The 72,089-nt window shown below is 41.5% G+C and overlaps 1 protein-coding gene across 9 annotated transcripts; it reads right to left on the bottom strand.

The window, feature by feature from the left end:
- Positions 1-42,103: 42,103 nt before the first annotated feature.
- Positions 42,104-62,605, bottom strand: LOC121439742 (protein phosphatase 1K, mitochondrial). Of its 9 annotated transcripts, XR_005973285.1 has the most exons (11): positions 62,443-62,605; positions 60,585-60,680; positions 58,835-59,003; positions 58,662-58,744; positions 54,738-55,090; positions 52,877-52,977; positions 46,289-46,454; positions 45,645-45,789; positions 44,496-44,630; positions 43,030-43,221; positions 42,104-42,624 (listed from the first exon to the last, which is right to left on the bottom strand). XR_005973285.1 is itself a non-coding variant. In XM_041640349.1 (10 exons), the coding sequence occupies exons 3-10, from the start codon at positions 58,884-58,886 to the stop codon at positions 43,090-43,092; spliced, it is 1,167 nt and encodes a 388-aa protein (XP_041496283.1). In that variant the 5' UTR covers positions 58,887-59,003; positions 60,585-60,680; positions 62,443-62,604; the 3' UTR covers positions 42,104-43,089. The 9 variants fall into 9 exon arrangements, 8 of the variants coding, with proteins under 8 accessions (XP_041496283.1, XP_041496285.1, XP_041496284.1 ...); XM_041640349.1 differs by having other exon boundaries at positions 42,104-43,221; positions 62,443-62,604; XM_041640351.1 differs by having other exon boundaries at positions 42,104-43,221; positions 58,662-58,738; positions 62,443-62,604.
- Between the last annotated feature and the right edge of the window lie 9,484 nt (positions 62,606-72,089).

Raw genomic sequence — 72,089 nt, 5'->3', positions numbered from 1 at the left:
TTGTAATATTATTGTTGTTATTACAAAATTTAGAAAACAATTTTAATGAGGTAATTTAAAATGGAAGATCAGGAGGCTACATCTAAAACACACAAACACAGTGTCTTAAATACCTGACAGTCATAAGTATTGATTAAAACACATTAATATTTTTAACAAAATTTAAATTAAATATTTATTAAAGATCGAAACTACTGCAATAGGTAACAACATGGAGTTTCTGTTGCTGTTGTCAGGGAAAGTATTTTCCTTTTTTTGTACTCATAAGGCAACAAAGTAAGACTGAACATCCAGGTCAGGATAGAGTTAGCCATTTATGACTTCATTACTCCTTCTTAAACTAATAACAGAGATAACCAATTCTTCTAGATATATCATTCTACTGTGATATGTAATAATAGAAGACCTTTAAATTCTAAGATAGCCATGAAAGCCTCAAAGTAGTCTTTTTAAATGATAAATTTTAAAAAGTATTTAGAGTTGTCTCTTACATAAGCCTGGCAAAAATAGGGATCTTGAAACATCTGTTATTTTGTTTCTTTTTAAAGAGGCTGTAGTGGTAAAAATAAATCCTTAAACATCCTTAAAATGTTTGTATTCATGTATACATTTACATATATATCAAACATATACAAAAGCACAGGTAGATTATCTTCTTAATCATTGAAACAGAGTTTAGCATCTCAAGGGAGCGTGGTTGTCCATAGGAAGAACACATCCTGTAGTAAGTACAGCAACCCTCTCTTAAAGTTAATTTGTGTCCTCACACATTGTAGCATCAGCACTGGGATAAGGATTAAGGAGATAACATCTTGAACAGAACTGTATGAGTATGTATATCTCATCCTTAAAAGCATATTTTTTAATTAATTAATTTTTTATTTTTTTAGATTTTTTTAAAAAAATATAACAATCCAAATTCCTCCTCCCATTCCCTCCACACACCCTTCCACCCAACCCCCCTCTAATCCTAAGAGAGGGTAAGGCACTTTGCTTTGTGGAAGGTCCAAGGCCCTCACTACTACATCTAGGCTGAGCAAGGTATACATCCGAAGAGAATAGGATTCCAAGAAGCCAGTACAAGCAGTAGAGATAAGTGCCACTGTCAGTGGTCCCTCAGTCTGCTCCAGCCATACAACTGTCAAGCACATTCAGGGGGGACTAGTTTGGTCCTATGCTTGTTCCTTCCCAGCACATCTGGAGTGGTTGAGCTCCCATTAGCTCAGGTAAACTGTTTCAATGGATGAACCCTTCATGGTCTAAACCTCTTTGTTCATATTCTCATTCCTTCTACTTTTCAACTGGACCTTGGGAGCTCAGTCCAGTGCTCCGATGTGGGTCTATGCCTCTGTTTCCATCTGTTGTTGGACAAAGGTTCTATAGTGATGTTGTGACTACAGGGCAAGGCCAGTTCAGGTACCCTCTCCTCTACTGCTTAGTTCTTAGCTAGGGTCATTCTTGTGTATTCCTGGGAATTTTTCTAGAGCCAGGTTTCTTGCTAACCCCATAATGGTTCTCTTAATCAAGATATCTCTTTCCTTACTCTCATATCTCTCCTTCCTCCATCTCACCTATTCTATTCCCTCGAGTTCTCCTCAACCATCCCCTCCCCCTCCTCCTTTCTACCCCCCCCCCCCGCCCCCATGCTCCTAATTTTGTCTGTTTCCAGTTTCCAGGTGGGTCTATATATGTTTTTCTTTGGGTTCACCTTATTACTTAGCTTCTCAAGGATCATGAACTATAGGCTCAATGCCCTTTGTTTATAGCCAGTTTCCACTTATGAATGAGTATATACCATATTCATTTTTTGGGAGTCTGAGTTACCTCACTCAGGATAGTGTATTTTTTGATTTTTCAAGACAGAGTTTCTCAGTAGCTATGGAGCCTGTCCTGGAACTAGCTCTGTAGACCAGGCTGGCCTCGAGCTCACAAGATCCACCTGCCTCTGCCTCCTGAGTGCTGACTTTTTTTTTTATTATTTAAAAGCTCATTAGTTGTCCCTAAAGAAATTTAGAATGCTTAGCCATCTCTTATTTATTTTACCTATGTGGTCACATTGATTAAATATACTTTTTGTCTTTCGTCACTATTTTGTGCCTACAAGTTTTAGTTTTCTGATGAGCTTAAATGAATCTGGGCTAGGTTAACAATGTTCGTTTACAGAAGCACTTATAAGCCAATTTGCTACTAAGTATATGTAAGCAAAATATTCCTGAAAAGAAGCTGGGCTTAGCTGAGAACTCTCATTTCTAAACTCCTGGAAAGAGTCTTTCTTAGTTAGGGTTTATATTGTTATAAAGAGACACCAGGACCATGGCAACTCTTATAAAGCTAAACATTTAATTGGGTGGCTTACAGTTCAGAGGTTTAGTCCATTGTCACTGTGGTAAGACATGGCAACGTGCAGGTAGACATGGTGCTGGAGAGGTACCTGAGAGCTCTACATCTTGCACAGGCAACAAGAAGTGAACTGAGACACTGGGTGGTATCTTGAGCATAGAAGACCTCAAAGTCCATCCCCACAGTGACACACTTCCTCCAACAAGGCCACACCTACTTCAACAAGGTCACACCACCTATTACTGCCACTTCTTATGAGCTTACAGGGGTCAATTACATTCAGACTACTACAGATTCTATGTCTGCAGAGACTGATGGATGAGTTAGAATTTTAGCACTGTGGACAGATTGGAATATTGCAGGTTCCAAAGCTAATTACCTTATCTTGGGTTAGTTTCAGCCTTTGGGACAGTCATTCCTTGCCCTACTCTCTATGGGAACTAACATCATTTGATAATAAAGAGAAACATTTTAGAATCTAGTAACATAGCAAACAACTAGCTTCTACCAATCCAAAAGCTAAGCATGCCATCAGATAGCATCTTGGGTCTATAGAAAAGCTTCCCCTGACTTGCTGTAACCACCTCTCTGATGTACCAACCAAGATGTATTAAAATTGCCTTGATTTATGACACTCTTTGTTATATAAAATTATAAAAATTCCTGAAACTGCTTCTATGTTGAATCATGGAATCTAGGAAAACCAAAATCTGTGTTCCCATTACTCACAATGGCTCTGGAATAAAATATCTTGTGTTCCCTTTAAAATGAGAGTTCTGGTTTCCATATCAACATATTATGAAAGCAACAACAACAAAAACCCATTACAGGTACACATAAGATAGATTTTTAATAAACCAAGCTTTTGAATGCAATTATTTGTTTGTAATATATATATATATATATATTTTTTAAAGTAAGAACCTATAAAAGTCTAATAATTGATGACGGAAGTTACAAAATAATTCCACACTAGTTCAGAATTAAGTATAATAAAAGGTTATTTATTTAGGGGTAGACTCCCCGATCACAGTTGTAGATCACAGTCCTCTGCATGAACGGAGAACTGGAACCAAACCTAGCAGCCAGAAACAAGAGCTAGAAGCAAGAGTGCAAGCACACACTTTACAACCGCATTTGTAGTATAAGAGACCATGCCCAAGTGGGCTGGTATCTTAAAGGCTATTGGCTGAAGGAGCTCCCACAGCACCTCCCCCTTTTGTTTAAATAAGAGAGTTCTGCTGTAGGAGCTCCTTTGACCAATAACCTTTAAGATAACCCTTTATTATACGTAATTCTGAACTAGTGTGTGATTATTTTGTATCTCCGGCCATCAGAGTTCTAAACCCAATACAAAACTATATACACTAGGAACAGAAATCAAGTATAAGATTAGAATTACAACCAGAATAAATAATATTAAGCAAGAAACATAGGCTAAATGTTTTAATAAACATTCTATCCTAAGGAGTTTAAGTCTTATATTGGAAATGGCTTAGCTAGATCATAAGAGGATGGTAACTATGACTATCTAATCTTCAACCCCACTGAAGGCCTGAGAAGGGAAATAATATTACTTGAGTAGGCATGAAGTACAATCAAGCAACTTCCAAAATATATAGTAGATGACAGAGATAACTGGCTGCCTGAGCAATCACCCAAAGTCTCATTTACAGTGTTGAACCAACCAAATTTGGCTAAGGCCTAGAGTAACTTATAGACCATTTTCAGAGGTAGAAAAAAATTTTCATAACTGTCTTACCCTATCTTAGCAAGGTTTGGCAGTCTTTTTTCTTGTATCTTGCTTGTCCAGTCCAGACATTGTGAACTTTGTTAGTGGTCAAAGCATGGGGAGTTCCTTGCCCAAAGGCCAGTAGTGCCAAAAAGAAAACAAACTCCAAGTGGAGTGTCTTTGATGCCCAGCACTTTCTTGGGAATAGATCAGTGCTGCCAGGAGCAATTGTCTCACATCAACAGAAACCTAAGTTATTTAAATGCCATGTTCTATAGATCTTTGAAGAGGTTGAAGATTACCTATATGCAGAATACAATTTCTATGTATCTACAGAACCTAATTAGTCTGACTAAAAGTATAACAAATATGATTATAATTAATAATTATAATTTAATTAATTGACTATAATTAATTGACCTATAATACTTAATACCTATATAACTTAACAATTAAGACTTCATATCAGAATATTATACAATCTTTAAACAATTGTGCAGTAAAAAAGGATGACTTCAAAATGTAAACAATGTATAAATATCTTGATCAGAAGTAGAAATATAAAATGCAATATGATAAATACATCCTAAAATTGTATCAATATACAAAATGTCGTAAACAGATGTAGGAACATGCATTCATACAATGTGAAAAAGTAATTTTGCATAGGTGTACAAATATTGTAAACAGAAATAACAAATATAATTTGAACTTGTATCAATATACAAGAGACTATACCAATGTAAATTTTCCATAAATAATAGCTCAAAAGTATTTATTCTATTACTCAGTATTATTATTAGTGTGAATAAATTCACACTAAACTACCTGTTATCCCCTTCAATTTCTCCTTTTTTTGAGATCTCTGGGCTTACATAACTTCCACCCCAACTCCCAACCCTATGTGAGTAATAATCAACCCCTAAATGGTGTCTCTAACAGTGAGGGCAAACTTTGTTGGGAGAGGGGACGTTGTCTTCTAGAATTGCTTCCTACTGTCATGGGGGCAATGTATTTTACATGGGATCCTGTAAAAGTAAAATAATGATTAAATTTTAAGATTCCTGTTTGTATAATTGTAAATGGTCTCTGAGTAGTCCATAGGGTTTTTTTTTTTTTGGTTGTTTGGATTTTTTTTTTTGTTTGCTTGCTTGCTTTTGTCTTAAAGTTCTTATTTGAAGTTCTGGCCAGAACATTGTAAGATGCACCTGGTACCCAAAAACCAGACTGATAGTAGTGCTATCAGCATCATGATCTCATATCAATCAGGTTGAGTCATTGTTGTGGGGCCCTATATTCTTCCTGGAAGTTTCAAAGATTACTGTAAGAAAATTTACTGTTCATTGTTGAAAACTGCAGATAATGCAGCATCATAAGTCATATTTCTGTTTGCTTATTGATTATTCCTGGATAGCTATCTTTTCATCTTTAGGCATCTACATGTCCAAGATCTCTCAACTTTTTGAAGATTAATATTTTCTTGCAAAGACAAGAACAGAACCCTGCCCCAACCCTTATGAGGTTTTCTTACCACCTGTATAATTGTCACCTCTGTGGATGAGCTGTCATTTCTTTTTCTCAAAAGGTTTCTCTTTTTGAAAATGATTCTTTATTAGTTTTGATGGTATCCATAGTTTTTCTTCCTCTGCAGAAACAAGAGTGAAACTCCTTCCCCAATGCAACACATTTTCTGATTTCTATTGTGAGGTCAACAGATCCTTGAAATACACTGGATAATTTAATTCAGAAATTTTTTCTATTGTTCAATGTCTCCTTGCTGATGTTCCTTTCTCATTAGCATTAAGAAAATTCAAGGTTAATAAAGCATTATGCAATCTATTTCTAGGGATATTTTTCCATCCCTTTCTGTTTATTTAACATATTCTTTATAGTTTGATTTGATCTTTCTATAACTGCCTGACCTATAGGACTGTTTTACTTCTAATATGACCCTCACCAATAATTTGATCTTGGGAAGTCTCAAATCCTTTTGCTTTCCCCTTCTGTTCTAAAATTTTTTCTTTTTTTTTCTCAAATAACACTTCCAAAGCAGCTGAGGTCCATTTTCTTGGACCACTGAGATTAATTGAAGTCAATTGTGTGGAGTAACCATAGTTCTTGAAGCCCACATTTTTCACCATTTCTCTGACAAAAGGTGAATGTAGCCCATAAGAAACTATTGCTTGTTTTTATTTCTTTTGGATCATTCATTCATATTGGTTCCATGCATATTCTTTGAATATCTTAGAGCACTTTGTGCCATATGGTTTTTCCAAGCAAATTACTAGATATGCAGTTAAAACTCTGTGTAAATCACTCTAGAATCAAATAAACGAATGTAGAAGGAAAATCACATAAGTCTTGCAGAATACCTTCCATAGTATAAGCAAAATAATTATTGAACTACTGGATAGTTATGTTATCAGTAATTTTGGCAGTTTTTTAGATCTTACCTGTTGTAAGGCAACTACAATGAATTGGAGCAGGTATAATAATCATTATCGACCAACAGGCATTGCAGTTGCTGACATGTGGCCAGAGATGCTAGCAGCAGCAAACAGCACATGTTGCTTACTTAGGTACTGAAAATTATACTTTGTTTAACAAATTAAGAACAGTTATTAAGGTGATTAAATGATTTTGAGAGTTGGGGCCCAGGATAAAGAGAAAACTCAAAAGTTTTCCATCAGTATGAGTTGCAGACTGTGTGCACTGCAGGCATTGTAGGTAGAAGTGTGTGGGCTGGCATGTAACATGCTGAGTGGCAGTGAGTGGGTCATGAGTAGAGTGCTGAGCAGCAGCCTGCTGCATCTGAGTGCCTGAGTGCTGACTAGGGCCATTTGTGGGAGAGTCAGTACCCAATGTGCCATGTGCCTGGTGAACTGATCCCCAAGATTGTGGATAGGCCCCATGTTGGGTGCCAGATGATGACAGAAATTACAAAATAATCCCACATTAGTTCAGCATTACATATAATAAAGAGTTATTTATTTAGGCGTAGACTCACAAATCACAGTCCTAGATCACAGTCCTCTGCACAAATGGGGAATAGGAACCTTATCTAACATCGGGAAGTGAGAGCCAGAAGCAAGATAGTGAGTAACACACTTTACAGCTGCATTTATAGTATAAGAGACCACACCCAAGTAGGCTGGTATCTTAAAGGCTAGTGGCTGAAGGAGCTGAAGGAGCTCCCACAGCAAATAATCAATTTATTAAGGGGTGTGATAAAAAAACTCACAGATATAGAATAAATCAGATACCATCACTGATCCTGCTGTCTTTGTCCAGTTTTTCTGCCCAGGGGTGAAGAGCACCAACTGCCAGCTGTCTCTCTGCCTGATCTGCTGCACTCTGACCACCAAAGAGAGCATGACAGCAAGAGAGAGCATTTGACCCTCTCCCTCAGCTTTAAGCCTCTGAGTGGTTATTCAGGAACTGGTAGGTGGTCCTGAAGTAAGAATAAGAGTTTAAATTGAGTACCAAGAATTTCCACAGCTAAATCATCCTGGCCAAGGTGTGGTCAGGGCCACCATTGACTCATCCTTATCTGGATTTTAGTCTCAGCCTGTAAGGTGATTTGATAAGATATCAGAACTGTGAATTCCCTTTTTGTGAGACAGCTCCCCCTCTGGCTGCTGTTCTTTCCTCCCCCAGCATGAGAATCCAGGGGAACTCCCATCACCTTAGGGAGTTTCTGTTCTCTCAACAGTTGCTCCTCAGATTGACTCATCAGATTAAAGGTGTCCATCAAAACAAGGTCCTTGCTAACAAGCTCTGGCTCTTTCAGGAGGCTAAGCACCTGAATGGGGTTTGTGGGCAGCATGCTGCAAGTGACTTGGTGGCAGCATGGACCAACTGCTTCCCAGAGTTGACGTGGTGAGCACAGCTCACACCCTGTGGTCTCAGAGTTGGCAGTAAACATACCTCTGTCATATTCAAAGGCTGAGAGAGACAGAGTCAGCAACAGGGCCATTGCAATCAAGGTGCTTACCATTTTAAAAGCAGTCCTGGTCAGAAAATGATTACAGATACATCAGAAAGACAGATTCAGACAGAAATAAACCTCTGAACAGTCTACAGTATGTTTTAAAAAATGTACATAGGCGAGAGAGAGAGAGAGAGAGAGAGAGAGAGAGAGAAAGAGAGAGAGAAGAAAAGAGTATAGGCAGTTATAAAAAGAAATAGTTAAAAAAATAAAACAAAGTCTTTAAAGAGGCAGTAAAAGTAACATAAAAGAGTACAGACAGTCACAGATTAAGGAGTAAAGAAAAATAAGCCACATAAAGGTGGAATATACACAGAGATTCTGGACTATGTATATAATTGTGTTTTCTTTGAATTTTTTGACTGTGAATGAGCTAAGTACAGAGAGACATTTTATTATACAGGCTGCTAAGCTAAACCAACATATATATCTTGACTTCAGAATTTGGGTTTGGGTCTGAGGATATGCTGCTTTGGAAAACAGGTTCTGTTTTCATAAAAGATAAAGACCTGTGGAGTCCTTCTAGATTAATGTGGTTTGATGGAACAATACCTCCCAAAAGGTATCTGTGAACCTTCAAAAGTACTTTGCTCAACAAAAGCAAAAAGCAGCTTGGAAAGAACTACTCCCAAATTCCCAAATATTGTTTATATAAATGTTTATTTTCATTTAAAGGGGGATATGATATAGAGATAAATACTTTTTATTGGTTTGGATCTTGGTTTATTGATACAGATTTAAGATCAATTTTGTTATATGTGTTATGGTTTTCTGTCTCTTTAAGAGACAAGCCACGCCCACTCCCTCCCCCACCTGCTGAGGCAGGCTGATCTTCAGCTTCCAGCCTGAGCTCGCTCTCTTTCCCATCTTCCTCTCGGAGAGGCAGCTTCGTTTCTGCCTCTCTCCCCACTTCTCCACTTCCCCCTTCTCTGTCTCTTTCTCCCTCTCTCTCTCTCTCTCTCTCTCTCTCTCTCTCTCTCTCTCTCCCCTTCTCCCTTCCCCCTTCATAATCCCCTAAATAAATATTCAACCTCACTTTGCATGTCATGTCTATCCATGTCTCTGTCTCCTGCCCGCCTGCCATGTGTCTCCCTGCCTGGGACCAGCCACTGCTCGGGGACTGGCAGCTGTCTCTGCCTGGGACTGGCTGCTCCCAGGGCCCACTGCCTGCCGCCACATGGCCCGCTACCACCATTTGGGACCTACAGCATTTCTGCTGCCTACTGCCACTGGGGATCTTGAAGTATTTTTTAAAAAAATATATAAAAATATGTATCTTTCTGCTTTTGATTAAAGTATTGTGTTTGTACAGCTCATTTAAAAATGTAATGTGTAATTAAGAAATGCAGGTTAATAGTCATCTATAATAGTCACATTTGAAGTCATGTTAGTTAGGCTTTGTAGATGTACAGAGATATATTTAAGATGGATAGGTATTCTTCAAAGCTTTCAAAGACTTACAGAATATGGCATTTAAATGTTTTAAGAACTTAGATTTTTCTCAACAATGAGACACATCTGCTCCTGACAGTACCAATCTACTTCAAGAGGATATCAAAGAGGCACCTTATGGAATTGTCTTAGTTCTTGCCTGAACTGCTTGACGGTATGCTGTATGATATGAACATGCAGGACCCACAGAAAAATAACTGCTGAACTTGCCTAAAGGTGAGACAGTCCTTCAGGACTCCTGCTTCATGAAAGAGTCTGCCAGACATTTTGCAGGGCACAGAAGAAAGCATCTGATGAACTTTTCCATTACAAGGCAAAACAGATCTTCAAATTTCTTGCTTCATGAGAAAGTCTTCCAGATACTATAGGCTTGTAGGCTGAAGATGAATGCCCCAATGTTACAGAAGATCAGCAGACAGCAAGATATTTCTGTTTATTCTAGAGATTTGGAAGTTGTTTACAATTCACTTTCTGTTAACTTAGGTAATATTTTATCCTTCTGGGGTCTCTGATGGAATAAATAGTTATAATTATAGTTTTCCCTAATTATGATAAAAGATAAAATAGATATAAATATTGTAACTATCTTGGTCAACACCTCTTTTGTTATATGTAATTTTACTATGTTAAAGTTAAAACCTTCATTTTTATTTAGACAGAAAAGTGAAGGGGCTATGGTATTCTGCTCTGTATGCTGTGAATATATTTTATTACCATTGGTTAATAAAGAAGGTACTTTGGGCCTATGACAGGGCAGAATAGAGCAAGGCCGAAGGAGATAGACGCTGGATGGAACCTTACAAATAGGCTACAGTCATGTGGTGATACACAGATTAATAGAAATGGGTTAGTTGAAGATGTAACAGTTAATAAGAAGCCTGGGCTAATAGGCTGAACAGTGCTTTAATATCATTTCTGTGTGATTATTTTGGCTCTGGGAAGCTGAGGAATGATTGAGCAGCCTTCATAAATATAAAAGTAGCACATAAAACTGACCCAACACATATATTTTCTAGCTAGCATAGACAGGTAATCTTTCAGGAAAAACATGTGTATGTGTTTGTGTGTGAGTGTGTGTGTATGTGTGTGTGAATGTGTATGTGCGTGTGTGTGCGCATGTGTGTGTGTAAGAAGGTGTATTAGTCAGAGTTCTCTAGAGTTGCAGAACTTAGAGAATGAAAATGAATCTTGAAGGCATAAGTCACAAACAATCCCACAGCAGTTTGGAATTATGATTAATAAGGTGATATTTATTTAAAGGGGAAAAACCTTACAGATCACCGTCCCAGACAACAGCCCTCTGCGCAATCAGGAAGGAGTTTAGTCGCCGGCGGAGCAGGAAGTAGAGAGAGCATGAGGAGGCAAGACGCTGCTTTTTTAAAGAGAGAGACCATGCCCCGATGGGCTGGTATCTCAGCGGCTATTGGCTGGAGGAATGGAAGGACCTCCCGCAACACCTCCCCCTTTTGTTTAAGTAAGAGAGTTCTAAACCTACTACGAAATTATATACAATAAGTACAAATATCCTATTCTAACTAGCTTAGGTCTTATATAATAAATAGCTTGGCCAAGTCATGAGAGGAAAGTAACTACATTTATATAGTCTTCAACCCTATCGAAGATCTGAGAAGTGAAATAATGTTACCTGGGTAATTAGGAAGTTCAGTTAAACAACTTCCAAAACATGCAACAAATCACAGAGACAACTAGCTACCTGGGCAATCACCCAAGGTCACGTTTGCAGCGTTGAAGCAACCAACTTTGGCTAAGGCCTAACATAACTGACATACCATTTTCAAAGGCAAGAAACTTGTCAAAACTATCTTACCCTGTCTTGGCAGGATATGACAGTCCTGTTTTTTCCATTCATGGATATTCTGTATCTCTGTCAGTGGTTGAGGTATAGGCATTTCTTTGCCCAAAGGCCAGTTCAGTCAAAAAGAAAGGCTCCAGGTGGAGTGTCTTTGGTGCTCAACATTCTCTCGGGTATAGAGCGGTGTTGCCAGGAGCAATTGTGTCTCACTACCACAAAACTCTGAGTTGGGTTAAAGGCCATTTTCTACAGCTCTTTGAAGAGGTTGAAGATTATCTATCTATACTGAGTATAATCTCTATGCATCTAAAGAACCTGATTAGTCTAATTATAAATGACAAACTAAGAATACTATTGATCTATATAATTCTCAATATCTATCTAACTTAAAGACTAAGACAATAAACAACTGTGAAACAAATGAGGACAATGACCTCCAAATATAAACAATGTACAAATACACATTGCAGTATGGTAAATATATATCAATACACAAACAATATATAAGTATCTTAATCAGAGGTAGAAATGTACACTGCAATATGGTAAATATATACAATATATATATATCAATACAATATGTTAATACATAAAAAATGTTTTAAACAGAGGTAGAAACATGCATGCATACAATAGTCAATATAATTTCACTTTGTATCAATATATAAGAATCGATACCAATATATTTGTCTCAAAACAATAACTCACGAGTACCAACAAGTACCAATCTATTATCCCATCATCCCATTATCCCTCTTTTTTTTTCAAATGATCCCTGAGCTTATAAAATTCCTCCCCCAACCCTCAACCGTATACTAATTATAATCAACCCCTAAATGATGTCCCTAAACCCAAGGGCAAACTTTACTGGGAAAGGGGACGTCGTCTTCTAGAATTACTCAACTGCCAACTGAGATGAATCTAGCACACAGGTTACACCATAAGAGATCTGATTAACAGCGCCCCCATTCAGCAGGAAGCAGTTTGGAGAGAAATAACTGCGCCCATATTCCCAAAAATTGTTTATAAATGTTCTTTTACATTTAAAGGGGGATATGATATAGGTATGAATAATTTGCATTAGTATAGATTTTGCTTTATTGATAGAGATTTAAGGTCAATTTTGTTATATGTATATGTATTTCTGACCTTGATTAAGGTATTGTGATTGTGTAGTTCACTTAAAAATGTAATGTATATAGGTTGTTAATGGATAATCAATAATAGTCAAGCTTGTAGTCATGTTAGTTAAGATTTTCTAGATGTACATAGATATATTTTAGATAGGTATTCTTCATATTTTTCAAAGATTATAGAATATGGCATTTTAGATGTTTTAATAACTTAGGACTTTTCATGACAATGAGACACTCTGCTCCTGGCAGCACCAATCTACTTCAAGAGGAGGATGGGTATTGAAGAGGATCCTTATGGAGTTTGATAGCCATTTGGGCAAGAAACTGTTCTTGCCTGGACTATTGCATAAACTGGACACAGAGAACCCGCAGAGAGAGGACTATTGAACTTGCCTAAAAGTGAGATGATCTTTCGGGGTTCCTGATTCATGAAAGAGTCTGCAAGACATTCTTCAGGACAAGAATATAGTGACTGCCTTTGAAATTTCCTGCTTCATGGAAATGTCTGCTGGAAACTATGGGCCTGTAGGCCGAAGATGGATGCCCCAACAGTACAGAGGAACTTTGGGTGACTGTCCAGGCAGCAAAATGTCTCTGTCATTTCTAGAGTTTTGAAAGTTGCTTATTTCTTGTTTACTTAGGTAACATTATATCCTTCTGGAATCTTTGATGCAGTTAAAAAATAGATAGATAGTTATAGTTGTTTTCCTTTGTTATGATAAAAGATAAAATAGATATAAATATTGTAACTGTAATTCTTGCTTGATAACTGTTTTGTTATATGTAATTTTGCTATGTTAAAGTTAAAGCCTTCTTTTTTTTTGTTTAAACAGAAAAAGGGGAAATGATGTGGGAGTGTCATATATCAATCTGTTGATTTCATTGGTTAAGTAATAAAGAAACTGCTTGGCCCTGATAGGTTAAAACATAGGTGGGAGGAGTAAACAGAACAGAATTCTGGAAGGAAGAGGAAGTGAGCTCAGAGGCCATGCTCCCCTCTCCCCAGCAGACACGATCCATGAAGCTCCGACCCAGGATGGATGTAGGCTAGAATCTTCCCGGTAAGTGCACCTAAGGGTGCTACACAGATTATTAGAAATGGGCTAAATTAATAAGTGAGAATTAGCCTAGAAGAGGCTAGATATAATGGGCCAAGCAGTGTTTAAAAGAATACAATTTGTGTGTTGTTATTTCGGGGTATAAGCTAGCTAGGCGGCTGGGAGCTGGGCTGGCGGAATGCAACCCGCAGCTCCCTCAACAGAATCTCTCTCTGTTTCTCTCTCTCTCTCCAATACATAGAATATATTATAATGATTCACAGGCTGTGACCCAGCTAGTCCAACAATGGTTGCCTATGTATGGAAGTTCCAAGAATTGAGTAGTTGCTCATTCCATGAGGCAGAATGTTTCAGTTAGTCTTCAATATACACTGGAATCCTGAGGAAATGGGCTCTAATGACAGCGAAGGAATGGATTTGCAAGTAAGAAAGGGAGGAAACAAAGAGAGAGAGCTTCCTTCTTCATGGGCTTTATGTATACTTTCAACAGAAGTTATGGTCCAGATTAAAGGTGGGGCTTCCGACTTCAAAGATCCAAATTAGAGTTGATCTTCTCACTTCAAATGATCCAATTAAGAAAAAAGATTCCCCACAGTTGTGCTCTGTAGTGATATTTTTGTTTGTGTTTTAACAAATAAAGCTCGCCTGAAGATCAGGGTGCAGAGCTCAGCCACTAGCGGCCAGGCAGTGATGGCTCACATCTTTATTCCCAGTACTTGGGAGTCTCATGCCTTTAACTCCAACACTAGAGAGGCAGAGACAGAAACGACATGGCTGGGCAGAGAGAGGAATATAAGAAGGGTGGAGACAAGAGCTCACTGCAATCTGAGGCTTGGTGGAGACAGTTGCAGTCTGAGGATGCAGTCTGAGGAGACAGTCTGAGGTCAGGATTGCCCCTTTGTTCTAAGCATCCATAGAGGTAAAAGGTCTCTGTGGTGGCTGTACTGCCTCTCTGATCCTTCAGCTTTCACCCCTAATATATGACTCCAGGCTTTGTTTATTAAGACCAATTAGAATTTGTGCTACCGTGCTCAGACATTTTTGGGATTTAGTTAATTCCAGATGTAGTCAGGTTGACAACTGAGAACAGCATCACAGAAGGTATCCAAGAAGGAAATGTTTGGAGATAAACTGCAGTCTGGTATTCTAGCCATTTAATGTGTGACAATTACTAACTTGCAAGTATTTGGGGAAATGAGGAGAAACATTTGCTGCTTCTAAACTGGCTTAGCTTGCCTGCTTGACAAAGTCCTAGGTTTTTTTCATAATATATGCAGTGCCAAATTGGCTTAGTTTCCATGAGTAAGTGCTCATGTAAACTAAAGTTGTTTTCTTGACCCAGATTTATTTTGGCTCATAGTAAAACTAAAATTTGAAGGAACAAAATAATGATAAAAGATAAATTTAATCAATGTGAGCACGTAGGTAGAGATGGCTAATCATTCTCGATTTCTTTGGGGGACAATTAACTTAAGTTTTTAAGTTAAAAAACTTAAATCAACTTTTATGAACAAGATATATATATATATATATATATATATATATATATATATATATACATTTACACAATCTTGGTCAAAATGTTCTTGCTTCTTATCCCGGTCAGGACGTTCTCCTTGATTCTTATCCCGGTCAGGATGTTCTCCTTGATCTTTATCCCAGTGCTGGTTCAACAACATGGTCCCTATTGTGAGAACATAAATTAACTTTAAGAGACGGTTGCTGTATTTATACAGGATGTGTTCTTCCTTATGGACAATTGCCCTCCCTTGGGATGTTAAACTCTATCACAGAGATTAAGAAGATAATTTATGTCTGCGCTTTATATATGTTTCATATATATGTGAATATGTATATGAATACCAACATTTTAATTACTTTAAGGATTTTTTCTTTCTTTCTTTTTTTTTCCAAACAGTGTTTTCAAGAACCTTATGCTAGTTAGGCCTATGTAAGTAAACACCCTAAGCATTTTTTTAATTGTCATTTTAAAAACCTGTTTTGAGGCTTATAAATTCATGTTAGGGTTTACAGATTAGCTTAATGTGTTATATCACAAGGAGGTATTTTGTAGTTTTTCATCTAAAAATAAATAGCTTCATGCTATACGTTGAGACAAATGTATAGTGCAATAAAAACAAAAGAAGAGCTATAATAAATACATTGTTACTCATTTATAAAAAGTGGAGATAATAAAGTCATAAATGGCAAACTTTGCTTCATAAACACTAATGAAAGCAAATACTTCTGAACAAAACAATCATATCAAGGTAATAATAACTTAAATCTCTAACAAGCAATTAACTTAAATTTAGTTAGGAAAAAAATGTGTGAATGTGCTTTACCTCTATTTATAACTGGAAGACATTCAAGGGACTTTGTGTGTGCATGTATGTGTACGTGCATGTGTGTGTTTGTGTGTGTGTGTGAGAGAGAGAGAGAGAGAGAAAGAAAGAGAGAGAGAGACATTTAGTATCCTTTTTCTAAATGAAGTTTTAAAACCTATGATTAAATTTTAGCTTTTAAAAATGTTTTCTCACTGGACAAAGCATTTGAATTTTGAATGGTCACCGCTTTAACAAAAAAAAAAATCTGTTTAGAGAGTGAGGCCTACTGTGGGCCAAAATTCCTGAGAAATATCTGTGTCATAAGCTATGAATGAAAAATTCCTGAGAAATATCTGTGTCATAAGCTATGAATGAAAAATCCCTGAAAGGCTGAAAGGAGTTTGTGTCTGCAGAGACTGATGGACCAATTGGAATTATGGACTGCAATTTGCAGTTTCAGAGGCTATCTTTTCTGGGACAGTGTTAGCTTCCTGGAACAGCCATTCATTATGACACCCAGTATTGCAACCAACATCTTGTGGTAAGAAATAAAAGCCTCTTAGGTCCTATTGACTTAGCAGAGCACTACCTTCAGCCAATTCTAACGCTGAGAATGTCATCAGAGAGCCTGGTGGCCTAGAGAATAGCTCCCCCATATCGCTGTAGCTGCCTCTGCAATCCCCACCAAAGTATTTTATACTTGTTTTGATTTATGACTTCCTCTGTTCTGTAAAACTATAAAAGCTTCGCGAAACTGCTTCCACATCGGCACATGGAATTTGGGGTAACCTAGATTAGTGTTTTTGAGCTATGGTCACTCAATATGGCTCTAGAATAAATTGTCTCTTATTCCCTTTAAGATGAGAATTGTAGTTTTTATGTCAACATTACTTAGAATATTCTTACTAAATTACATAGTGATTATAAAAACATTTTAATGGACAAATATTTAAATCTGTTCGGAAAGCTTGGTCTATTGATAAGCTAATAGTGAAAACTCATATTGTAAAAGACTTTTAACTTTAGATACTAAAATTCAAAATTATAGAGTCTCAAAGGATTAAAAAAAACCCATGATTTCATCAGTAAAAAGGAAAAACATGACATCACATCAAAGATTCCATTCTTATTAAAAGAACAAAACTGAATCCAGATCTTTTTAACCCACTCCTGGGAGGCCACGAACCTTCTCACATTATGTAAGAGCACATTGGCGTGAACTTCAAGATTGCTGGGTGACACTCATCTCAGCTGCTCCTGACAATGGAGTACCCCAAGTAACCAAATATAGTCTCTCTCTCACTCTTTATGTTTTTTAGAGAACTGTGCAATTAGATTTAAAATTTTTATGATATTCTAATTTTCTACTGATATATTTTTAAGTGATAAAGCAAATTTTGTATTAGAGAAGTTACCAATAAAGATATTATGTCCCTTCATTTGACACACCTTCTTGTTATGAGTGTTTGCTTACCTTAAACCCTATCTTATTCAAAACCAACATTTAAAAGATTATGGGCCCACTGCTGCACTTCTCTGACTGGGAAGTAAGTTCCTTGGTCAGAAGCAATTCTGTGTGGAATACCATGAGAGTAGATAAAATATCCTGTATGTCCCCGTATGATGGTTTGGCAGAACTATTACATGCAGTGAAGGCAAATCCATAACCAGGTTAAGTATCTAGTCCAGTAAGATCAAAGTATTGCCTTTCCATGGAGGAAATGGTCAACCTCCTTCCAGGTCACTGGTTGGTTACCCCAGGGAATGGTGTCATATCTGGGGCTCAGTGTTAGTCTCTACTGTTGGCAGACCTGGCACTCAACAACACTGTAGCCAGGTCAGCCTTGGTGAGTGGAAATCCATGTTACCAAGCCTATGCATAACCCCCATCTCTGCTACCATGGCCTATGCATAACCCCCATCTCTGCTACCATGGCCTATGCATAACCCCCATCTCTGCTACCATGGCCACTTTGCTTATGGGCCCATTGAGCAGTGACAGGAATGGCTGGGGAAAGAGGCTGACTGTCCCTATCTATGCCATTACTGGATGCCTCCTCAGTTGAAGTCACCTTTTGTTGGGACACAAGTATCTTCATACCCTTCCTCCATTTGGACAGACCCATCTACATACTTACCCAGATGTCTTTTCACCCATTTTTCCAATCATGCTCTTTTTGTGTCCCTGAATATCCAGCCAGTCCATTGGCTACAGCCCATGAATCAGTGAGCAATCACACATCTGGCCATTTCTCCTCCCAAACAAAACATATGACGGACTGTGCGCACTGCTGGAAGTTCTGCCCACTGTAAAGATTTCTCTATACCAGGGTCTTTTATGGTTGTCCCAGAAAGGGGTTGTGATACTACAGCTGTACTTCTGGATTTCTGGGTAGTACCTACATAATGTACAGAACCATCAGTAAAACAGGCCCTAGTCTCTTCCTTAGGCAGCTGATGAAAGGCCACACCCCATGAAACCACAGGTGCATATTGGAAGGAGACAGTATTATAACAGAAGTAGAAATCCCAGGCATTTGTGCAACTTGTTCTTGTAACTTGCTTGTGCACTCGGGACCTTCTTGGGTCCAGCCAGTTCTATCTGATAATAGATTGCAGCTGTGCAGATCCTACTTTATGACTTGATGAGTCAGATAACACCTGGCTCATGATGGGCAGCTCGGGTTGCAGGGTAACTTAGTGGCCCATTGGTAAATTTTCAGTTTCCACTAAGACCCAATAGCAGGTCAAGACCTGTCTCTCATGGAGAGAACAGTTGTCTGCAGATGATGGCAGATCCTTACTCTCCAATCCCAAAGGTCCCTTCTGTGACTCACCAATAGGGTCCTGCCTAAGGCTCCGAAAATCATCCCGATCTGCCACTGACACAAGGACCATTGCATCTGCTGGACCATGGTCCAGGTAGTAGAGCAGCCCACACAGCACCCTGGACCTGTTGAAGAGCCTTCTCTTGTTTCAGGACCCCACAGAAAGAGCAGCTTTCCAAGTCAGTTGGTGTATGGACTAGAGTAATACATCCAAGTAAGGAATGTGCTGTCACCAGAATCTAAATAGGCCCATTAAATGTTGTGCTCCTTTCCTGGTTGTGGGAGGAGCCAAATACAATGACTTATCCTTCTCCTCAGAAAGAATACGCCTTTAATCCCAGCACTTGGGAGGCAGAGGCAGGCGGATCTCTGTGAGTTCCAGGCCAGCCTGGTCTACAAGAGCTAGTTCCAGGACAGGCTCCAAAGCTCCAGAGAAACCCTGACTCAAAAGAAAAATCTTTGCATGTTTCACACCACTGGACTCCTAAGATTTTCACTGAGGTAAAAAGCCCTTGAATTTTGTTTGGACTTATTTTCCATTCTCTGATGTTCATATGTGTTACCAATGAGTCCAAAATGGTTGCTACCTCCTGTTCATTTGGTCCAATGAGCACAATGTCATCAATACAGTAAATCAATGTGATATTTTGTGGGAAGAGACAGATGATCAAGATCTCTTCTAAATATGACACAAGGCTGGAGAGCTAATATATCCTTAAGGTAAAACTGTAAAGATACTGCTGGTCTTTTCAGCTGAAAGCAAGTTGCTTCTGGTGGTCCTTGTGGACAGGTCCTGAAAAAAAGGCATTTGTTAGATTAATAGCTTCATAATATGTTCAAATAAGGACACCATATCTGGTGCAGCGGCTGCAATTGAAGTCACTACTTGATTGAATTTTGACAGTCAACTGTCTTTCTCTATGATCTGTCTGTCTTCTGTACTGGCCAGATAGGAAAGTTAAAAGGAGATTCATCCAAACAAACTTCTGATAATTTTTTAAAATTATGAAAGCTTCCACATTAAACCTGGTCTCTCCATTCAGTGGGCCCATATTAATAAACTCAGCCTAATCCAGTTTAATGTTCCTTTCATCATTATCCCACACTCTTAAAATTCAATCCCACACATGCTCCCTAGATTTCTGCTTGAGGAGTTAGCAAACTCTTGAAGCTCTGTAGTACAGTAGTGCACCTCCTCCCGGGCTACACTTTCTATCTCCCCTCTAGGAGACTACTTAGCCTTCTATCTGGTTCCAGGTCTAGAGGCCACTGTTGGTGGGCCCTGAAGAACACAGTCTCATCGTGTCTGGCTTTTCCTTCGGAGAAAGTCACTGCTGATGTAGCAGACAATGAAGGATCAATTTCCTCACCCAAAAGCATAAAAGGCAATATTTTAGAGGTTGGGAGTGTGTGTACATTTTCTGTTGAGTGTAGACAGTCTACTTCCTCAAGTGATATAAACCCTTAAGAATCTGAAGGTTAGCTAGGCAGCAGTGGTACATGCCTTTAATCCCAGCACTCAAGAATCAGAGGCAGGTGGATCTCTAAGTTTGAGGCCAACCTGTTCCACAGAGTGAGTTCCAGGACAGCTAGGGCTGCAAACTGAAATCCTGTCCTAGAAACAAAACAACAACAACAACATGGAATCTGAGGGTTCAAAGTTCTGAGCTTCAATGGGGTCCTCCCATACATCTGTATCCCACATTACAGGATCCCATTCTTTTTTTTTAATTTCTAAAATAAATAAGTTTATTTATGTATTTTACATCCCTGCCACAGTTTCCCCTCCCTCCTCTTCTATCAGCCACCCCCCACTCCTGTTCTGTTCCCACCCCGCAATCCACTCCTCCTCCATTTCTGTTTAGGAAAGGGCACCTCTCCCATGAGTATCAATAAAACTTGACGTATCAAGTTGCTGTAAGACTAAGCACTTCCCCATGTATTAAGACTGGGCAATACAACCCAGTATGAGGAGTAGGGTCTCAAAATCAGTAAAAGAGTCAGAGACAGCCCCTGTTCCCATTGTTAGGAGTCTCATAAGAGGATCAAGCTACACGACTGTGCAGAATGCCTATGTCAGTCCCATACAGGGTCCCTGGTTGTTGGTTCAGTCTCTGTGAGCCTCTATGAGCGAGGTTAGTGATTCTGTGGGTTCTCTTGTGATGTCCTTGTCCTCTTAGGCTCCTACAATCGTTCCTCCTCCTCATCTTCAGGATTCCCTCCTTACTCTGCCTAATGTTTGGCTGTGGGTCTGGATCTGTTCCCATCAGTTCCTGGATGAAGACTCTGATAATTGGGGAAAGCACCAATCTGGCCAGTTCGGGCTATGTGCCTGCTATTGCTAGGAGTCTTAGCTGGGGTCATCCTTGTAGATTCCTGGGAGAGTCCCAGGTTTTTACCTGACCCTGAAATGCCCTGCCTTTCCAGTGGTCTCTTTCAGTACTGTCCCCCTACATCCAGGTCCCCTCCTCGCCCCGCCCTCACCCAGCACTCTGATAACTCGTGTTCTCATCCCCACCTGCCATCAGTCCACTCATGAAATTTCTTCTGTTTCCCCTTCCCTGGGAGATCTGATTGTTCCCCCATGAACCCTCCTTATTACCTAGTCTCTCTGGGTCTGTGGATTGCAGCATAGATGTTAGTTTATAGTTAATATCCACTTATGAGTGAGTATATACCATATTTGCCTTTCTTGGTCTGGGTTACCTCACTCAGGATTATTTTTTTCTAGTTCCATCCATTTATCTTCAAATTCTCTGGTGTCCTTGTTTTTAACAGCTGAGTAATAGTTCACTGTGAAATTATACCGCATTTTCTTTACCCTTTCCTCGGTAGAGTGACATCTAGGTTGTTTCCAGGTTCTGGCTATTACAAATAAAGCTGCTATGAACATAGTTGAGCAAGTGTATAAGCCCAAGAGTAGTATAGCTGGGTGTACAGAGTTACCAAATCTGTTGCCTCTCATAAATGGTGTATCAGGATAATCAAATGCATTTGTCTCCTTAAGTTTGTAGAATAGTTCACAGCACTGGCTTTCAGTACTCTCCAATCTCTCAAGAGAGTCTTCTGTAATTGGAGAGGCTTCAGTACCTGTAGGTGCTGGCAAATTGGAAAGCCTATTCCAGATACTTAAAAGATTCACTTTATCTGGGTGGTGGTGGCGCACACCTTTAATCCAAGCACACTGGAGGCAGAGGCAGGCAGATCTCTGTGAGTTTGAGACTAGCTTGGTCTACAAGAGCTAGTTCCAGGACAGGCACCAAAGCTATACAGAGAAACTCTGTCTTGAAAAAAAAAATTCATCCTTATGCTTCTGTTGCTCTAGAACAATTTCTGATACCAAAATCTATATTAGTCAGGGGTCAGGGTTCTCTAGAGAAACAGAACTTATAGAATGAATACATATATGTGTATATATATATGTATATATATAATTTTATTAGAATGACTTGACTTACAGGCTGTGATCCAGCTGTTCAACAATGGCTCTCTACCAGCAGAAGGGCCATAGGTGTTAAATCCATAAGGCTGGATGCCTAGCTGGTCTTCAGTACATGCCAGAATCCCAGAGAAGTTGACTCCAATGGCAGTAAAGGAAGGTCTTGCTAGCAAGGGAGGGAGGAAACAGGAGACGAACTACAGTTTTCTTCTTCCATGTCCTTTATATAGCCGGACAGCAGAAGGCATGGCCCAGATTAAAGTTGGATCTTCCCACCTCAATTAAAAATCTTTGTATTCCCACCACAGAGATCCTGATTAGAAGTGTGTCTTTTCACTTCAAATGATTCAATTAATAAAAAAAATCCCTCACAGGTGTGCCCAATCATTTGGGTTTTAGTAAATTCCAGATGTGGTCAAGTTGATAACCAAGAATAACCATCACAAGAATAAGTCAAAATATATTAAAGACAAAGAAAGCAGAAACCAAAATGTCTCCAAAGTTCCAAAAGCAACCAAATTCTGAAATGCCTCTAGAGAGCTGAGAGCAAGCAAAGAAGAGGTCCAGACCCAAGGTCTGGACCAAAACGCCTTCAAAACACACAGGTGCCCTGAAAGTGAATATTTTCAGAGCAGACCACAAAAGGTATCTATCAAATTATGATCCTTATTTAAGCAGCTAATAAAGAGAATGGAATGTTGACCAAACCACAGGAGGTCTGTAGCCCCAGAAAGACCTCAACTAACAATCTACCTGAGGAATAGGACCCGGCGGCTGGATTCATTGGGTCCATACAGATACCTGGCTTGCTTTCAAGTTATTGGTCTGGTGAAGAGTGAATCAGTCTCTGAGTCTCATGCCGAGGTCCTGAGAGACTAGGCCTTAGACAGACGGAAAAGGAGAGGGACTAGGTAATAAATATGATCAACATCCAAGATGTCTGGCTTCTTCCTCCCCTTCCTGACCTGAGACAAAAGCCTGCAGCTTGATACATTTTGTCCTACCCGTCAGGACCCCTGATGATGGACTGATTCAACAAATTCAAGGCTGGAAAGCAGGCGCCTGCTAAGTTAATATATTCAAAATGGTTTTAGGTGTTAGTCACAGGATGCTAGATCTGACAAAGAGGTGGATAAGGAGGCGTGGCTCACTGAAACTAGTCCAAGAAGGTAATTAGACTTGCAACATTCCAACCTCTCTAGAGTATCGCAGGATTTCTTGTTGTTGTTGTTGGTGGTGGTGGGTTTTGTTTTGTTTTTTTTTTTTTTTAATTTTTTGGAGGGGAGTGTTTTTCAAGACAGGATTTCTTTGGTAGCCTTGGCTATCCTAAAACTATCTCTGTAGACCAGATGGGCCTTGAACTCACAGAGATCCTCCTGCCTTCTGAGTGCTGGGATTAAGGGTGTATGCCAACAACCCCCATCCCCAAAACCCAGTGCAAGCAATCTTTTCAGGAGCTCTTGTTCATGGGAGAATGAGTTAAGAAAGTGCTTTTATTGGCAGTTTATAGGTTTGAGCTTTAGAGAAAGAAGCCAGAGATCCTCGGAAGCAGGGTACCATCAAACTGCTGACCTGGGACTTTGTGTAAGACTCATGTGGAAACTGGAGGAGTGAGGGCAGGAGCTGTCAGTCCAGATGGCCCAAACATGCGCTACCCTGGTGCCTCCTCTACATTTTGGTCATGTCTTCATATATAGATTGCAAGCAGAGATGTTCTTTTGAGGGAAGAGGGAAAGAAAGAATGCAGAAATCCTTTCTTGCATCCCTGGCCTCTGATCCAGGCAGAACAAAAGACATTTTAGCTTAGTCATTTCTGGCATCTTTGGGCTTCAGCAAGGACAGAATTGCAAACTGGAACAGGAGCATCTCTGAGTTTTAGACAAGGTAAATCTGCTTTCGAGATCCCCTCCCTAAAACTCCCTAGCTTGTTTCCTATTCTCATCCTATGCTGGAGAAGTAACCCAAATCATTGTTACATTATTTGGCCAGTGAATGGCTTCATTCACTGTTCTCTGGAGTGGTAGTTGAGGTTCCCTTACAGTGGCTCTGTGTAAGAGACCTTAAAGGAGAATGGAGGTTAAGTTTGTACAGTGGCCATGTGTGATGAGGAGAGTTGCTTTGTGCCTCAGTAAAGATATGAGGGTGCCAGGCGATGGTGGCGCACGCCTTTAATCCCAGCACTCGGGAGGCAGAGGCAGGCGGATCTCAGTGAGTTCGAGACCAGCCTGGTCTACAGAGCTAGTTCCAGGACAGGCTCCAAAGTCACAGAGAAACCCTGTCTCGAAAAAGAGAAAAAAAAATGAGGGTAAAGAAGTAAAGACAAGAAAATAGTTGGGGAGAAATGAAACTGCAGGCCTCTAGTCAGAGAAAACGGTCATGTCCTACCAGGAGCAGGCATGGCTGCACACAAGAGCTTCGCATTACGAGCTCTAGGCAGACACCCAGGAGGAGCCAGAGCAAAGGCATTGAAAAGTGGAGACCTATTAGAATCCTTCAATAGGCTGCCAAGAGCGCCAAGCCATGTGTGGTTTATTGGGCTCCTCATTGCTTTTGTGGAGGTTGTTTTCATTTTTTTCAATCCGGTCTCCAAATTTTGACTTGAGAGTGATAAACCCGAGATCTCTGCCTTCAGCCATTTTGATAGTTGTGGGAGTGAGTGGCTAAAAACACAGCTTTGGGTTCCTCCCAGGTGGATTCTGCCAAGGGAGAAATCACAGAAGAGATTTAACCACTATTTGGTTTTCATGTTAGAGCACTAGTAGCAAGCTTGTCTTTCAGCTGCAGTGTTGAGACCGAGCCAAAGCATGGTGTTTTGTATATAGCAACAGTTCTTATCAAGAAAAAAAATCAGATGAAGAAATGGCTCTCCATATAGTAGCTTATATGGACTTAAGCCTAATGTCTAGGGTATAGGATTCCTTGGACTAATTCAAACAAAACCAAGGGGGAGAGAAAAGCATGCTAATTGTTCTAGTTTTGTTTCTGTTGCTGTGATAAACACCATGACCAAAAAGCAACTTAGAAGGACTTACTTCTTCTTGCAGATTATAGTCTGCCACTGAGCGAAGCCAAGGCCAGAGCTTAAGCAGGGGTTTGAAGCAGAAGTTACAGAGGAACACTGCTTACTGGTTTGCTCCCAGGCTTGCTGAGCTACACCCACACAACTCATTGAACACAGACAGAGTGAGCTGGTGCCTACAGAGAACGTTTACCTCCTACAATCTAGTGTCTTTGGTTTAGGACATTCTTTGCAGGCTCCAAAAGAAAAAAAACATAAACACCAACCCAGAAACAAAGTCTTTGTTCTACAATCTAGCCTGCCTGAAAAATATGCCAGGGCAATGGGGCAAGGCTTGTAGAAGTAACTAGCCAATGTCTGATTTGACTTAAGGCCCACTCCATGAGATGGAACCCATACCTGATACTGTTTGGGTGACCAAGAACCAGAGACTAGATAGTCCAGAGACCTAGGACTAAACCAAATGCTACTGGGCTAAAAAAACAAAAAGTATCAATAAAATGACTTCTGATGCCATTCTGCTCTACTCATAGATTAGTGCCTTGTTTAGCTACCATCAAAGAAGCGTCCTCATTCAGCAGATGGGAACCAATATAGAGACTCACAAGCAGACAATGTGTACAGTGAGAGACCATTGGAACAATCAGCCCTACATGGGAGGGCACCATCAAATCCCAACCTGCAGGGTTCAGGGAGAGTAACTAAAGAGACTTCTTGATAGAGGGAGCCATTATGGGGTTGGGGAGAAACATGGTGCCAGGGTAAGCCCCCCAAACCCACAAGGATGACCCTAACTAAGACTCCTAGCAATAGTGGGGAAGGTTACTGAACTGTCTATCCACTATAATCAGATTGGTGACTATCCTAATTGCTATCAGAGATACTCTATTCAGTTACTGATGGAAGCAGATGTAGAGATCCACAGACAAGCACTGAGTTGAGCTTCAAGAGCCTGGAAGAAAGGAAGGAGAGACTGTACCGGCTAAGGGGTCATGATGGGGGAACCCTCAGAGACAGCATGAGCTTGCTCATGGATGCTGGACCTCTCTGACCTAGGCCCTTTGCCTATGTGTGACAATCGTGTAGCTTGTCTCTTAGTAAGGCTTCCAATAGCAAATGCAGAACCTCTACTTGGACCCTCAGCTGACTTTTGGTAACCTGTTCCCCATGCTGGATTACCTCACTGCCTTGACATAAGGGGAGGAGTTCGGCCCTACCTCAACAGTCTGTCCCATGCTTTGTGCAAGCCCCTGGGAGGTCTGTCCCCTTCTGAAAGGAGATGGAGGAGGAGCTGATGGGGAGGGGAGAGGGTGGGCAGAGGGGAGCGGATAGAAACAGAGGGAAAAGAGTAAACTGGTTGATATGTAAAATAAGTGAAAAATGTTATTTAATTTTTTTTAAAAGAAACATTGACAATCAACACTGTGAACACAGAGGGAGTTTAGTGAACTTCACAGTGCTTCACTGCTAGAGATCCAGGACTCTGCACACACAGACACACACAGACACACACACACAAATCCACAGGGCAGGAAAGTAAAAAAAAAACATTCAATATTAAAAGAAAATTTCTCCAATAAAACCGGGTGTGGTGGTGTAAGTTACTTGGAAATCTGAGGCAGGAGGATGTGAGCTACGAGCTCTAGATTGGCAGTGTCAATTTTTTTTTTTTTTTTAAAAAAAGTGAGCAAGAAACAGTGAAATGAGTGGTTTATTCTAACGCACAGCTTCATTTCGACTCAGCCATCAAGGCCACATAGCATTCTGGAAACCAACCAAACCAAATACAGCGAACACCGAATGCACTGGGGTGTAGTACAATTCAATGACTAAAACACCTGCCTATCACGGACAAGGCCCCAGAATTGACCTCTACTGCTGAAAACAATAAAAATAAAGCAGAAATTATATACAGTAGTGAAAGAGAAGGATCTCTAGGACACAGTAGTAGGAAAGAGCGAGTTGATAATTAACAGCTCACGCGCAAGTTCATTTACGCTGAAATAAATACAAATCACCGCATACACACACCATCATTGAGCAAACTATTATTTATATGTGTATTTGATTATTTACATAATCATGTTTTCTTTGTAGAAAAAGTCCATGAAGACAGCCTTCGAGCCAGGAGAGGTGGTGTGCACCTTTAATCCCAGCACTGGGGAGGCAGAGTCAGGTGAATCTTTAAGTTGAAGGTCGGCCTGGTCTACACAGTGAGTTCCAGGATAGCTAGGGCTACATAATGAGGCCTCATCTTAAAAGCCCCCCGCCTCCCCCCCCCCCAAAAAAAGAAGACAGGCTCTGAAATGGCAACTATTTCTGGGAAAAATATCATTGGAAGGCCAATATACACCTCTATTATTAAAGGTTTCCCAACACATGGACATACAGTCCTCTAAGGATAAAAAGAGAGATGTTGGCCGTCTGCGCTCTTCTCCGATCTTTTATCCTCATTGGTGTAACTCAGTCTTTTCTCCTTGCGATTCCTTGAATACACACACACGGATTCCCTCAAAACTTTTCACTGGCTGTTCCTTTTCACTAGAATGCTCTCTATCAATCTGCATCTTGTATTTCTTCACTTCCCTTAGGATTCCCTTTTAATGGCAGCTTTTTGGTGAGGCCTACAAATTTGAACCTGCAGTTCTCTTACTCAGCATTCATGAACTACCTCGTATTTTGTTGTGATTATATTACTCATTAATAGGTTTCTCTTTTTCTTGGGCATAGGTTTGAATTTGCTGTGCTTATCAAGGTATCCTTAGTCCCTTGGATTGTATTTAGCATGCTAGATGGTGTTAAAAATGTGCTTATCAATTCATAAATCTTCGTAAGATTGGGTTCACGTATTATTTTGAAAAATAGAGACTGTATTTCAAGAATAGCTGCCAATTTCACAAATGGAATTTTAGAACAAAATGTATGAGGAGCTTCCAGATTCTACGGAACACAGTTTGCAGAATCCTGGCTCAATGCTGAATCAGGTAGTGCTCCCACAACCTAACTGCTCATTCAGCTAACCTAGAGCATTCATTTTTCAAACAACTAGAAATAAGTTATACATTTATGGGAACCTGTGTGAAATCCCCAACTAGTTCTTGTTGGGGGCAATGGGAAGACAAGAGCTGGTATATTTCCCATGTGGAAAGGTGAACAGTCAGAGCAAAAGTCATGCTTATTAAGAAAAACGCACAACCTTGAAAGTGTGGGTGGAAATTGATACTGAAGCTTGTTCAAGGAAACAACAACAACATGTAAACTTAGGATAATCTGCCCACATAAAGCTAGGAGATGGGAATAATTCCTTTCATGGAATAAGTTCTGATACTTAGCAATTATCCACCAAGAGTAAGTGTTCGAATTACTAACTGCAACTTGCAGCACTTAAATTTGGCCTTTCGGTTTGACCTACGATATTAGAAACATCCCAGGATAAAGGGCCAAGACTTGTGTTCTTATATCTTGCTGTTCTCACGTAATTATTGGATCCAGCCTTTATAATCAGTGTTATAAACTAAATGATAGTACAACTAGATCTATAAACATTAAACAGACCTATAAATTTCAAAACAAGAAGCTATGTCTGCCTCAATAGCTTCTTGAGACATTTATTATTAGTTTAAAATTTAAAAATATTTAAATTTATTGTTTTATTATGCCTTTTTGTTTGTTTTTTGTTATGTGGTTCAGGCTTGCTTCAAACTCAGTACTTTTCTTCTCCAGCCTCTAGAGTGCTGGTTTTATAGGTATGCCCACCACACTGGGATTTCTTTGAAGTGTTTTTTTTTTTGAAGTTATAATTTGATTACAATGTTTCTCCCTTGCCTTTTTTCCTTCCATACCCTTCCAATAACACCACTCCATTCTCTTTCAAATTCATAGCTTCTTTATTTTCCAATTGTTATTGCATGCATATAAGCGTATGTATATACTCTATCTATCTATCTATCTATCTATCTATCTATCTATCTATCTAACCATGTATCTATCTATGTATCTATCTATCATCTATCTATCTATCTATCTATCTATCTATCTATCTATCTATCTACCTATCCTTGGTCTGTATAATGTTTCCTGTCTGTCTGATTTTAGTGTGGAACTGAACAATCAATTGGTGTGCTCTTCCCGGGAAAAGGCCACCTCTCCTACTCCCAGCTTTCCTCAGTTGCCTGCAGTTCTTTCTGAAGGGCTGAGGCCTCCCCTCTCAGCCTTTCCCCTCTCTATTCTATTCATCATGTTCAATGTTGTCATCCTGGTGTGGTTCATATTTGGACAGCCATGTTGATGAGATAACGGGTAGCTTCTGGTACTACTAGGAGACACTCTCATAGAAAGCTCCCTGACCTCTGGATTTTACAGTCTTTCTGTCCTCTCTTCTGTAAGGTTCCCTAAGCCTCAGAGCAGGAATGTTTTATAGCTGTATCCATTGAGACTTAGGTTGGTTGTGGTTTTCTATAGTAGTGTCCATCTGTTCTGAAAAGAAATTTCTTTGATGAAGGGTGGAAACAAATGTTCATAAATTGTTAGGTCTTATGTGGTTTACTAAATAAGTGGTTATCGATTCTCCTCCAATAACCATGATGTCACAAGCACTAAGTTGTTAGTTAGGTTTCCAGTACCAAACAACATCTTATTGACCAAGTCTTTTTTGTAGTGTTAGGAGCGGCGGGGCTGTGTCCCCTGCACCCCGGCCGCCTGGCTAGCTTATGCCCCGAAATAACAACACACAAACTGTATTCTTTTAAACACTGCTTGGCCCATTAACTCTAGCCCTTACAGGCTAATTCTCATATCCCGATCAACCCATCTCTAATAATCTGTGTAGCATCAGTCTTACCAGGAAAGATTCTAGCCTATGTCCATCCTGGGTCTGAGCTTCATGCGTCTGCCTCAGAGAGCAGAACTATTGCGTCTGCCCGGGAGAGGGGAGCATGGCGTTTCTCTGAGGCGTCTGCCCCCGAGAGGAGAGCTGTCGAGTCTGAGCTCACTTCCTCTTCCTCCCATCATTCTGTTTTGTTTACTCCTCCCACCTATGTTTTAACCTATGAGGCCAAGCAGTTTCTTTATTACTTAACCAATGACCTTCCTCCATCAAGTCTTAAGTTAGGTTAGAGAGCTATATGTAGTGCCGTTTCAGTTGTAATTTAATAAGTAAAGACTGCCTGAAGATTTGAGACTGAAACAGTCCCACTGGTCAGCCTTACAGACCAGGTTATGGTAACACACTCCCCTAATCCCAGTAACCACAATGACACACACCTTTAATCCTAGTAGCCACAACACTAGTTGCCATAGAAATTGGTTGGTGCATGCCTTTAATCCCAGCCCTAGAGAGAACTGTAAAACAGGAGGAGACAGCTCTCAGACACAGTCTTATTCTGAGATTCCTGAAGGCAGGATCACCATTTTCGGACTGAGGTCAAGGTAAGAGCCAGTGGCTGACTGTTCTACTTTTTGGATCTTCAGGTTGAACCACAATTCCTGACCCTGAGTTTTTATTAATTGTGCATCAGCTGTTGGTTACCAGAATGGGCTGCATGCCACTGCTTCACCCCATGACTGTCCTATTGTACTAATCTTGATGTGGTCATAGGTGTCAGAGCAGGGTAGGACTGTGGGTCACCTCCCTCTTTGGGAAGCTTGCATGGTGCCTTCTTGTACCATGGAAGCTAGTCCTCAGGGAGGAGACTTTCAGATCAATTCCAGCTCAGGAGTTCAAAGTATTTAAATACAAAATTCTTAAGTTGATTATTATTATTTTTTCATTTATGTTTGGAGACAGAGTCTCAGTATCTATTCCAGGCTGGCTTCAAACCCAGTGGCTTCCTACTTTAGCCTCCTGAGTGCTAGCTTCACAGGTATGTACCACCACACTGGCTTTCTTTGAAGTTTTCAAAGCTGCACATCACAGCAGAACAGGAGGCATTGGCATGTTCTCCTTATTAACGCTTAGACTAATTGTGTTTGAACTGGTAGACAAGCAGCTCGAGGGCAGAAAAAGAATGTAGCTATTACAAGCGTTTGAGACATCAAGCTCACAATCAAGTTTCTGATTCATGTCTGGAAAGAGCATGGCAGAGAATGCAGAGCATCAGGAGGGCAAGCAGCACTTCATGGTTTGTTTTGCTTTGCTTGCTGTTTCACAGGGCTGAAGACCTAAATAACTAGTGTACTTACGTTTTGTATATGTACTTAATACATTAAAATGTTCACGTATACAAATGGTGCCCAATGTATGGACACTGCATCTACAGAAAACCTGAGAGAGCTTGGGAAGAGATTCTAGACACGAAATAACAGTGTTAAGCATGGCTTCTTGGTAGCAACAATTTCTTCGGTTTGCTCTCTTTGCTAGAAGCAAGCGCATCTCATTTAAGAGAGGCTTCCTAACTCAGTTTTAGCTGAGAAATTTTGCAGCTCTTTTAAGAGGTGCGAACACTTAAATGGCGTTTATGAATTGCTAACAGCATACTTCTTCATGGTGTCAGAGACCTTGAAACTCCAAAGAGTTGTGGCAATAAACAGGGTTCCTGCTGGTACCTCTGCCTTGAGGCTAGACTCTCAGAAAGTTAAGGAATGGGGTGGATCCAGCTGTCAAAACCACAGCTTTAATCCTAGCCATATCCATATTGCTTAGCAAATTTAAGACTCAAGCTGTCAGAAAAAAAGATATACAGTAAAGATAGTTTCAGAAGAAAAAGACTCTTAACAGTTTATAAAGTCCTGAAAATAAAAAAAAAGAAAGAGAGTAGTTGGGCGTGGTGGCGCACACCTTTAATTCCAACACCTGGGAGGCAGAGGCAGGCAGATCTCTGTGAGCTCAAGGACAGCCTGGTCTACAGACTGAGTTCCAGGACAGCCAAAGATACACCGAGAAATTCTGTCTCAAAAAGCCAAAAAATTAAAAATAAAAATAAAAGAAATAGAGGTTAAAATAAAGCCACATAAAGATGGAAATTACACAGAGATTCTGGATACTGTATGTTATTGTGTTGTCTTTAAATTGTTTGACTCCTGAGGAAGGATTAACAGCTGCTAAAAGACATTTGATTATAAATGCTGCTGGATTAATACAACAAATATGTTTTGAAAATGCTTTGACTTCAAAATTTAAGTCAAAAGAAATCTTACTTTGGAGAAGAGGATTTGCTTTTGCTTCTACAGGAAATGAGAGACTGTGGATTCATTCTGGGCTAAGAAAAATCAGTTTTAATCAAGGAAGACCCCCCCTGAAGAATCACTAATAGGAGCAAATGGTCCGGATAATCCAACATTTCAGAGGACCTCTGTTGGAGTTACCTGTGAGTTCTGTATCCAGAACAGTTTCAAGACTGTTGGTGGAGATGATCAAGCCTCACAGAATTTTCCAGTCAGGACTTGACCATAATCTTAAATTTTCTTTAGGTCCCCATAAGATTATCAGTGCCCCCAATCAGCAGGACGTAGCATGGAACACTATGCCCACATTCCCAAAAAATGGATTATGGATGTTATGGGTGTTTGCCTTTTTTTTAGAATGCTGGTTACAAATTGTTATGGATAATGGTCAGAAGAAAAGCTAAGCAAAGGAGATTCGATTCAGAGTTCTTGTTTTGTTTTTAAAAAAGGGGGAAGTGCTGTGGGACAATGGTTTTACCCTGTAAAGATTTGTTTCTTATACTTGTTTAATAAAATGCGGATTGGCCAGTAGCCAGGCAGGAAGTATAGGTGGGGCAGCCAGGCAGGAAGTAGAGGCAGGCCAAGGAGAACAGGAGAATTCTGGGAGGAGAAAAGAGTCAGTCTGCAATCATGACCCACACACAGAGGAAGCCAGACATAGAGCAAGCAAGATTTTACTGATTCGCCCAAAAAGGTACCAAGCCATGTGGCTAACACAGACAAGAATTATGGGCTAATAAAAGTTATAAGTGTTAATAAGAAGCCTGAGCTACTAGGCCAACCAGTTTATGATTAATACAGACCTCTGTGTGTTTCTTTGGGACTGAATGACTGCAGGACCAGTTGGGACAGCAGTTAACATCTTTGGCAGAGAGAATGGTACAAAGTAAGGAGAGATTTACAGATGAGGAATGTGGCTCAGTGCTGGAACTCTTGTCTAACATGCACAGACTCTGAGTTCTACTCCTAACATTGCAAACAAACAAACACATGTAAAAGTGAGAAACATCCAATGTTCCAAACAAGGAGAAAGTGTTTTCCTTTGTCTGATTTAATTTTGATCATTCATATTGCATTAATTTCTTTTCTTATTTCTCTGACCAAATACCTGAAAGAGGAAGGATTATTCTCACATATCGTATTGTTGTTCTCACTTACAGCCTAAGGAATACAGTCAGCCACTGCAGCAAAGACGTGGCAGAAAGGCAGGTGGTCATATTACATCCACGTTCTGGTGATGAATGTTGCTGGTCTGTCTACTTTGTTCCTTTTGTTTAGTCGAGAGCCCCAGCCCAAGGCTACCCAGACCCCAGGTAGGCCTTCTCGTAAACTGGCACACACTATTTTTGCACTGGTTAATCTTCATTGTCCACCTGATTGGCTTTAAACTTACCACGAAGAAACACAACTCTGGGTGTGTTTTAGGTTTGTCTGCACAGGTAAATTGAAGAGAGAAGACCTACCTGGAGTATGGGCAGCCCTCGTCTGGTGCTCCAGATGGAACAAAAAGGAGAAAGTGGGGAAAGAAGCATTTGTTTTTTAACTGTGGATATATTATGACTGCCTGCCTTTCTATCCTACAATCAAGGCAATGATGAACTGTATTCCATAAGCTGTAAGTGAGAGCAACAACAATATTGTGTAGCTAGTCTTGTTTCTGGCTAATAGCCTCTTACAATATGGCATGGTATCCTGGTTCTGGAGGGAGCCCTACACTTGATGTGCGACCAAAAGCTCAATGACTTCTGGTTAGATTTCTTGCTTCAGCAATCCAGGCGACCACTTTGCCTTTCTGCACACTCTGCTTGTACTTCTGCCTGCTACTGTAAATATGACCAAGAACCCATGGCTGTAGAGCTTACGGGCCCAGGAGTGAATGGACTACTATTTTGTAAATGGACAGCGTGTTGAACTCCTCTCTAAGTTCACATTCCTATACTCATTGATGCTGTCAGAGGCCATCAGAGAAGCTTCTCTGTGCAGTGGACAGCGGTGAAAAGTAGAGACTGTCCAACATGCAGAGAATGAGAGTCTGTGACATGTTCGCCTATGAATGGGACATCGATATTCCACCCTCTCCCGAGGCTCAGAGACTGTCATGGAAGAGGGAGTAAAAAGACTGAGGGAGCAAGAGGACAGGGAGGACCAGAGAAAATATTTTTAGGACTTGGCAGGATGACTACATGCAGGAACTCATAGTAGCTGTGGTTACCTGCACAAGAGCAGCTAATATTCCTGCATACAGCGAGGTTTTCATGAGTCCCGCCTCTAGGAAAGGAGCTGTTGACAGCTAACGGCTTCCACGGGTAAAAAGCGTCAGTTTTTTTTTTTAAGGGTTCTATTGCTGAGAAGAGACAACATGACCATGGCAACCTTTATAAAGGAAACTTTAATTGGGGTGGCTCACTTACAGTTCAGAGGCTTAGTCCACTATCATCATGGCAGGAAGCAAAACAGCACACAGGCAGACATAGTGTTGGAGAGTCCTTACATCTTGATCCAAAGGCAACAGGAAGTGAATTGAGATACTGGCCAGTATCTTGAGCATATATAACATCTCAAGGCCCACCTCCACAGTGACACTTCCTCCAACAAGGCCACACCTTCTAACAGTGCCACTCCCTTTGAGGGCCATTTTCCTTTGAATCACCACAGGGGTTGTGGCTCCCAGTAGGTCACCCACCTTCCAATGGATTCTCCACACCCATGAATATATATGGACAGTACAAATTCGACTTGGTGGATTATTTTAAAAAAATAAAAATGAGGACATGAAGTTGGGAAACGGTAAGGACAGGAATAGAGGGCAAATGAGATAAAAATGTCTTGTATGTATACAGGAAATTTTGAAAGATTATTAAACACACCCACACAGTAAAGACTGGAGTGATGCATCCGTGGTTAAGAGAATTGCTTGCTCTTTCCAGAGGACCTGAGTTTAATTCCCAGTACCACATGGTACCTCACAGCTCCACGACTGCGGGTAACTTCATTTCCAGAGGATCAGACACCCTTTTCTGGCCTCTGTGGACACCAGGCACACATGTGGTCCACAGACATACATGCAAGTACAATACCCAGACACTTAATAACATCGATTTTTAAAAAGAGAAAGACTTCCTGTGACATTGTAAAAGAACATGTATAAAGACCATGACACAAAGAAATCTCATGCGTGTAACACTGTTCCTTTAAGCTTTGACTGTATTTAAGGGAGGTTTTGAATGCATTGGTATTTTACAAATGTGTAAAAGATTACTATGGGAGTAAACACTTAAATAGGAAACTGGCAAAGGGACACCATCACGTGGTGGAGGCCATAAATCCCAGGACTTTGGAGGTGGATGCAGGAAGTTAAGAAGAAAGCTCAAAGCCAACCTCAGCTATATAACAAGTTTGAAGTCACCTTGAGCTACACAACAGAACACAATAAAACACAACAAATTCATAGTTGTTTTCCCCTAGAATACATTAAAGTAGAATTCAATGAATTAATTTCTTATTTAAGGGCTGGGGATGTAGCTCAGTGCTTGGTTAGTGTATATGAAGCCCTGGGTTCCGCCCCAAGTCCATGTAATAACTGGGTGTGGTGACCATGTCTACAGTCTCAGCACTGGCAAAGTGGAGGAAGAAAGATCAGAAATGAAAAAATCGTTCTCAGCTACATCCTAAGTCCAAGGCTTGGACTGTGATTCCCTGACTCCAAACAGTTAAAAAGTAAACTAAGGACAAACGCCGACAATAACGCTGCTAAGCATACGTGAAACACTCCCCGTAAGCTCCCCACATCATCTCCGAGGAACGCACCCTAGATGGGTTCTTGTGTCTATAGAATGCTAACGCCTACGTTTCACTCAAACAGGAAATTTAAAAACGTCTGTGATAAATACATAATGTTGGAACTCAGTGTAATGGACAAACATCTGTTTCCAATTTCTATATTCTAAAAATGCTGCCACGAAGTACATTGCTATAGGTAATCTACTATGGAAACCATCATGACCTTTTCTCCGAGTTTCCACAGAATGTTCTGGAAGAGGGCAGCAAAAGAGATGACAGGGCAGGTAAGAATGCATCTTGCTGAGTCTGGTGGCACAGACTCAGATCCCTCCACTCAGGAGGCCCAGGCAGCGGGGGGGGGGGGGGGGGGGGGGGGGGGGGGGGGGGGGGGGGTCACTTGGCAATTTAGTGAAACTGTGCTTCAAAATAAAAAGCGGTGGAAAATGGCCCGAAGATTCGCCTCGGTGGCAGGGTGCTTGCCTAGACTTTGTGAAGACCTAGCTTCAATCTTCAGTACAAAAATTAAAGAAAATTCTTTCCTTTTACAGCCTCTTGACATTAATTGGCAAATAGCTAAAATATGGCTACACTGATGGTTTGAAAGGAAATGGTCCCCAAAGGGAGTGGCACTATTAGGAGAGGTGGCCTTGTTGGAGGAAGCGTGCCACTGTGCAGGTGGGCTTCAAGGTCTCTTTTGCTCAGGTTTCCTCAGTGTGGCAGTCAGTTGATGGTGTGGGAGAATTGTCTGTATTCTGTCAATCATGTTATAAATAAATGCTGATTGGCCAGGCAGGAAATATAGGCGGGAAAACCAGACAGGAAGTAGAAATGATGTAATGAGAACAGGAGAATTCTGGGAAGGCGGAAGCTGATTCCTCCCACTCCTGCCCAGACCACCGAAGCAGCAGGATGTGATCTGCCCCACTGGAAAAGGTACTGAGCCCCATGGCTAACACAGATCAGAAAAATGGGTTAATTAAGATGTGAGAGTTAGCCAATGAGAGGCTAGAGCTAATGGGCCAATCAGCTTATAATTTATGGAGACCTATGTGTGATTTTCTTTGGGGCTAAACAGTTGTGGGGTACCGGGCAGGAGAGAAAAACCCCAACAATAAGCAGGCCCTGCTCCATGTTACAGTTGATTTCCTGTTGCCTACGAGATGTTGCACACTCAGCTCCAGCACCCCACCTGCCTGCATGCCTCTATGCTCCCCGCCATCATGATAATGGGCTGCACCTCTGAAATGGTAAGCCAGCCCCAACTAAATGTCTTCTTGGTAAGAGTTGCCATGGTCATGGTGTCTGTTCTCAGCAACAGAAACCCAAAGACAGCTAGTAAGGAAGTCCCCAAGTCTTTATTGACACTAAATCCTTTATTCCATTCAGATCAGACACGATAAACACTGAACAATCTGGATGCCAAATAAGCAGAAGTGGAGCAGAGGAGTTTAATATGCGCATTTTATTAGGCTGTTTTTACCACTGAGACAGACATTTACAAGAATAGCCAGACTTGCTACAAGGGACTGTACCAAGCAGAACTTTGGAAATTGCAAAACAAATGCACACAAGAGAACTGCAGCAGAAATTCAATTAATTTAGGTCACATCGCTGTGCTGCCTTCTGCCCTAGAATCCAATGTCAGCTCAGTCGTTCTTGGTGGTGGGACACATCTAAGTTCTCAGAGCCCAGAATTCGGGACCCCATCCTGATGTTCTAACCATCCAGCGGCCAATGGGAGCTGTTACAGAACCAGCTGGTCTTTTCCCAGCCGTCAAATGCAGCAGGCAAGTCACCATTCTGCTTTATTTACCTTGCAAAACATGACTTGTTATTCCTGCTTAAGCCATTCCTAGAATGAAAGCCAAGAAATTCAATGTAATGTAACAACCCAACTCTCAGGACACTGTTTTATAGACACAGGCATGTGGGGGACCCTGGCAGTAAAGGAAAACGCAACACTTGGCTACACTTGTTAATTCTAAACTTGAACTCCCCAGGTCCCACTCGGAAGCATCTTCTTACTCTCCCATTACTACGAGATTAATTATATCCATTCTTTAACAATTAATAATCAAATTTTAAATAATTTCAAACCTCAAATAATTTCTGTATTTTAGATTATGTGCTACTACCTCTTCAAAGTAAAAATTTAAGTGTTGTAATATGGGAAGGTTCATATCATACAGTACATAGAAGCAAAATGGATCCCTCCCGAAGGATCTTTCAACCTTAAGGGGGAAAAATGCCTGGATTTGAAGCAGTCAAGAGACACAAAGAATTCTGACAAGTGAGCAGCTGGCAGGGAACAGGGCTACATTTACTTCTGAATTGATAAGATATTTATAATTTATAATTGTAAAATGTCACAATACTTTAAAGAACATTTCACCAAATAACAGGAGGCACAACACAAAAGAGATTTTTTTACAAACCACATGTAAATGAAAGGCACACACATACACACAACCATTACACTTTCTGTATTTTATCATTTATACCAAGCCTAGACCCACATGGCAAACTCCCAGCAAAATTCATAGTTAAAAAGTATGCAAGACCAGTCCCTTTCTTTCCACTATTGTACCATTTGCAAGAACAGGGGCACGCGTATACATAGGATTATAATTATATTCTTTAAATTATATCTTAATATTGAGACTTAGAAAATATAGACACATGTATTTTTTTTCATACTGACTTGTAGTTTATTCAGGTTTGTTCTCAACAAATATATGTTAAGAAAGGCTGCAGGAAAGGCTACAGCCCAGCCCCTATGGAGACCAGCACTTTCTATCCTTTATCAAGGATGATTTGATCAGGGTTTTCAGTTTCTTCCAGGTAAAACTAGGCCTGGAAGCACATGCTTATAATCTCAGCACTCAGGGGTTTAAGACAAGTCTTTCCAAAAATAAATACATATAGATACAAATACACACACACACATATACACACATGCATGTATATACACACACATATGCACACACACACACACACACACACACACACACTAAACCTCACCACCAGCACCAAAAGTCTTTTCCAGAAGAAACAGGGTCAAGTGCACCCAAGGCCATTATCCACAGACTCCTCCTTGTCAAATCTAAATTTACCTCAATCTATCAATGACCCTCAGGTCTCTGAATTCCACCAGTTTACTCTAAACCGGTTTCAAAGTAAAAAACAACAACAACAACAACAAAAAAAAAAAACTGGGGGAGGGGTATAGGGTGTGGGGAAGGAGCAGCAGTAATGCAAAGAACTCAGAGAAGAAATGGAGCCCACACACCAGAACGCTGCACACCAGAATGCTACACACCAGAACGCCACACACCAGGACGCCACACATCAGAACGCCACACACCAGAACGCCACACACCAGGACGCCACACATCAGAACGCCACACACCAGAACGCCACACACCAGGACGCCACACATCAGAATGCCACACACCAGGACGCCACACATCAGAACGCCACACATTAGAATGCCACACACCAGAACGCCACACACCAGGACGCCACACATCAGAACGCCACACATTAGAACGCCATACACCAGAACACCACACACCAGAACACCACACACCAGGACGCCACACATCAGAACGCCACACACCAGAACGCCACACATCAGAACGCCACACACCAGAACGCCACACACCAGAACGCCACACACCAGGACGCCACACACCAGAACGCCACACACCAGGACGCCACACACCAGAACGCCACACACCAGGACGCCACACACCAGAACGCCGCACACCAGGACGCCACACATCAGAACGCCACACACCAGAACGCCACACATTAGAACGCCACACACCAGAACACCACACACCAGAACGCCACACACCAGGACGCCACACACCAGAACGCCGCACACCAGAACGCCGCACACCAGGACGCCACACATCAGAACGCCACACACCAGAACGCCACACACCAGGACGCCACACATCAGAATGCCACACACCAGGACGCCACACATCAGAACGCCACACATTAGAATGCCACACACCAGAACGCCACACACCAGGACGCCACACATCAGAACGCCACACATTAGAACGCCATACACCAGAACACCACACACCAGAACACCACACACCAGGACGCCACACATCAGAACGCCACACACCAGAACGCCACACATCAGAACGCCACACACCAGAACGCCACACACCAGAACGCCACACACCAGGACGCCACACACCAGAACGCCACACACCAGGACGCCACACACCAGAACGCCACACACCAGGACGCCACACACCAGAACGCCGCACACCAGGACGCCACACATCAGAACGCCACACACCAGAACGCCACACATTAGAACGCCACACACCAGAACACCACACACCAGAACGCCACACACCAGGACGCCACACACCAGAACGCCGCACACCAGAACGCCGCACACCAGGACGCCGCACATCAGAACGCCACACACCAGGACGCCACACACAAGAACGCCACACATCAGAACGCCACACATCAGAACGCCACACACCAGAACGCCACACACCAGAACGCCACACACCAGAACGCCACACACCAGGACGCCACACATCAGAACGCCACACACCAGGACGCCACACACCAGGACGCCACACACCAGGATGCCACACATCAGAATGCTACATACAGAATGCTGTCATTTTTATGCGCGCATTAGCTCACAAGTTCTCAATGCTCTTAAAAGTTGTTTCCATAATTCTGTCCCAACACCTGATTCAACAAGAAAGTGCCTCAGCTCTGCTAGTCTCCCTGCACCTCTTCATTTTAGACAGTGAACACATAGACTCTGCTCCTTCTGTAGGTTTTGTTTGTCTCCTGAGCCGGGGTCTTGTTATACAATGCATAGCAAATCCAGGATTCCTCTGCCACAGTCTCCTACCCGTTGGAACGGCACATGTAAACTAACATGCCTGGCAAATGTTTTCCTCCTTCCGACTAACATCCATGAAAAGACCTTAAATTCTTTTTTGAGACTGTTCTAAATAGGGTAGGCAGGTAAAATGAAAATATATTTTTTTCCATTTCCCAAAAACAAGAAGATGAAAAATTTATTTTGGGACATTTTCTTTCTACTAGGTATTTAAAACAAAAATTAAAGGAAGAAAGCACGCCAGACTTGAAGGCATATATGTTTCATTATTTTTTCTCTTGTTTCTGCCTCAAAATTCCATGTCACCCTTAACATTACCTAGTCTTTTCATATCCCACAATTTTATATTCAAATTACCATACAATATGGCTGCTTCTGTTCTTTGGTTATCCACATCAGTTATGCATAATACAATGTATCTTATAGCCATTTGTTGTTGATATTTTGGTTTAGGAGATAAGCTGTGGCTCAAGCTTCCCTGGAACTTGCTATGCAGCCCCAGGCTGATCTCAGTCACCATCCTCCTTCTCTTACCTCTTCCTCCCAAGTCCTGAGATTATAGGTATGGGCCATCACATCTGGCCCCCATATATATTTTTAATCCAAGTGGTTATCTAATAATAACCACTGATTGTTTACTACAGAAAACCACTCGATCTGCTGAGTGTCCTTCGGGATAAATATATCAATAATTTAAAGCTAACTCATAAAGGCTCCATAAGTCTGCTCCCTTTAATGTTATATTACTTCAAAATATTTACACACACACCACACATATACCAAATTTACACAGTTTGTGAAAATAAACTATAGATTAATTCCAAACACACATTTAGGGATTCACAGTTTAACAGCAAATTTATAATTCAGGTAAAAAAGGAGTGTAGGTTTACATTCCTAATTTACCTAGCAAATTGACATGTTTGAATACACTTTCTAAAAGATTTATTCTTCCTCATAAATCTCAGAAATGAGGAAAATGGAGACATAAACTTCAAGCTATGTCTACAGCAGTGTGAGTCACTGCAACATTATCTTTACTAACAAATGACCCAACTAGCTTACTTTGTGCGGGAAAAAGTGATACAAATATACTGTTTACAAAACACACAACAACAAACTTACATACACCATCAAGAAACAGAAACACTGTCCGTGTTTCCCTGTACATGTTTTGATCAAGGAGTCTGTACATTTTCCTTGGGACATTAAGGAACAGTTGGAGCTATATGGCACATTTAACTGCAGAAAAATGGGAGTGGATGGGGAAGGGGCTAAAAAGAGTTCAAATACACAAGAGGGCTATTTACAAATCCGGATACACTTCAGTCCTGTCTTTTGTCTGAAGAAGTTTGCAGGGTTAAGTTTACTAATAAATGGTCCAGAGTACAAGATACAGTAACAGAAAAGTTTTTCATTTTGACTCCTTGGAACATTTATTAAAAAATAACACTTGTGGGTATTCCTCCCTTGGAATTTCTGCATCTCCTGGGAGTACTTTTCTTTAGTAAATCTATGCTTGTCTCTAAAACATTCAAAATGAAAATAAACAAACAAAAAAAAGACACTTGTAAGTTGGAGCATCCTGGAGTCCCAGGTACCCAGGAAACCGAAGTAGGAAGACTGACTGAACCAAGGAGTGCAGGGCCAAACACTGAGAGAAAGAAAAGAGAAACATTGAAGATAATGCACTGACTAGCTGTCAAAATTCAGAAAAACCTATCCAACTGAATAAAGAATGAACTCATTAAAAAGAAGCCAGATCTGCTTGGTAATCTTAAAGATTTGAAAGCCCCAGACTCACTCTCTAGCATCACAAAACAAAGCACATAGATTTACCATTCATCAAGTGTACCAAACCACTTCCTCTCCCACTCAGCGTGGAGACTCACAATGGCTTCACAGCTTTGTCATGGGGCTTACGCTGAGCATGTACAGTTGCACATAGTGATGAGGGTTTATGAAAACACTACCGTGCCCATGGCTGGTAAGCTTACACTGCATTGGGATCTATCAGTTCACAGGGACACACAGGGACAGGTGGCCTTCTGGGTATTACCAGTTTCTTGCTATGCCCGCTGACACCTGCAGCAGAGGAACCCTGAGTCCAGGCTGGCGATCAGGCCCATCTCCCGCTGGAGGCAAAGCTTCTGCTGAATGAGAAGTTTATCTCAGAGTTCTTGTATTTTCCCCAGGCACCAAAGGGCACCACGATTGCAGTGCTGTTGTCTTCGGTACCATACTGTAGAGCCTGCAGAAGCCGGGAGAAGGAGAAAAGCGAAGAGCTGGAGTTGTTGGACTTCTGTGCAAACAGACAGCATCCTTTCTCCACAAAGTCAACTGGTTCTACACAGTTAACAAATGCAATTATCTAACACAGTTTGCGACTGTCTCAACCCTGTATCTATGTTCCACTATGGTTATTAATTGCACATGAACAATAGATTATCCAACTATTTCCCATCCTCCACTATACCAATCTTGGCAACTGAAACAGCTTTAAACTGAGAAACACTGCTGAGTGGCTCCCAAATAGGACACACCCAAGACCCTTAGCATGGTGCCAATCATGGAAAAGCCTTAATAAGTGCTAATTCTTACCAACAAAATTGCCTGTAGGAATTTAGTTGAAGAACTTAAGAGCTTTGGAGAGGAATAAAAAGGAAGAAAATATAACATGCTTGTCTGAAAACAATACTAGAAACCTACCCCTTGGTTTGCTAACTTAAAATCTAAAATCTCAGAAATGGGTATGTACAAAAACATTTGTAGTATTCCTTCTACCATGGTTAAGTGGGCGTTAACTAAAGTGCCTGCAGCAGGACTGTAAACCACTTCAAATAGTGAGTCAGTACTGTTCAGAAGGGCTTAGGGTTGCAGTTAGCATCAAACAGATCAAAAGATCTCACAGCCTGAGTTAAAAGATGTCTGGTATGAACAGCTTCAAGGATTATAAAAGGCTTACAAACAAATCCTATGAGAAAAACACGTTTAAAATGTATCAAATATACCATTATACTTTATGTATAGTTGTTAAAGTAACCATTAAAAATAGTGATAAAATAATAGGCAGTGAGGAAAAACAAACAAGAAATATGATCTTTTAAAAGATTTACTTATTTATTATGTATAAAGTGTTCTGCCTCCGTGTATGCCTACACACAAGAAGAGGGCACCAGATCTCATTATGGTTGTGAGTCACCATGTGGTTGCTGGGAATTGAACTCAGGACCTCTGGAAGAGTAGCCAGGGCTCTTAATCTGGGTCATCTCTCCAGTCCTGAAATATGAATCACTAAAATCCCATCCTATAAGTCGATTCCACTAACAACAAGATACAAAGCTAAACAGTCAGAGCTCTGTTTTTCTCAAGGCTTTGTGCCTTGCTCAGTAGGAGAATGCTCACCCAGCACTCGAGAGACCCTGTGTTCAAATTCACTGTACTCAAGCTAAAACACTAGAGGCCTCTGCTGTCCTTCATCCTCTTCTCTCTGGGAATTTCCCACCAGAAGCTCCGCTACGTCACCTGTTCAGTCACCGCGTGGGCTGCTTCATTAGGATCATGGCACTGGTTGACAAAGTCACAGATCTCTTGACTATTCACCATGAAGTTAATCCCATCTGTGGTGAGGACCAGGAAGCTGTCCTCCGCATGGTAGAGCTGCAATCAGAAGCAAACAGATGTGATTAAGACTAGGCTGTGTCTTCCAGTGATCCAATAGCATGGAAACTTTATCTATTTTGCAGAGTGGCCAAGTGGGTCAGAGTTCATGGGCAAACTGAAAATGTAGCTGAGAATCAATACCACCTGGGACAAACCAAACTTTTACCTAGCAATACCAAGAAAGAGGCCAGACAGCCAAATGCCGAGAGTCTGGATTTAAATGCGGCTTGTATTATTTGGCTGACCCCTCCGTCACTCGACGGTGTGAGCCTCTTTTTACTTTAACTTGTCCTGTTATCTCAATTTGTTTCTCTTCCTTTTAAAGCGAAGAAAGTTATATCTCTTTTGAACAGAGGTTGCCACAAAGCAAATACTACGTAAGTATTCTTTTTCACAAAATGAGGTGGTTTTTTTTTTTGTGCGTGTGTGTTTTTTTTTTTTTTTTTTTTTGAGCCAGGGTTTCTCTGTGTAGTTCTAGCTATCATAGAACTAGCTCTGTAAACCAGCCTGGCCTCAAACTGAAAAGATGGGCCTGCTTCTGTCTCCCCAGCGTAGGGACTTAAGGAGTGCACTACCACCACCTGGAATAAGACATCTTTTTAAGGCCGGAAATCCTTCCTTGAATTCTGAACATTCATGCCCTACCATTTGTGAAAGCTGACTCAAGAGCTCTAGGGAAGCAAACAGCGGGACCTGTATCATGCTGGGCTCAGTTTAGAGTAAAAGAGGCGTTATACTGAGTGTTGAACTGAGTGGAGAAGGGAGGCCAAGAATGACTCCCGAGCTGAGAGAATGCCTCTGTCTGGCAGGCTTCGGAAAGGATGGCCACAGAGCCCCTCTGCCAGGGGAAAACAAAAGCCAAAGACATTACCCTCCTCAGAGTGGAAACTAGCATCTCACTTAGAAAGTTTATTCTGCACACATTAGTTCCCCCTTGAAAAACACATCTCCTTCAGGTAAATCTTCCAGGACAGTCTCGGGTCATTCCCAGTGTTTCTGACCCCTTCTTACCTTAATCCTCGTTGTCTCGGGCTCTGCAATTACGCCACTGGGTTTAAGATCCAAATCTCCAATACTCCTCGTCATTGCGAGTCTGCCGTTTACATGGGGCTGTCCCAAGCTATTCCAAGACACAAACCCACCACATTTCTTGATCCTAGTTAGGAAAAGATAAAATTAATGACAATGATGATGATGACAATAATATAGGAAATTAAAGCACTGGCTTAAATACCAACTTTAAAAATTGAAATCCGGAGCCTTCTATGTCAGCCCATACCCATAATCCAAGAATTCAGGAAGGCTGAGGAGGATTTCGAGTTTAAGGTAAGCCCATGGTAAATGCCAAAACTTTTAAGTCCATAAATAAATTAGATAAAAATGAAAGACTTAGTCCACATATGGTGTACACACCCTGATAGCCCAGCACTTGAGAGGCTGAGAAAGGAGAAAACAGTTTAGGCTGCATGGTGAGCTCCAGTCTCGACAAACCCAAACCACCCCAAACAAGAAAATCTGGCCCGAGGTAGTGGCTATGCACAGCAATGCTTGCAAAGAGGCCCTGGGGTTTTATGCCAGCAGAGGGAATGCCACGTTTCATTTCTATGGCAACTACAGGTATCACCCCATAAAATGTCTGGTCATGGCGGCAGTACCTTTCTTTCTCATCCTTTCTTTCTGGGGTATGGTCAGTGGTCAGCTTCATGGGTTTTCCTTTTCTACACAAAAGAGCCCGGCTGTCTCCAACACTGGCTACCACCAGTTCAATACCATCTCGCAACAAGGCTACCGTGGCAGTAGTCCCAGAGGTCAGGAGGCTTGCTACAAATATTACAAAACAGAGTATCAGTTAGCGACAGATATGGGATTTTTACTAAGAATAAAACAGAAGCATTGTAACCGAAGGCTGGCCGGTACCGGTCTAATTTAACAAGAGCTATGCAAATGCCCTGCCAACAAACCAAGGAAGACCATGCAGAGAAACAATTAATTATTTAATTCAGTTACAAGGCTCCATGCAAACAGAAAGATTGGCAAGCTAACTTGGCGAGCAAAGCATCAGTGTCTCCAAACGGTCTCTGTGTAAAAAGCATCACAATGATGATGCCTTCGTGTGCATAGCAGGTGTCAAAACAAAACACGGAAATGCCACTAATCTGGCTGCTATGGCAGATGGCAGATCTGCCGGGCCCAGTAGGTGGGCCGCCTTTCTAAAATCATGAGATTTGGATCATTCTCTTTCATTCATCACTCCTGTCCAGTCAAAGCAGTACTAGTTAGCAGGGGAGGAGAGAAATGCCAAGTCCAAACCATTTGCTCTTCAAGACATTTTTTACCTGCTAGAACTACAATTTATAAATGTTCACACCCACACGCACACACATGCACACAGTTAAAGAACCATATCCATTTCTGGTTTTGATCTTTGTTGGCTCTATGCCTGAAGAAAAGTTACCGCCCCCCCCCCACACACACACCTTAGATTCTAGATCTGAATGGTAAAAATGAAATTCATGCCAGTTCCTCATCAACATGACATACTCAACACGATTAGCTCCAAAAGTATCCAGTAACAGAATCTGCAGCCCAAAGCAGATGAGCATGGCCAGCTGCGACTCCTGCAGCCCTGCCTGGGCAGGAATATGTCAGCAATGTACATCTTTTCTGCCATCGAGGAAAGCCCAGTGTCACTAGGCTTGAGGCTGCTGCTCTTTTTCTCCCCAAGCCTATCACCTTTGTGCGTCTTCCTTTGATTTATTATAACATCACCTGTTCTGTGTTGTTTACCGCTAGTAGAAGGTGCGTGGAGCCTTGTGGAGAGTGGAATGACTATCAAACTATGAACTGAAGGACAATACAGCGAAGTGGAGGAAGTTGAGAAGTAACTCATTTAAAGCAGGAATTATCTCTAGTGATACTGCTAATCCTATAAAGCATTGTCAAAAGTTTAATTGGATTAGTTTTTTTTTTGCAGTACGAATTCTATATCCAATCACTTGATTGTTGCTCTATGTAATATTTGTAGACAGCTTCCTGACCTTCCAAAGGCGACTTGTACGCTATTAGCTGATTTAAAAACCTGTAATTGATTTAAATGACAAGTCTTTCCAAGATGTTTTTTAGGGACAACTTTTCAAACTTCACCAAATAACGCATTTTGGAAAGCGATGAATACATTTTCCAGTCATTATATTAAAATGCCTGCTTTAATCAGGAAAGTAAATGGAAAAGCATGGATAAAGTCTACTCAGTCTTTTGTGGTCATGCTAAGTTCACTGAGAAACGGCATCTACAATTGCACTGTATTCCCATTTATCTCTTGAGTTTGGAACCATTAGATCAAAGCAATGCTGTCATATCACAGCAACGTTGAGATGTATGTCAGCACACGACAGAAATGTTTTAACATAAGGACCAGTGATGCTTATCTTACAAGCGTTGCAACTTTCAACCTGATATTAGTCAAAGTCTATACAACAATAGACTATATACAGTTCAGTCAATTATATGATCTACTTTCAAATGGCTTTAAAAGAAGTCAGGCATGCATTAGATGCTACCAGCCCAGGGAATCATGAACTCTTCACGTTAGCTCTCATCAACAGCTTTTCATCACGTGATCTTTAACTGAAGACGACAAAAGAATTAGCATGTATAAATGAAATTTCAGTTTGGGCTGTAGTTCCCAGCTCTCTCACCTCTGAATTTAAAAGACCTTGGGCTTTTATCAACTCACCTTCCCAGTTTCAAAATCTCAGGATATATGGGGAAGGTTTCAAAACTAACCGTTGATTCTGGCTTGATATGCATCTAAGAATATAAATTAGTGAATCAGCACTTCCATGTAACAGTTAACACAGAGGTAACAATCGTCATCGTCTGCCCTAACAACAAAACTAGAAAACTAAGACATTGTCAGTAAGACTTAACACTCACTGGATACTTTATACCGTACATCCTCTCACTAGAGGGACAAGGAGGAAATAGAAATGTCCCAGCAGCTTGGGTTAGGCACTGCGAGACTCTTTTCACCCGAGACAGCTCTCTCTTTCCGCTGAAGCCCAGCAGAGAGAGTCCACAGGCTCCAGGTCTAGAGTTGCTGAGGAGGCACAGTTCTCTGCCACAAACAACACGCACAGAGGCAAAGGGGAATTTCACCCAGAAATTACGCTCAAACACAACAATCCTGTAACACAAAGGGGAGCAGAGAGGGAGCTGCAAAATAAGGAGGAGGGTTTCCAGTAGGGGACATTTCCCTCGCAAATCACATACTATAGCAGGAGATGCTACATCAGTGATTTCAACACTCAGCGGCTTCAAGTTAATAGTGTCTGTTTTTCCCATCAGACTAACATCTCTCATAGCATTGAAACTCTAAGATAGAAAAAAAGGACGCACGTATGCATCTGTACCAAAACACCAGTGCTGACACAGACATGTATCTGCATATGTGTGTTGCGAGTGTACACGCAAACGCACGCGCATGCGTGCACACACACTTAATCTTGAAGATAGCAAATTCAGTCTTTTTATTGGGTCAGAAAACAATGAAGTATAAATTTGGGTCATAGCAATATTAGAACTGTCCCCTAAACAAAATAATTTATATTCGATAATCAGTACATAGAAGTACTATAGTTTACACCAGCTGACGGGGGTTTCAATTTACATGGAGAGGCAATCAAAACACCCCCTATGCCAGAAACAGAACACAAGCCATTTGTTCATAGCATATAATGTAAGAATTAAGTACGGAAAGAACTGTTTCCAGTTGGAGGACTTAAATTCAATGTTTATATGAAGGCCAGTGTGGCTCTTGAATGATAAGATTTTTTATCATGTTTGTAACTTGATGCAATCTAAAGCAGGTGTTTCTGCTGCTCTCTCTCTCTCTCTCTCTTTCCGCAGTGCTGCAGGACGATAGAAGAGAAGGAAAATGACCACAATTTGGAACAGCAACAAAAAGAGTAAAATCTAATGCCACCCCCAGTGATTATTAAGCTGCGTAAAGAATAATCCTTATAAACTAATATTGCTGCAAAATTTATTTAAAATCGGTGATCTTGACATGTATAACTTTTTTTGCCTACCATCTGTTTTGTTTTAAATGGTTATTTGTTAAAAAAAAAAAAGGAAGGGAGGGTATTTTAACTCATTGCTTGGTTTGACTAAATGTAAAAGACTGACATAAATTGAATTTAAAATTTTGAAGGTGATGCTAAAAGGTTGGAAGGCTAGTTCAGTGGTGGAACACTTGTCTCGGTGTATGAGGTCTGCTAAAAAATAATCCCCACTCCCTTGTCTCACAGAAAGGGTTCGGGGGAAGTGAAAGTAGGGGAGATACAAAGAAATGAGAAAAGACAGCAAGCAAGGGTAACCCTGGTCATTGAGAATGTTTGCCAGCTAGCTCTGGCTCAATACACACACACCAAAAAGAGTACTATCTACCTTTAAAATACCTTTTAAAAACATTAAAATAGTATTTCAACTCAATACTTCAATTAAAAAATTAAATTTGGATAACTTTGAAACCTTATGTGAGACAGGTCTAATTTCCATTTAATCTGATCCGGAAAGACTAGCACATAGTATTCTGTCTTTAGTAACTTTATTTTGCCATCTGAGAGATATTTATAAATATATCTTTAAAATAGTTCTCAAACTCTGGTTTTTAAGAAGCATATGATATGCACAATAGTACACAGAACACTTTCTAAACACTTTCTAACCAGCGCACTGGGTACCATCCTGTTCTAACCAGTGCACTGGGTACCATCCTGTTCTAAATAGCGCACTGGGTACCACCCTGTTTTAAACAGCGCACTGGGTACCATCCTGTCTTAAACAGTGCACAGGGTGCCATCCTGTTCTTACCAGTGCACTGGGTACCATCCTGTTCTAAACAGCGCACTGGGTACCACCCTGTTTTAAACAGCGCACTGGGTACTATCCTGTCTTAAACAGTGCACAGGGTGCCATCCTATTTTGTTCCCTTTTAATCAGTTCTTCATTAAAAAGAATAATAAATTTTAAGACATCTTTATGAAGTTCTAAGATTATCCCAAAGGATGAATGAGCAACTAAAGTAGCAAAATATATCTTACTTTGGTTATTAGAAATAAATGATATTTTATTTATTTAACAACTGGATTGTACGAGTCATCTAAAAAGTCTCTAGAAGATGTACAAATCAAATTCAAAGTCTCCTGAATTATGATTATTAAAAATATACATACAAGTTAAATGTTATAAATTCCATCTCCTGAATTATAATTATTAAGGGTAAATGTTTTTAAATTCGACACCAAGTTTAATATTGATGGTTTTAATCACCAGCATTGATTATATCATTTTAAAAAAGCTTGATTGCACTCATGAAGGGTTAATGAATTTTAGTGTTGGCCATATGCCAATGCTCTGGGACACTGTGTTCTATGAGTCATGGGCAGTAAATACAGCTGTTATTCTAAAAATGCTGGGTGTGGTGGCGCATACCTTTCTCTGTGAGTTTGAGGCTAGCCTGGTCTACATGGCCAGCTCCAAACCAGCTTGGGAAGCTTAATTGAGACTCTGTCCCCACCCCCCAAAAAGTAAAACCATGAGAAACTGTTTCACTTGCTCTTTATGTGTTTTACTCCTTAGGAGAACAAAAGCTAAATCTTAAGCAGAAACCGCACCCTCTGTCAAGTCCCCACTAAAGGAAGGGGAGATAACTTTGGGCGCAAAAGGAAGAAGACAAAATGATTTCAAATAACTCACCAAGTGAAAACTACATGTGCAGACAAATGGACCGTCAAGTGTACTGGGGAGTGTGATGGTAAGCATCTCCCAGTAGAAGGCAGGGGCTGGCATGTTCCAAGGCCCTGGGTTCAACAGGGATGGTGGTGGGGAGGCTGATATTTAAATGGTACACTTTCCCCCATCTTGCTATTAAATATGCTAATGAACAAGGTCCTAATCTCCACTAACCATTTCTTCTCTATGAGTTGGAGCTCCTTGTGTGTGAAATGGGGAGAATCTCCGTCTGGCTGAAAATGGCATTCCTGGGGGGCGCTTTGCTTGTTAAAAGTTAAGAGAACTAAGAGCAACACTCCCCCACAATGCTGTAGCCTGTCAGCCAGGAGCACACATTACATGGCTGCTGCAGACGCTTGCAAAATTAACTTTATTATCAATGCACTTTTGGTGAGCTAACTAGAAAATATTGGATATACTTTCTTGAAATTATTTTGATAAACTTAGTCAAAACAAAAAAAACATTTACTTTAAAAACTTAGCACAGTACATGGGTTTTTTTTTAAATACATTTGTCATGTCCTTATACTTAACAAAACCAAAAATATCACTAGTTACCATAGGAAATCTGCAAGATGGAGAAAGAGAAGACAAATATCTTCCTTCTGACTATACAAATGGGTGCCAATCAGTCATTTTCTGCCAGACTTGGGACTTATTGCTAATATTCTTCTTTTGGAGAGATGGCTCAGAGGTTAAGAGCACTGACTGCTCTTCCAGAGGTCCTGAGTTCAATTCCCAGCAACCACATGGTGGCTCACAACCATCTGTACTGAGATCTGGCGCCCTCCTCTGGCGTGCGGGCAGAATGTTGTATACATAATAAATAATATATATATATATATTCATTTATTTTGTGTGTGCATGTATGTGTTTGTTTTTAAGTGCACACAGACATGCCATAGCTCATGTGTGAAGGTCAGAAGCGAACATATGGAAATTGCTTCTTTCCTTTCCCCATGTGGGTCTTGGGGCTAGAACTCTCAGGTGATAAAGCTTGGTGGCAGGCACCTTTACCCACGAATCCCTCTCTCTGATTCCCTAAAGTAAATGCTGAACAATTATTAACCTTGCAGATGGGATTATCCTTCAGTGTTTGAACTAGTGGTCTGGCAGGGGATGAGATCCTCTTAGTACGGACATCTTGTCCATAAAACTATTCATCACATAGATTGAAACATTTTAAAATCTTTTTCAAATTAAGATTCAGTAACAACCATTTTGGAGCGTCCCCTTCTGAAAGGTCATTATCGAACATAAAAGCGGGACCCTGACATCAGTCCAGATTCTAAACAGCATTGAAAAGGATTCTTTGTATAAAATTATTTCTGTAAAAACTCCCCACAAGCAAACATACAACAACATTCCCACCACTGAAGACCTTCCCCTTCGCTTTCCCCTTTCCCCACCAATCCTTAAGGCTCTGAGGCATGCCCTGACTGGCTTACCATCAGCAGACAGGTGGGCATAACTGGAAAAGGCTTTATCAATTTCTAGAAAGGCCATGGTCAGGACTGTTTCCAAGTCTTTCTCCCGAGGAAGCAGATCCCTTTGGGGAGAGGAAAGAAAGCTGCGATCACTCTGCAGTGGTTGTCTCTTCTCAGGCAGTGCTCCAGCAGCCACTCCACACAACAGGCCTCACGCTTTCCTCTCAGATGCTTTCGCTGAGAATTCAAGAACTGAGGACCATATATTGGTCTCTGAATGCACTAAGTATTGTGAAGTGTGTCACTGTTGGGCTGAGGCTCATGCCATCATGCTCTAGGTATGTGGTGCTGGAGAGGCAACTCAGAGTTCCCTGTTAGGTAGGACTAACTGAGCTACATTAAACCCGAGGCTTCTTAAAGGCAAAGGCATGAGAATCTAAGTCGGGGGGAAGTGGTGCTGGTGGTCGCCAGTAGTACTAAGACTTAGGAGGTGAGGGCAGGAGGATCAGAAGTTTAAGGTCATCTTTGTTTTTAAATAATCAGTTCTAGCCCAGCCTAGGTTGTGGCACTCTACCTCAGAAAAAGAAACAAGGCTGTTTGAAGATATAGTTTAAGTGGTTGGGTCTTTGTCTCAATTGGAAAAAAAGAAAGAGCTTCAGGTCCTTATCTTCTGAGCCTTCTCACGATCCCCAAGTCCTTTCCTGTTCTTAAAGAATTCTTAGTAGTGCAACCCCGATTGACTTAAATCGCTGAGTTTGAAGAATGAGGTAAATCAGGCAAAACTCAACTGACAAACTGCCTCTAACTATACATTGGAAGGTAAAACGGTAGCCCATGGCTATGACTGCCACACTGTCTCCTCTCTTTAATTCTAGAAGTGGTGTGAGTCTCAAAAACATGAGTGTTTTGGGTGAGTACACGGGCTCATGTATTTGACTGCTTGGTCCCTAGCTGGTGGAACTGTTTTTTTTTTGGGGGGGGGGAAGGATTAAGATGTTTTAAAACCCCACACCATTCTGAGTTAGCCAGTTCTCGTTCTCTCATTCTCTCTCTCTCTTTCTCTCTCTCTCTTCCCGTTTGTAGATAAGGATATCATCTCTCAGCTATTGCTGGCTGTTGCCATGTTGCCCGCCATCATGGTCATGGACTCTAACTTCCTGAAACTGTAAGCAAGTCCCCAGTAAACTTTCTTTTATAAGTTGCTTGGTCACTATGTGTCTTCACAGAAAAGTAACTAAGACAATAAGTAAACTTCTCTGTGCCGACAAGAGTAAATACTTCTTCAGGAACACAAAGGTATAGCTCCATGGGTAAAGTGTTTGCTGTACAGACATGAAGACCTGTGTTCAAATCCCTACCTTCCATCTAAAGACAACATGCAGCTTTACACAGAAGCCTAAGGGCTCATGGGACAGCCAGTCTAGCTAAAAAAGTGTGAGCTCCAGGTTCAGCAAGAGACTCAATCTCAAAATGTAAATTAGGGAACAATATGGAAAAACATTTATGTCAACTTCTGGCCTCCACACACAGATGGGTGCACGCATGCACACACATGCATGCACACACACACATGCCTGCACACACACACACACGCACTCCACACACAAATTACCACAAACACAGGTGAGCACACACATGAGTAAAATTTCTCACAAGTTATCTTTGTACTTTATAGTTTACTGGAAATGGTAATCTAGAGGCGCAGATTCTCAACCGCGTTTCTCAAATGGCGAACGGGTACACAGGCCACGCTGACTACCGCACACACTGATGCGGTGGCAAGTGTGCACTCGAGGAATTCGGTCTGCACTGGCTATCTCAGCCACAGGGAGACTATTTCAACAGCCTAGAGCAACTGCAACACCAAGGTCGTCATACATACGTCACACATTTTTCCATGTGCGTGTGACAGAAGTCAGCAGCTGCCGGTCCCCCGTGCCCGTCGTATACTGCAAAGTACAGCACCTCCTCTGTCAGCTGTGCGAACCCAAACCGATCTTCATTTTCTTTCCGTTTGCCAATAAGGGAGGCACTGCCCACATTCTCCAGGCTAATTTTGGGGATTGGCTTGCCATACTTGATGCTAGGTGGCAGCAGAATTGGCTCATCGATGCGGTTATCCCAGATCCCAAAGTTGTCCCAAGTGGCTGGCTGCCCGCTTCCATCGGGGTCAAATCGAGAACACCTGGGCTCGGTGGTGGAGCTGTAGCAGGCAGGAGTCACCTGCCTGTTGTCCTGCAGGAAGACGGAGCTTAGCAACACTCTCTTCTTCACCTGGTTCCCGCCACTTCTGGCCAAAGTAATTAAGGCCGCCGATAGCATACTGCAATGCCAAAGGCCTCAGTCACAGGGAAAGACAGAGCAATAGCAGAATTCCTTGAAGAAAATTGATGTACCTAGGGGTGGGAGCAAAGACAAGGTTATAGTGAATAATTCAAAACACTGCTAATACATCATCGGATGCCATAAAGAGTCTGACATTGTGTGTGCGCGCAGGCATGTATGTGTACGGACTCCACATTCTATTCTTGAGAATGCTGAATCAAATAATTTACCTACCCCCTTCACAGTGTTTGAATTCTATAACAGTTGATAATATGCATATACAAACAACACATGTATCTCCGATTTAACCTGCTATCACCTTGGGGCCTTGCCAAATGAATATGTTGATTCGGCGGGCATGAAGCAAGGTCACACGGTACATGCTACTCAGCCGTGACCACACAAACGCTGGTCATTCAGGCCCCACTCTGGAAGTAGAGATCCTTTCCTCACCAACTCAGCCGTTATAAAGACAAGATACTGTAATTGTCAACAAGAACAACTGCCTCTCCTAAGGACGGAAGTAGGGAAAACAGCGGTTGCTAGAATATTTATAATAATTCTATACTCAAAGAGTAGCCAACTTTAACAAAGACACTATTTGGGATCAGGATTTCTTTTTTACTTTAAATATTTTTATTCATTCTTTAAGAATTTCATACAGTGTATTTTTGTCATATTCACCTAACTCTTCCTACCAATGCCTCCAAGGTCCACCCTACATCCCAGCTCCATACTTGGGTGGTCCATCAACTTCAATGTACTCCTGAGTGTTGGTCCACCGGGTAGGGGCGCAGTTGACCTACCGGGAGCCAGTCTCTTAAACTGACTCTTCCTCCCCCAGAGGCCATCTGTTGTTGTCCAGAGTTCCTCAGTTGGGGACTGATGCACCCCTTCCCACTCCATGCTGGAAAAAGGTATTATAATATTCTCAACCACACAAACCAGGATTGTGTCTGTAGTGCTAGCTACTGAGGACAATGAAGTAAGAAGAATCATTTCCATTCAGTTCAGATCAGTCTAGAAGACACAGTGGAACACTGTTTCAAACAAACAGTTGAAATTTATTTCATAATAAAAAAATGAGTTAAAAAAATCTATCTTTTCAGGGCCTGTGGATATGATGGTATCAATTAATCTCGCCAAAATGCATCAACATTCACAAAAAAAAAGCCAGCTGGAGTTCATATATGCAGAAATGCATCGCAAATTTTATTTATTTATTCTTAAATGTACTTACTATGCATGCAGTGTTTTGTCGCATATATGCCTGCAGGCCAGAAGAGGGCACCAGATTTCATTACAGATGGTTGTGAGCCACCATGTGGTTGCTGAGAATTGAACTCAGGACCTCTGAAATGCTCTTAACTTTGAGTCATCTCTCTAGCCCACACCACAAACTTTAAACGATAACTTTCAGCTAAGGGTGGGAAGGGCTATTATCCTGGTCAGCAGGTAAGACAGTCAAAGAAAGATGCAATACAAAAAAACTCCCTTAGAAATCCTGATGGGGATGGGAGATAGGTGGGAGAAGGGGGTAGGGAGAGGGATAACTAACACTAAGGATATTTGAAAAAGTCATACAAACTACCTAATACATATAATATCCTCTGGGAGTGAGGGGAGAGGGAGAGAGAAATTATACACAGGAGATGCTGATGCTTCTGGAAGCCATATGTAGCCAAATAAAAGTTCGTGGCTGGGTGTAGGATACCCCCTACCCCTCCCCTGGCTGTCTGTCAGGGGTGTACCAGAAACTCTTTACACAATACAGGCTGCTGTGATTGCTCTTGGTTGCCCACTAGAACTCTACGGTAAGACCCCATTGCTGAATCCACCCACCACACACTCTGTCCGCAGAGACTGCCTTGGAAAGTCCTATTTCCATACCCAGAGATGAGTGCCGCTCTCAGACCTCATTGATGATGCTTTGTGTGTGGACAGTGACTGATGCAGAAACTCACAACCGATCAAAGGGACACTCAGAAAACAGTGGGACATTATACTACACTTCTCTCCTAAAGGACCATCCAAGAAGATGGAGCAGAAAGACTCTAAGAGCCCGTGCTGGGGAGGAGTGGCAGGAAACAGTGTCTTCTAAAGTTGACACCATTGCTGCACTCTCGAACTCACAACAGCTGTGGTTGCTTGCACAAGACCAAACCCAGTCACCATTCTAGGAAGGAAGGGCTGATGGGAACTCCCCCAACCCACCCCTGAGGTGCTACGGACAGCTGGTGGATTCTGGGAGAAGGAGAGCCAGTTTTTCTTTACAGGTGTAGCAGCTGGTCTGTTGACTATGCTCAGGAAGGCCCCACATCCGTGAGTTGATGGATGATATAAACTGGAAACAATGGTCAAGGGGGAAAAATGACATAAAGGCAAAAGTGGAGACTGGGAAGTAGATTTTAGAAAAGTTAGGAGGAAGAGTGTGTGTGGGGGAGGAGGGGTTGAGTATGATCAAAATACACTGCATGCAATTTTTTCTTAAGTAATAAAATGTTTTGACCAAATTTTGAGATACACGGAAAACTGGCAGCACACATTCTGGGTGTATCTGTGAGGATGTCTTCAGAGACCATGAGAAACGAGTTAGTGCTTGGTCAGCAAATGGAGGGCAAAAGACTCATCCTAAGTATGGTTGACATCATCTAATAAGCTAGGCCCTCTTCTTAAGGGCATGTTTTTCCTCCTGATCCAGGGAACACCAGACCCCAGCTTCTTTAGCCTTTGAATGGAGATTCACACTAGCGATTCTCCAGGGTGCTTACAGACCTTCAACCCCACACTGGACTCATAAAAATTTCAAGTCACACTTTGGCAGCCCATTAGCTCCCAATAGAACAACTTACTTGGAAGGCCCAGCCGGCCCTGACTCTGCTCTCTGGCTCCCTGCACAGGAGTGTACTTGTCCCCTCGCACATGTCCTCCTGGTGCTACCCGCCATGGAGTCCTCATCAGAGCGCCTCCAGCACCATGTCCTTCAAGGCCCAGAGCAACCTGAACTAAAGTCACCCAAACAAACTTATCCTGCTTTTATTCATTTTTCACACCTATTGGTTTATCTACTTATACAAGGGCGTGGAGTGCAAGTTCCTTGGCGCATACGAGGAGGTCAGAGAAATACTTGAAGGGAGCTGGCTCTCCCCTTCCGCCATGTAGCCTCCAGGGACAAAACACCAGTCTTGGCAGCAAGTCCCTTTTATCCTCTGAGCCATCTCCCTGGCCCAAAACAAATGTTTCAGACCGTTTCCCCCGAGTCACAGGTTTCAATAAAAATATGTCTTATAGGTGACAGCAAAGAGAAATGTCAAACTAACATAATGTGGCATTATTAGAATTATTAATCACTGATGGATGTGATTGGCACAGCAGTAATTATTACTTCTAACAGATAAAGCAATATGTGTGAAAAATAAAAAAATAAGTTTGTGTGGGTGACTTTAGCTCATGCACACTTACTTAGCAAGCATATACCCACCTTAAAGTAACAGGACAGCAGACAAACGACTGAAATAGCTCTTCTAGAATTCTCTGGCCCTTCTCTTATGCTTCTCTCTAACCCTCAAAAAAATCAAATGATAAACACAACTGCTTTCTCATCAGAGAAGAAATGCTCACAAGATATATTAGTGAGTGATAAAATTAAAGTACCAGCGGACAGTTCCTTTGAGCCGATATAAACATCAGTGTGACCTTCCCTCATATTATCAACACTGTCACTTCAGAAAGTTAGCAGAGCAGTTATAGAGGAACGCTTGCTGGCGAGCATTCTGCTGGCTGAGATTCAGTGTGGGCAGCTCCGGAACTCGGTCAGCACCACCTAGACAAACAGATTTAAGTGGTTCCATCTCCTTTGCCAACCACACCAAAACTAAACCACACAGATCCCTTTTAGAGCCTCAGGAAAACTATTCAAAGACAACCTGTGTTTCTAAGTTACACACCTCTCAATTAAACCCCCACACAAGCCAGAAGTCTAACTTAACGGTGGAGCCAGGTCTTAGCTTGCATAAGACCCTCAATTCAAAACCTAAGCAGCCCCCAAACAAAGATAAAAACAGCAAGAGAAAAGCAAACACCCTTACCCCAAACCAAACAAATCTCTGTACATCAAGAAAGACACCCCCTGTTTCAAGTTTGGAAAAAACAAAAAAACAAAACAAAACAAAAAACCCCAAAACATCCCTCCCTCCCCATCAGACCAAGAGATCTTGGAACAGGTGCAGAAATGACCATGAACAGAACAGCAGATGGGGGGGGGGGAGGGGGGAACAACGACAGAAGTGTGAGAGACAGTAAACACTTAAAACAATAGCAATAAACAAAACAAAAAGCTGTGCCCTTAAACAGAATGGAAAACAGCCTGACAAATGCCCAAGCATTGCCTTTGTCAAACCAGCAAGCAGCAGTGGGCTGGGATAAGCTTATCAGCTGTCCACTAAAAAGCAGTTACTTAGCTAGTTGTTACTAATCAGGGAGAGTTTCGTAAATCTGCGGATTAGAAATCTAAGCTAACCAATATTAGTAAGCCATTTAAACAATTATATTTAATCTTTCAAAGTGAAATCACCCTTTTACTGTTTTTACTACACAAAAATGTCCCAGAAAAGTAAAAGGAATTCAGAGTATATACACAAACGCATATGGCATAGTCTACTAACAGTAAGGTAACTTTGAACTGTGGTAAGGAAGAAAATAAAGATAAATAATACGTTTGGAATCCTAGATATACAACATAACAATCTCAAATATATTGGTAATTGTACATAAAAGGGGAAAAAAGAATGCTTGCCTGAACTATTTCAAATTCTTTATTTCTCAATCAAAACACAAATGGAGTATCACAATTTAATCAACGTTGGTCTTTAAAATTATATGCGTGCATGCACACAATTAAAAATACCTTATGCATTCTATCTATTATAAACGTCTGAAAACATGCCTTTCCACCGTTTCCACAATGAGTCCTATGACTAAAGTCAGTCTCCCTACCTTCTTCCTCTACCTGATACTTAAAAGTGACCAGAAAGGAAAGAAAGAAGTCAATGTTAGAACCAAGTTGTCCCCATGTAAGTAACTCCATCTAGCAGGAATCTCAGCCAGAGGCTAAGGAAGCTGTGAGACTTCCTCAGCACAGTCGCTTCAAGACAGCACTGGTGAAATTCACTTCTACGGAGCAGCAATCCCAGGCCAAAGACATCAGGAAAGGAGCTTTGTGGGGTGGTTGACCCCCTAGAATGTCACCATTTAGGGTGTGGAGGCAAGAAGACCAGGGGTTAAAGGCCAGCCTGGGCTAATTGAGATCCTGTCCCAACAACAAAAACATCAGGATTGAAAAATGCATCTGCCTCATCAACCTTTGAAACCACCCTTTGAATTTACAGCGCAAGCGCCCACATACACAGCTGCAAGACGACTGCACCGATTTTACTCTTCATATTTCTCCCGTGTGATGCTTGTCCAGCAGTTTAACTTCCAGAGCTGTTCCATTGTATTTCTGGAAAAAAGAGGCACTGTCTCTATAGCAGGTTTTGGCACGGGGAATTTGAGTTCAACTGCTGATGAATGCCCAAAACAGTTCAAAAGGGAAATTTCCTGCTTCCACTTTAAGCAAGCCCTGGCAGAATCGGGAGTTCTGGCAAGCAGCATTACTGATATGGCTTAGATTTTCCTCTCTCCAGGAACCCTGTGCGGTAACTACCTGCATAGTGGCACTGTGCTAACTTATCATAATGGAAAACACAAGGTAATTTTAATATTTTTTCATTTTATTTGTTTATTGTATGTGCCAGTGCAAGCCGGCAAAGGTCAGAGGACGCCTTGGAGGTGCGCCTTCTGTTGCTATCTGGTGGCAGAACTCAAGCCGCAGGCTTGGCACCAGGCAACTTCACCGGCCAAGTCCAAGGGACATCACCAGCCGATTTTTAATATTCTTAAACTCCAAATGTCTTTACCATCATCACCAATGAAAACCCACTGCACCCCAATAAACAACTAAAATCATCTGAAAAATCTCAGAAATGTATTTTAGCAAATCTGCACTCGATGTCCTTACCTCCTTTTAGGAGGAAAGAAAATGTATTCGCTTACAGGAGCAAAGAAAACAACAAAACCCGGGCGTCTGTTTAGACGGGCGAACTGAGACTAGTAATGAAAAGTACTTACTACTCAATTCTGTGAAAGGGGTGCTGACGTTGTCAAGGAAAAAGAGACTCAGATTGCAAGGAAAACAGCTATTAACAAGAACTCATTATCCAAAGCTTCCGTATTCAATGACATTTGTCATGCAGTGGTGATCTGGTCTCCAGTTTCTACACTCTATCTAGCAGGGCAAACACCTTCCCTTCCGCGCAGCCCTGCAGACCTCGGGCGGCCCCCAGTGTTTTCTCCCTGGAGTTCAGGTTCCGCAGGGGGCACATCTGCTTTTCCCACCTGGGGCACCTGGGCGAGGCTGGGGGCTTTTGCTGTTACTATTTCTCCAACTCCTACCACAAAACACCAGCGGCGCTTTTGAGACTCCAAATCGTCTAGCTGCTTCTACCCACAGCCTCATCTTTGTCTCCTCCGGGTGAATGTGCTCATCTACAGAAACAGGCACCAGGAGCCACTTGGCCTTAAGACACGGTGCTTTCCCAGCAAAGCAAAACACAAGCCCTCAGATCCGAGCCACCAGGGCTCTACAATCCTTCTCTACACCCACCTCCTTACAAACCCCGCAGGACAGGGTCCTGAGTTGGTTTTCTGACCTTGGCCGAATCGGGACGCGGCAGGACTCCGGCCAGCGCAGCCCAGCAGATCTCCGGGCACCCCCGGGTCTTCATTCCGGGAAACAGGTCCCGCAGTGGCCACGCCTGCTCCCTCGGGCTGGAGCGCACCTGGGGGGCCTCGCTACAGGGAATCTGGGGCGGCTTCGGTTTTCCCCACTGTCCCTCCCTCCGACTGTGCCCACCCTACTAGCCCCGCTCCCACGACGCACACTTCCCGCCTGAGGTCAAGTTCAAGGCCGATTGCAGCAACCGAAGAGCCGGATGCCCGGGTGCAGCCTCGGTGGGCCTCGGCGGGAACAGTTGCCCACCACCCGGCACACAGAGCCCGGGGTGATGCGCATGGGGCTGGGCCTCAAAACGAGGCCGAGGAAGCTGCGGTAACCCATCCCATATTTCTCCGCCTTCCTGAGGAACGCTCCATTCCGAGGACCGCCAAGAGATTCCCGTCAACAACCTAGGGGAATGAGCGAATTGAACTATTCAAGCGCTTACCTTGTGATGGTTGTGTCTGTAAATTTCTTAACTAGCTAATGGAAGTAAAGAGAAGGTTGATAAATAAGGCTGACTTCTCTTGTTGATGCGAATCTCCAGAGCTAGCAATTAGGGAGGCCACAATCTCCTCTCTGGAAATGCTCGAAAATTTTTTTCTGCCGCTGGCCAAATGGAGACCGGGAGGAGTCTGCTCCCGATGATTGACAACAACTCCGACCAGCTGATGCTCGGCAAGTCTCGGTGCCTGCCCTCAATCTCAGCCAATCATAGATCTAGATGGGATCGAGCCTCCTGCACGGGTAATTTGACCTCTCTGATTGCCAACTGAGTGTAACAGAGCGACGGCAAATTGGACCAGTAGCTGCTCGACGTGGCGCCCCGCCCTCCCGAGGTGGCTTGGATCAGAGGTGCCCGGGAGTGTTGTTGGTTGCTTAGGCCAGAGATATCTTGGCTATGACCCAAGAAATCGAGAACGGAACAGCCACGCTTTGGCTTGTGTATAGCGCTTGTACATCTTCCAGTTTTCTTGCAAGTTCTTTGACAAATCACAGAGCACTGTTCTTCGGGCTGCACTAACAGACATTTTGGGATGGCTTGAAACTGTCCTGCCTGCCAAAGGGTTTTCATCTTTGTGAAAGAAGCATTGCCTAGGATCTGGAGGTCTTAACTGATTCGGATAGTCAGATAACAGCTCTTAGAATCTTCGGCCAAGTACCGAAGTGGAAGCAAGCCAACAAATAAACAAACGAGTAAAAAATAAATCATGTCAAGAGAGGGAACAGCTGAGGTGTGGAATGAGAACGCTGGGAGCGGATTTTTACACAGGGCGCGGAGTTCCACTGAACTAGGGCTGTAACACCACATTCTAGGGCAAGTCACAGGCACAGGAGTATTGGCCAATACAAAACAGACTCCCTGTTTTCTTGTGTACACATTTTGTTTTGATATTTTTAGTCTTAATTAGGTTCTTTTTGTGTTTTTTTTTTTTGGGGGGAGAGCTCATGAAGTTGGGTGGGTAAGGGAGTGGGGAGGATCTGAAAGGAACTGTAGGAGGGGAAAGAATATGCTCAAAATATACTGTAAAATAAAAGTTTTAATTAAGATATTATTAAAATTAATGATTAAGTTGTGTTGCCTAGTTGTGCCTCCTGGTCCAAGAGCATCTGGAGATCGGGTACATTTAACATTGGTCTATGTAGACTCACAAACTCTAATAATGACTTGAGGATTATGTTGGGGAGAGAGTCAATTTTCATAAAGCTATTGAACTTGGTAGTGGATCTAGCATACATACAGAAAAGATGCATATTGAATGTGGCTTGGGGATCCTCACAATGTGCAGCCTGTCTTTGTATATCGCACCAGATAAAGATATGATGTTATTAACACTTAGGAGCCCTTCACCCTGCCAAGCAGTTGCTGCTTGCTTCCAGAAGCAACCTCTATGCTGACTTCTAACATAGTAGATTAATTTTGTTTATACACTTAATATGTAGAATCAAACCATAACCTATGCATTCTCCTTTTGTTTGACTGCTCTGGTTCAACAGTTTACTTGTAAATTCTTTCATGTTGCTGTACAGTTTCAGATCTTCGTATTTTTCAGTTTTATCATAATTGATGCATTTGTTTTTATGATGGGGTCCAGCCCTGTGTGATGTTGAAGTAGTTTTCAGTTTGGAGCTATTGTAGTTAGTGTCTATGGTACACAGGGCCTTGAGTTCCATCCCTAGTACCAGAAAGCGGGCTGGAGATGGCTCAGCACTTAAGAGCACATACGACTCTTTCAGAACATCCTGGTTTGATTCCCAGTATCTATGTGTTTTTGTGGGGCAGTTATGATCTGTAATTCCAGGGGGTCCAATGCTTCTGGCTCCCCAGGGCACCAGTTCATGTGCACATACCTTCACACAGACCACACCCATAGACACAATTAAAAATAACAAAATAAACCTTTTTTTTTAAAACAGAAAGAAAAATAATTGCTATCATTTGTATTTGTGACTGTGGAAACTGGGGGAAGAGACTGAGAAAGTGACCTGAGACCATTTGCGAGTGGTCAAACTGGCACTTAAACAGGCAAGGTCCCCTCATAGCCATGTTTTCAACTGCTGTATCACATACTCTCTTACAAGAGGCAAGTGGGATGACCCTGAACTCACACTCAGTGTGCAGTGTGCCCCAGTGCCCTTCTCCGTGGAGCATCCTTGATGTGCTCCCTACAGTGCTGCAGAAGTAGCATCTCATTCTGAAGCCTTGACACAACGTGGCTTTTCTTTTATAGATTCTCTGGTGATTGTTGTCTGTTCTGTTTTGGGGGCTGATGATTGTGCACTGTGTGAACAGGTATTAAGGTGGCCTTTATCAATCTGTGGTCTCAGCAGACCTTTTTATCTCTTGAGAACTGGTTTTTTTTTATTGGTATTTTTAAGAATAAAAAGGAAAGGGAGAGCATTTTTGTGTGCAAGCGCACACCCAGGATCTTTTTCTCCATAGGAACTCCTGAACAGACTATATCTCTTCTGACATAAGAACCTTATCACAAAATTTAGGAGGAAGAAGCAAAGGTTAGGTCACTATGACCCTTATCTGTAGTAAGCTCACAGTACACTCTGCCTTCTCCTGGACTCCATTGGGAAACAGCATCCTGGCGTAAGGCTTTTTACATCAGTCACTTCAAAACAGGCTAAAGGTAACTTTACCTAACTCCAGTGTAACAGGCCAATTGCAAAGTCACTCATTTGTGGATTGAATCTCCTTTTCTAAGGAAAGAACTTGCTAGAAGGCAAATCTGGTCAAACTTACCTTACAGGAGTGGTTTATAGTCTGCTCTAACTGAACCCAATTGCTTATTCTAAATTTGCTGCTATTATGAATTGTAATGTAAACATCTATGTTTTCAGAGGGTCTTAAGTAACCCCTATGAAAGGTCATTAGATCTCCAGAGGGTAACAACCCACAGGGTGAGAACTGATGTGTGTCTCTCTCTCTCTCTCTCTCTCTCTCTCTCTCTCTCTCTCTCTCTCTTTCTCCTTCCTCTTCTCCTCCCTGCCATTCTTTGCATTGGATATTCTTTCCAGAGGCATCAAGTGGCCTGAAACGTACACACTCTTTGTATGAGCTATTTAATGGGAGGGACACAACTTTGACTAAACTAATTCAGGATCTATAAGACAAAATATTAGCAGGGACATGTTTACAATATTTGGCATCAATAACCATACACAGAGAGGCGAAAGAAATGAGCTTTAGAGACCGAGTCAGGATTCAAATCATCTCTGTTCCACACTGAGGGCTGCAGCCAATAATTCCTTCTCAGCGTGTCAAAAAAACCTTCTCAACTGGACAATCAGGGTGAGGCTGACTGTATCAAGGGCTACTGTGGGAGGTGCAAAAGTTGATACATGATACTGACATCACTGGTGGGTCAAGGACGTTTACAAGGAGAGTCAGAACACAAAGAGCCAATGGCTTCAGTTTTTATCCTTTTGAGAAGGGAATAGTACAATATTTAGTAGTTAGTCTGAAAGTTCCAGTGTGAACTATCTACAAGCAGAATAACCTCAGGCAAGTTGCTTAGCCTTTCTGTTCTTTGTCTAATATAATGAGGCTAACTGTTGTGGGATATTTGAACACTTGTGTGAAGATGTATCGCTGTGATTGGAGAAAGAAAAAGTTGAATGGCCAACAGCTAGGCAGGAGGTACAGGTGGGACTTCCAGGCAGAGAGAAAACTTTAGGAAGAAGAAAAGCAGAGTTGCCAACTAGACTCAGAGGAAGCAGGATGTGCAGAACAGAGATAAGGTAATGCCACGCGGCAAGATGTAGATTAATATAAAAGGGTTAATTTAAGTTACAAGAGCTAGTAGGACATACCTAAGCTAAGGCCAGGCTTTTATAATTTTTAGGTCTCCATGTTGTTATTTATGGGCTGGCAGTGCACAGTACATGAGACTACATCATAGAACTATAAGGTAAAATTAAATACGTTATAGCCCTTGCATCAATGCAGAGAAGGAGTAAGCTATTGCAAAGGTTAGCATCAGGGTTAATTTTATATCAATTTTGCTAGGCTGGAGTGCCCGGATATTTTGTAAGACATCATCTAGAGATCACCTATCCATTTTATGTAATGAAGTGCTTCCCAACTCCAGAATAGCCAAGTCAATTTAAATATTATAGAACAGGGAAGCAAACACCCATCTAGCTGTTAAATTTTAAGATGGAATTTACATTTAAGTTACACTTCTGTGGATCTAAAATCCAGTTGTAACAGGGGTTATGGCAGTTGTCTGGGAGATCGCCAATGCATTCCCTGGCACAAAGACTCTAGCAATTGGGGAAGACAGAAGACCAAGCCACAGAGAAAACTAACAACTTCCTATATCCAGGATGTAAGAAGCCTCATGCTGGAAGTCCCACAACCTGGTGATGGGTTGGGTATTTTATAGGGCCCCTGAATCCTCCCCTGTGCTGTTTAGATAGATACCTGCCTCCATGCCTTTCCACTGTTTCACCTTGAGATGTTTCCTGGGACTAAGAAACAGGCATCTCACGAAGCTTGCTTTCATTTTTCTTATCTACCGATGATGTCCCTCTAACTGCTTCATGCCCCCGCCCCCGCCCAGAGATTGACCAACTTCTGCCAGAAACGGGGAATGAAAGATCTAGCTGTTACATTTAGCCATGGGGTGTTGTAGGGAGGCCGCTTGTTTTGTTCCCGGCTGCTCAGCCCTGAAATAATCACACAGAAACCATATTATTTAAATTATTTAAATCACTGTTTGACCCATTAGCTTCTTATTGGCTAACTCTTACATATTAATTTAACCCATCTCCATTAATCTGTGTATCCCCATGAGGCTGTGGCTTGCTGGATAAAGTTCCCATGTCTATCTCCTGCTGGGCAGCATGGTTTCTCTCTGACTCTGCCTTCTTTCTCCCAGCATTCAGCTCAGTCTTCCCTGCCTAGCTAAGTTCTGCCCTGCTATGGGTCCAAAGCAGTCCTTTATTAACCAGTGTTATTCACAGAGTACAGAGGGGAATCTCATATCAATGGGGAGTTTTCTTGGGGGAACTGGTCCGTGAGAGGGGAGGCTTTTATAAGGAGCCTGCTGGGGCTAGGCTGGAGGGCTGTGGTAAATTCTGGCAGTCAGTGTGTCTGGAGCTCCATCTTCAGGACCATTTGTACAAACAAAGGGGCTGAAGGAGTGGAGAGAAGAGTACCAGAGTAGAGTGATCATTGCTAAAAGTTCCCACGTAGGAGCAGGCTTCTTGAGGTTGGCCTGGAGAGCGATGGACCCACAGTCCACTTTCAAGCATGTTAATTGTTGTTGGAGTGGATGCACTTGGTGTGAGGCACTTCCTGGATGAGAAAGAAGAAATTTAAGCACTGTTTTGTTTTTAAGTTAAAACAATAGTGGGCCATTGATCTTTGTGGCAGCAAGGCTCTGCACTGCTAAGTTGAGCCAGGTCATGATGTCCTATCATTTGGCTAACACTTTTTTTTTTTTAACCAAGAAGAAAATTCTTAATGAGAAATGGCTATCTAAGCAAGATCTCATGGTTTTTAAGCCTAATGTCCAGGGAGTGTGATCCCTTAAACATTAAAGAAAAACAACAGTCATTGTTGTCTTTGGTTATCCTTTCCTGTTGGGTGTTTAAGATCATGCTGGTGGCCAAAACTAATGATTTTTTGAATTTTTTTTCTGTCGTGGTCATTTGAAGATTTTGTTCTCAGGGGTCACTTGGGCTCGAGAAGAACCTCTGGCTCCTCTAGCCTTCATTTATCACTTGTTCTGTCTACCTGAAGATAATTCAAAGCCTTGCTTGACCTTGGCCTCACTTGGAATCATTGAAAGTTTCCTCTGTATTGATTGTCCTCTTTGTAGACTGAATACTGGCTAGAGCTCACCAGGGGGTGTCTCCATGGCCTCCCTGAACAAGAGAATGGATGATTCCCCACAATGATGCCATTTGAGACTGCCCCACAGTCTCCTGGGACTCACTTGACCTTGGATAGCAAGCCTCCAAGTGTGGATATTGGACACCCAGGAAGTCAGTTAGACCAGTCTGATACTTTTAACTATTGTGTAATATTTTGATAAAACTCAGGCAAAAAAAAAAAAAAACAAACACTTAAGCATTGGTCAGATAAACATTTTTGTTCTTTAACACAGGCCTTATAGTTACCATGGAGAGCAGATCAATAACTGCATTGAGTCTAACAGATGTTTCACCTCAATGCATTGAACTTTGGCCTTTTATATACTTTATATAACTTTCTCAGACCCTTATAATTTGCTTAAGCTTTACAGCTTTCTTTCTCATTTTGTAAAAGCATCCAACCATCTTATGAAACAATAACGGTAGCACCACCTTAATAAAATAAAGTTGAATCCAAACTGCCTACATAATAAATAAATATTACCTGTGAATGTACTGCTAAACTATAACTTGAATCTGAATCTAGTGGTTTACACTGAACATGAGACTCACCGCTGAGTTCAGTGGCAACAGGCTAGACTCAAAAAACAACTGTCCTTTTTAAAACATATCAATTTGCCCAGATGAGCCCTACCTATTGGTTCATGCACTGGAAGCCAGACTTGATTGATTCCTTTTAGTCTTTAAACTTTGTAAATCTCATGGTCACCTGGATCGCAGTATCGACCAGCAAGTGGTGATGCTGAAGGGTTAGAGTATAACTGAAATAGAACCAAGTTCCCTCTCCTGTAATCCTCAAAAGCAGTGTTCCAAAAATGATTCTTGTCAGTGAAATGAAGTGAATGAAGGAATAATTACTTTCATGTAAACACATATTAGGAAAAATTTGCCCTCATTTTGAGATCTTCAGGGCTAGAAGCCTATGTGTTTATAATTTACTGGCAAGGACACCTAGTTTTCTAAACTCACTACTCTATTCTGGGTCTCGTGCAAACTACCCTTTGGAATCTGAAGGTAACGTTGTAAGAGATGATGAAAGGCATGTTTGTGGCTGGTTGTCAAGCAACCACAGGCAGAAGTTACTGGCACGAACTCCTTTATTTTGTGCATAGAGTGGGTGTAGGTGCTGAACTGTGTTTCTATTGGTTACATTATCTTCCAATAGCAAAAGAGAACCTGTTATTTTCCCAGTTAATTAGCATACTCTGGGAAAAAAACAACTGTGTTTCATTCTCTGCTCCTGTCAAATATAGATATAGAAACCAAGGATTTTCAGGACTGGATTCAAAAGGACTCCAGAAATGAAAAGATTTAAAATATTGAAATAAATGAATGGCACCAAATGGTGGTTATATTCTGCTATGTGTTTGGAGCCAAAGTCTCTGCAGCTGAGTCTATTGCAAAATTCAGATCCTCCTGCCTCAAGCCCTTCTTTCCAGCCACATTCTGTAATTACAGGTATGTGCCACAAAGGTGGCAAGGGGTCTAGTTCCTGAAGATGCTTCCATGTACTGAAAATTAGAATCCCCAGGCATACTTCTATAGCAAATTTAGAAAACACTTGGCTAAGTCCAAGGACAACAGCATGGTTGCTCCCTACCCCAACCTACCTCCAAATAGGCAAGATAAGAAGATACGGGAAGCTGCAATCTGGGAGGAAGGCAGAGTTCTAATGCGAGTAGAAGGAAAGGGACCAAATGGTCACCACCCTGCCACCACTGGGGGCTTCTGTGTGGCCTGAAATGTGACCGGTGTAATAGCAAAGGAGTGTATTCCTTTTCTGGGTATGAGCTACCTATTTCCTCTTTCTCTTTCCATGGTTTCTCCCTCTTCTAATTATTAGTCCTGAACCCACTGACACTTTTTTCAACTCACAGCAATGCCTCACAGAACTCCACCAACACTCCATTTCCAAAGGAAAAAAAGAATCCCCAAATCCTAAGGTTAGAACTCATAAACTCCACTAGCCACTACCCCAAATCAAGGAGACAGAGATGGACAGAAGAAAGGGGACTTTTGTGTGTTCTGCCAGGGAATCAAACCTGGGGCCTTGAATGTGTAAGGTGTGTTCATTGAATAACTTATACCCCTAGCTGGAGAAGCAGGTTTTGATTCCGTTCCTGTCCTGAGGAAAGTTGGGTGTTTTCAAAATGCCTATGCCATTTTTTTTTTAAATTTTGCCCCAGGCAGATCCTGGCTCTCAACACTCTTTACTCTCACTACATTTTTAAATGGAACCTTTCTCCACTCAAGCTCCTCATCTCCAAACCTGCCAGGAGCATTTTGCCTCTTTGTTACCTTTCCAGGAAACAATCTTTATTTTTTTTTTTACCTAGTTTTTTTTTTCTCCCCTCTACCATAAGAGTTGGGAAGATTAAAATGAAGGGTTGTCTTATGGTTACAGATTGTGCTTTTTAACAAAGAACCAGGATAAAGAGTATTGCTCTATGTCGCAAACAGAAATAACAATTGCTAACTGTCTTAGTCAAGGTTCTCAGAGAAATGAAAAGAGATTAAAGAATCAATAGGAGACAGATCTGTAAACCTAACACCCCGGGGGAGGGGATGAATTAAGAAATTCTCAAGCCCTACTACATAGTAAGACCTTATCTCAGAAGTGGGAGGGGGATTAACTGGGTTAGTTATTAGGAACACTATATAGGGAAAGTTAGTACACACTTGACTGTGTTCAACCTACTAAGAGGAATCCACAGTTGCTGTGAGTTCATGTGTGTAGTGGTACTGCCATGTCCAGAAGACATTGTTATCCTCCACTCCTCCATGACCTCTGGACCTTATAATATCCACACCTTCTCTTTTGAGATAGTGCCTGAGCTTTGAGTGGCAGGTTATATAGGTGTCCTTTTTTGGGTTGAGCACTCAACAGACACTTATTCTCTGCACTTTGATCAGTTATGCATTAACTCCTATCTCCTGCACAAGAAACTTCTCTAATGAGCTCAGAGAGCTGTACTGATCTATGAAGTATCAAAATAGGAGTTTAGAAAGCAGTTTGATACTATGTCATTTAACAAAATAATAGCAATTGGTTCCACTCTGGGAGCCTAGAAGATCTCCATTCATGCGTTTTGGCCAGATTTATAGTAATAGGCAAATGTTTCTTCCTAAACAGTGGCCCTTAAGTTCAATGAGAAAGTAGTTGGTTACTCCTATAATATTTGTACCACTATTGCACCCATGACATGTATAGTCATACTAATCATTATGAAGGACCATGTAACATACAATGGTCAACCTATTGGAATAACTGTTGACTTTTCAACACAAACCTTGAAGGCAAGAAGGATTTAGACTGATGTCTTTGAAACTCTTAAAGAACTGCTAATTCATTCTAATACACTCAGAAAAACAGTCAAAATTGATAGTGAAAGACAAACTTTCCATGACAAAAACAGGCTAAAGAAATTAATGACCACCAAATTATTCCTAAGAAGAATACTGGGAGGAATATGTCAGTCTAAAGAGAAGGATAAACACACTACAGGAGGAAAAAAAGATACTATGGCACTCATTAAGGAAAACTAAGAAAGTTCCAAGCACTACAACATCAACAGAACGACAAGAAGCAACACACATCTTTCAATAACTCTAAATATCAGTCGTTCCATTTTTTTTCTGAGAAATTCTTCTGAATTACTGATTCTCTCACCCACTTTTGTTATTGTCTTCTCTAAGTCATGA

Source organism: Microtus oregoni, unplaced genomic scaffold (assembly GCF_018167655.1).
Source record: "Microtus oregoni isolate MIOR12 unplaced genomic scaffold, Mior012 000062F_ref0000492, whole genome shotgun sequence".
Taxonomy (NCBI): Eukaryota; Metazoa; Chordata; class Mammalia; order Rodentia; family Cricetidae; genus Microtus; species Microtus oregoni.
The sequence above is the reverse complement of the archived record's forward strand: the minus strand, read 5'-3'. Positions and strand labels throughout refer to the sequence as shown.

Coding starts and splice junctions, on each gene's coding strand:
- LOC121439742 (XM_041640349.1), bottom strand. CDS start 58,886: ATGAGGGAAGGTCACACTGATGTTTATATCGGCTCAAAGGAACTGTCC. Junction 52,978..54,737: donor CACATGGAAAAATGTGTGAC/GTATGTATGACG, acceptor CTCTCCCCAAAG/GGATCTGCTTCCTCGGGAGA. Junction 46,455..52,876: donor TGCCCACCTGTCTGCTGATG/GTAAGCCAGTCA, acceptor TAATATTTGTAG/CAAGCCTCCTGACCTCTGGG.